The following is a 72,089-nucleotide window of genomic DNA, read 5'->3' on the forward strand; positions in this document are numbered from 1 at the left end:
CTTGCAATTGATGCAGGAGGAGAGTTAATACAGGGTGGGTGAAAACATAGTTTAGATTTAACTACTTAATGTAAAAGGTGGCGAATGTATAGAATGGACTGTTAAGGGAGGCAGTGGGGGCCGACTATCAGCAAATTCAAGAGAGGGTTGGTTAAATAACTGGAGAAAAATTTGACAGTGTGATATGAGAGGTATCGTGGAACCAGTTAGATGGACCACAGTGGTCTTTTCCTGTCCTGTATATGCCTATGTTCCTACAGATATTTCACAACCTGTCACACAGATAAGTGGATTTTCCACTGGGCGGTGTTCACCTTGGCCTCCTGCGCGCACAGCTCTGCCAGATCTCGGAGATGTTCCAGCTTGACGTAGACCATGTCGAGGCCAGTCCATCTCATTGTGTTTTTCTGAAACTCTTGAGTCAGAAGGGTTTTCACCTGTGAGAAAAAGAGAGTGGCCAATCAGCAGCGTATTCAGGATAAGGCTTTCTTGGGAGGAACGATTGTATGGGTGAGAATCAAATGATAACTTAAATTCAGACTCGGGTGTAAGACTAACATTGCAAAATTGCACCCAAGATGTACACGCTGTGATTGGAGGTGCCCACCTGTTGGTACCTCAATCTTGAAACTTCTTCTGCCTGTCGGTCGATACCCTCCTGTAGTTCCTGCAGTTGACCCCTCTGTCGAGCCTCATCCTGACGTATCTTTTGAATAAACTGTGTCACCTTTTCAAGGAATGTCTGAGCCATGGCTAAATACAGCAGCTGCTGCTCTGTTTCCTCCTTGTCCACTATATATTGAAAAACACAGGATAACGTGCTTCAGATTAACAACAAAATAAGGTAGATGCACAAAAGAGCGATGAGTCAAAAGATACACAAGAATATTGCAGCTGTCCTGTGCTATGCCTTGTTACCCTGAAAGAATGAGATCAAATGGGCCAAATGACCCTCATCATTCCAAGCTACCTTGTGATCTCATATCAAAACAGGCCTCAATAAGGTCTGAAGGATTCACAATTGTCCCATGTTTTTAAGTGAAAGATCTGATGGGGTTTCAGCCTTCTTTTTTAGAATTACATTAACGCAAGGGGAGTGCTGTGGAATAGAATCATCCCATAGTCAAAATACCACAATAGGCAAAAATAGAAGAATATGTTTAGTTTTAACTTTGGCTTTTTTAAATTAGTGTGTCATAATAATAAAAAAAACGTCCAAAAGCTTTGTTGGAGTTAAAAAAAATCAGTGGCAAGACGGCAGGACTGTCGTAGATACAGTCTTATGCTGCAATTACAAAATTGCAAGGTAAATATGGATAAGGAAGGCCAGTCAGCCAATCTTAGCTCATCTGTGTAGAGAAATGTATGGCTCCCCTTTTTATTGAGATATATGAAATATTAAGTGGTATAGAAAAGGAAAATCCAGAGTCTTCTTTGAAGCTATGCCATCAAAGTAGGTGGGCCGGGGTGGGGGGCACAGGTTCCAACTGGTGAGAGGCAAATCTAGGTCCACTGTCAGGAAGTTGCTTCATACAAAGAGTGACCACAATGTTCAACCACCTCTCAGATCATTGTCTCTACTGCCTTTCCATCCATTCATCACTCATTGTCTCTACTGCCTTTCCATCCTCTCATCACTCATTGTCTCTACTGCCTTTCCATCCATTCATCACTCATTGCCTCTACTGCCTTTCCATCCATTCATCACTCATTGCCTCTACTGCCTTTCCATCCATTCATCACTCATTGTCTCTACTGCCTTTCCATCCTCTCATCACTCATTGTCTCTACTGCCTTTTCATCCATTCATCACTCATTGTCTCTACTGCCTTTCCATCCATTCATCACTCATTGTCTCTACTGCCTTTCCATTCTCTCATCACTCATTGCCTCCACTGCCTTTCCATCCTCTCATCACTCATTGTCTCCACTGCCTTTCCATTCTCTCATCACTCATTGCCTCTACTGCCTTTCCATCCTCTCATCACTCATTGTCTCCACTGCCTTTCCATCCTCTCATCACTCATTGCCTCTACTGCCTTTCCATCCTCTCATCACTCATTGCCTCTACTGCCTTTCCATCCTCTCATCACTCATTGCCTCTACTGCCTTTCCATCCTCTCATCACTCATTGTCTCCACTGCCTTTCCATCCTCTCATCACTCATTGTCTCCACTGCCTTTCCATCCTCTCATCACTCATTGTCTCTACTGCCTTTCCATCCTCTCATCACTCATTGCCTCTATTGCCTTTCCATCCTCTCATCACTCATTGGCTCTACTGCCTTTCCATCCTCTCATCACTCATTGTCTCCACTGCCTTTCCATCCTCTCATCACTCATTGTCTCCACTGCCTTTCCATCCTCTCATCACTCATTGTCTCTACTGCCTTTCCATCCTCTCATCACTCATTGCCTCTATTGCCTTTCCATCCTCTCATCACTCATTGTATCTACTGCCTTTCCATCCTCTCATCACTCATTGTCTCCACTGCCTTTCCATTTTCTCATCACTCATTGCCTCTACTGCCTTTCCATCTTCTCATCACTCATTGTCTCCACTGCCTTTCCATTCTCTCATCACTCATTGTCTCTACTGCCTTTCCATCTTCTCATCACTCATTGTCTCCACTGCCTTTCCATCCTCTCATCACTCATTGCCTCTACTGCATTTTCATCCTCTCATCATTCATTGCATGAAAAACTTTCTGACATTGCTTTTCACTGGTTTGAATCTGTGTCCCTTAGTCTGCTGGTGTACCTTGAAGGAATGCTCTGGATTTACTTTTTCTGAATTGTTCGATATCTGATGCCTCTATAATATCCCTTCTCTATCGCTTCCTTTCAGGCTGGAAAAAGTCCAAGCTTCTTCAGTTTTTCCTCATAATTCATTCCTTTACACTCAGGGTCAGCCTTGTTAATTTGCTCTGTACCAGCTCAAGGATTTGAGTCTTCTCCTTGCGTCTCAGTGACTGAAACTGGACAGAATCTCAAGTCTCAGCAGCATTCTAAGGTGAATGAGGTGACATTGCTGCCTCTGGAAGCACTGAGATCCATCTAAAGAATTTGTTTTCTTCTCACACCTCTTCGGGGGGAAATCAACCCCAAGGCAGTATTGTAAATGTTGCCTCTGGAGATGCAGGTCATTCTCTTGCCTTGGCTGAGAGGCCATGCAGACTTTGGACTGCTGCATACCTCCCCCAGCCGTCTGCCTGCATGCAGCCACTTGTCCGTTGGCCCAGTGTGGAATCTATCCCATGATATAAACAGGGGAGGTCAGAGGGTAAACACAGCATCAGAGAACTACTAATATTGCTGTAAGGGGTAGAAGTGGGAACAGAAACAAAAGAGTGTAGTCGGTAACTCTTTGGTTTGGAAGCACTTGCGTTTGGGAAATGGAGTGAATGTTATGTGAGAATGGATTGGTTGAAGGCTGCATTTAGATTGCTGTTGACTGTTGATATAGGATTACCTCGAGAAACCAAAAGCACCACATCAGTTGGCATCAAGGATGCAAAGTGTGACTCCTCTGTGTGCCTGCGCTGTGCTTCACTCTGTGCATTGTCTTGCAACAAGTCAATGGTATCTTCAAGGGCCGCCACCTTCTCCTCAACCTAAAGGAGAATCAAGTAAAAAGATTCAGACCTGCTACACAATCCACAGAGGAGCATAATTACTGAAACAGTAAATGGAAGCAATAGATCCACTTAACTCTTCTCCAGGTTTGAGCTTGTGGTCTGAAGAGGCAAAGGCCTACGTCTTACTTATGTCGTCCAAAAAAAGACTTGCAGATGCATAACAGAAGTGCAATTGTATGTAACAAGAGTGAAACTATTGATAAGTAAGGGAATTATACAAAATCTTGTTAGCCCAACAGAAAAAAAACCTCATTAAGTAAGGAAAACTAAAGCTATTGATGAGAGAAGTCAATTAAATTCTCCTTATATGGAGTTGTATTTTTACTTTAGTATAATCACGCAATGCAGAAATGTGTGGATTGTCATGTAGGGGGAGTGAGAGAAATGTATAAAAACTGGCTGTTTGTAATGAGTAATTGGATTCGTAAATGCCTAAGACACTGAGCTCAAAAATGTAACATGCTTGAATCCCCAACCAACCATCATCAGATGTGGTAGTAAGTACAACCCTTTAATTGTATGTTTAAGTACTATTGCATGGACTGTACACTTAATAAACCTACGACACCTGACTTCAATGTTCAAAAGCCTTATTGAAGACCATACGCTAACAATACCGTACCTTCTCGAATTTGCAATCGGCTTCGGTGTCAGATACCTCCTGCAGCAAACCCTTCAAAGCAATGAAGAGAGCTTCTTCCTTCTGTCGCTGATGGTGCCAGTATGCACGTCTACAACTGAGTTCCTCTTCAAGGGCATCGAGCTGAACAGAAACACGAATACAGTCATCAACTTGGAGCACTGAATGTTTTTGTAGCATTTTCACTGTGAATATTTTCGGGAGCGAGTGGGATACAGCCTGTGCTTTCACCTTTGCGACCTGGTTCTGAATCCAGCAAGAGTGATTGAAAGAAGTTCTTCTCTGTACTTTGGCTGTTAAGGTCTTTTGTGAAATGAGCTTGGGAAATCCCAATCCAGTTGCCCTTAATATGGCACTAATTGACGATCTCACTCAGAGATGCTGCAGAATGACGGGTATGGGAAATGGAAAAATATTACACTGGCCGCAGTAGGGGACATTCTTTTGAGGTGAGATTGAGGCACACTATTGGTGCAGATTACATAGGAACATAGGAATGGGAGTAGGCCATTCAGCCCCTCGAGCCTTTGCTCCATAATCCTTGATACCTTTATGTAACAAAAATCTACCGATCTCAGTCTTGAAAATTTCAATTATCCCAGCATCCACAGCCTTTTGGGGCAGAGAGTTCCAGATTTCTACGACCCATTGTGTGAAAAAGTGCTTCCTGATTTCACTCCTAAATGGCCTAGCTCTAATTTTAAGATTATGTCCCCTAATTCTGGATTCCCTCACCAGAGGAAATAGTTTCTCTGTATCTACCCTATGGAATCCCTTTACCATTTTAAATACCTCGATTAGATCATCCCTCAACCTAGAGGTTTTGGCAACATCTAACCTGAGAACGTTTGTTACTGATAAAGGGGAGTCCAAATGGAAAGGCTCCATTCACGAGCATGAAATTCATAAAAAGTACATTAGAACCATTTCTGTTCATATAACAAAGGTAACTTTAGTCACTTTGTCTTCCTCACAGCAATAACACACTAGTGCATGCCTTTCTTGGTAGTGAGTAATGGCATGAACCTGCACTCTCAGTGGGGAGACCTAGTCACAGGGAGCATGGGTTGGAGATAAGGCTACAACACCACAGCCCTGATTCTCCAACCTGTGTTCCTTGTCAACATGGCACCTCCCTGGGAGCACGGGATCACCCCTGGATAACGATGCTTTTGTAAGAACTGTTTTGTCTAACCATAGATGGGGAAGTTAGTAAGAAATCATATTGGAATTTCAATAAAGTCCCATTTCCCCAGTGTATTGTAAGCTTACCATTTCCACAGATGGTTTTCTTTTTGTGGAACCTCCTGGTGACTGTGTGACAGGCACCACAATCCCTGTTTGTGGCTCTATACGAGCACCTACAACCGGACCAATTTCACCAGTGATGGGGTCTATACTTCTGGCACCAAGAGTGATCGGTATCAGCCCTAGAAAGCAAGAAAAGCACGAGCAGCACAAAAATTAGGAAACATATGAAACACATTCTGTATTTTGTTCTAATTTAAAAATCCCAAAGCCACATTGTAGAAGAACACCACCAAGGTTGAAAAGAGTTAGTAGGAAACATGAGATACATCAAGAACTGGTGACTACTGGGCATCAAGCAACAGTGTTAAAACGCTATAGGCTGTAGGAGGAAAGGAAGATTGAAGGAGATGAGGAGCTCTATGATTTGGAGGTATTGGGAAAGAAAGCATAACAATTGGAGATGGTGACGTGTCTCGATTTCAATTACAGCATGAAGGAAGAATATGTAGGATGGTAGATTTGAAGTTTAAGAAGAAGACGAGAGGAGAGTTCGAAGGAGGAATGACTTTAGTAGCCTTGATAAAATAGAAAAAGACAAGATTGATGGATTGGAAGCGAGAGGTGAGAGTGGGATGGCCTATCAGATAACATGCTTTATTCTTCTGCAAGAGTGTAAGAGGGATGCCTGATGAGCTTCTCCAGCCATAGGAGCAGCAGTCAGGTCAAGACAAACGCAAATCTTGGACCACAGGTTTCAATTCGAACAGCCAATCTGATGAAAAGGGATAAAATGAGAGAATGCTGGAGATACAAAGTACGTTTGCCATTATCTGAAAGGAGAGAAGATGGGACACAAGTCAGATGTGGCCCCTTTATCCAGTTTCTACTTGAAACATTAACCTGTCTTTTTTTTCTTTTCAGATGCTGTTGGAATGTGTGCATTTCCTGAATTTTGCATTTCTATTTCAGATTTACAGCATTCATAGTTTGTTTTAATACTGTTATCGCTCGAATGAAAAGGGACGAAGGTTTTCAATGATTGGATTCGAGTCAATATGATATGAGCTTATATAAAAAGTACCTTTGCCATCTGGGTCCTCCATGGTCCCGGTGAGAGGGATAAGCTGGCCAGTGGCATGATTGTATTCGACCCCTAAAATAGGCACTTCCAGATCAGAACCTCCAGGATCAGGTATCTGGATCCCAATGACAGCCGGTACCAGCAGACCTGTGCTGGCAAATGGTATCATCCCTGTGGGAGAAGCAAAATCATCTTTACAATGAACTTACAATCCCGCATAGCTTCCCTGTGTTTTATCTCCTGCGTAAGTATGAAAACACAGGAATAAAAGTAACAGAAATGGCGACATGAGGAAACATTGTTTTAAGCAGCGAGTTGGAATGCGCTGCCTGAAAGGGTGGTGGGAGCAGATCAAATAATAACTTTCAAAAGGAAATTGGATAAATACTTGAAGAGAAACAATTTACACGGCTACGAGGAAAGAGCAGGGGAGCGGGACTAATTGGATAGCTCTTTCAAAGAGCTGGCACAGGCACGATGGGCCGAATGGCCTCCTTCTGTATTGTAACATACTATGATACCAAACAATGAAACAATGTGCCACCATGATTGTGATCTTCAATTCCAACTCCTGCTGCCAACTGAAGATGCCGCCCGTTTTAGCAGCTGAAGGAACTTTGGATTTATTTTATTTTAAATGGAAGAACTAAGTACTTAAATGAGGAATCCAACTCTGCCTCAAGGACTGGAGGCAATTATCAACCACCTGCCGTCTGTTTCTTGCTTAAAAAACGGGCAGCGGGCAACTTGGCCGACCCATTGATGCCCAAGGGCAACCTGATGCAATTGTCAGCACACCTGACCGCTTAAATGGGCAAATCGGGATCCTACATCAGTTGTAGGACTCCAAATGCAATTTTCAAGTGCAAATGGGCAGAGCCTGCGCTGTGCAAGGAGTGGCCTTAAAGGGATGGTTGGAGGCCACTCTGGCCCTCTCCCCTCCCTGCCCCCCCCACCCCTCTCTCCCCGGCCTCGGCACCCCCCCAGGCCCAACCTGCCGTCCAGCTCAGCGTGGGATCCCGGCTGATTTCCCACCCTCCCACAACCGGAGAGCTGCGACGGGACGCCTCTTTGGCTCTAGTAACTAGCCGGCAGCACTCAAATGAGGTCTGACCCTGAAAATGGTTCGGGGCTTCCTGATGCTGGCTTTGGGCCTGTTTCGGGCCGAAGTTGAATTCCCCACCCCCTCCCCCATTTGTCTCAGCAGATAATCTGTTAATTACGGCCATGTGTTTGAAGTAGGAGATCCTTGGGTAGCTGTCAAAAAAAATTCTACAAACTTGCTTTCTAAAAGCTTACCAACACTTCCACCATTGTTTGCAAGATCTTTGGTTTCCTTCCTCTGTCTCTCCAGGTTGTGTGCGGTGTGAACGATATGCGCCCAGTTTCTTGTCCGCGCCCACGCTAAGCCATCCAGTGCATCCCTCAGCAAGCTTCGCTGCTTCTGGGGATGAGAAGCTTTCTCCGATTTCTGCACTGTCACACGGCCTCTGTAGTCCTTCAGTACTTCCAGCACCTGGAGCTCACAGGCCAGCATGGCAGCGTCTAGCAGTGCCTGGTAGCCACCCGCATGCGGCACCACCTGTGCGTCTTGAACGTAAGCGCCCGAAATCCGAGCCGACTTTCCACTGAGGGGCTCCGAGAAGCTGTCCCCAATGATCAGGGGGGTGTTTGAAGACTTCAGCACATCTCCAAGAGGCACCACCACACCTGAACGAAAATGACACAATTAAAGAGACACCATTTTTCTTTTCACAATTAGAAAGTGAAACTGTCAGTGTTCCATTAATCCTCGAGAAGTAAAATGTTTCTGACACTATACACACCGGGATTATTTACCTACAAGAAAGTTGGATGATAAGTCCCAACATTGAATATTAAAAAAAGTATGGTGACATGAATAGAGAATGTCTCTTGAATATATTGAAAACTTTAAGCCTTGTGGTGTATATTCCCCATCCCCAATTTTTTACCTCTTTTCCTGGGGGTGGTGGGTTCAAATCTGGGAGCTGGTCGGCACTTTGATTCCTTGCTCAACTACCCATTCTTCATGAGTGAGCCTATTTGACGATGGAGGGCGGCACACTTGGCTTAATGTCTGCATATCTGCACAAGTGTCAGCTTGGCTAAGTGGTAGCACTCTCACCTTTGAGCCAGAAGGTCATAGGTTTGAGCCCCATTGCAGGACTTGAGCACATAATCCAGGCAGATAACTCTAGCACTGAGGGAGTGCAGCACTGTCTTGGGTATCGTCTTTTGGATGAGACGTTAAACCGAGGCCTCGTCCGCCTGTTCAGAATCCCATGAGGAAGGTCACGGAATTTTGTTGATGGCCTTGCCAATCTTTATCTGTCAGTCAATGCTACTAAAAACAGATTAACTGCTTGCTTATCACATTGCTGTTTGTGGGATCTTCTTGTGTATAAATCAGCTGCCCCATTTCCCGACATAACAACAGTGACTGCACTTTCAAAGTAAATCATTGACTATTTGGGACATCCGCAGGACATGAAAGGTGCTATATAAATGCAGGTTTTTTTTCTTCTTCTGTCACATGCAAGTAAATAAAAAAAAAATCACGTGGGATTTGTTTTGCAAACATGGCAGAAAAAGTCACGACATGCTGCTTCATTTTTAAAATGACAAGGAGTCCGACAGCACAGCACAGAGGCAGTGGAGGGGTCGAAAGAGTTGGTGGTGAGGCAGAGCTGGGTGTCGTCAGCGTACATGCAAAAGCTGATCCCATATCTGTGGAAGGTGTTGCCAAGCAGCAGCATGAAGGTGAGGAAGAGGAGGGGGCCAAAAATAGATCCTTAGGGGTCTCCAGAGGTAATGGTGCAAGGTGGGAATGCTGGAAATGCTATGGCTCTGTTTGGATAGGTGAGAGCGGAACCAAATGAGAGCAGTTCCACTGAGCTGGACAATGGAAGACAGGCATTGGTGGAGGATGGTGTAGACAACGTATCAAAAGCTGCAGAGGTGTTACGGAAGACAAGGAGGGATAATGCCACCGAGGATGTCACTTGTGACCTTGAGTAGAGCCTTTCTGTACTTCTAATATCTTCTGGCCACCATCATGTTTAGAAATTCCTGGTTAATGAATTAATCTCTCCAGCATATCCTCAATCCCATTCAACGAGCATCTTCTTGCTCATCCAAACTCCACGTCAACTCTCCTGCCGTGAGCCCTATGAAGGTTTATAATACCCTATATCTCCGATTAAGGTTGCAGTACCTTATTTATTTCCATTACTATCCACATCTCATTGAACCATCACTGTTACCTGTATTGGGGTCCAATCCAAGCCCTATGATGGGCACCATCTGACCAGTCTTCTCGTAGATCATAGGAGCTCCAATTTCAATCGGGGCCAACATCTTAGTGGCTGGGCTAATGTACGTTCCTCCCAGCGGATAGACCAGTCCTGTCTGTGGGTGAATAGTCACAGCCAAGATGGGCACTTCAATGCCCGTCTCTGGATCTGGCATTGGTCCTCCCACTTTCAACTCACTCTGATGATGCAGGCTGCTCAGCTGCAGCTTTGTTGGGAGCCCAGTGCCTGGACACAGTGGGTATGGTACGTATGGAATCAAATACTCCTCACTTTGACAGACTGCTTCTAGGATTTGAAAGTAAGAAGTAAAACGAGACGTACTTTGTGTGCATTGTTCTAAAATTCATAATTATACGAATAATACTTTAGCACCAATTATTCAGACAGCAGTAACAACAGTAACATTAGTATTTTTAGTTTTCTGCCCTCAAACAGAATGAGGTGCTCAAAACAACACAGGAAATTTCTTGTCGTTTATTGGCTTTGGGTGCCCAGATGTGCACAGTATCAGGACCAGAGAGGTAAGGAGGTTACTGTGTCACCAATTGTTCCCACTTCAACATGTTGCATAGCACTGACTATAAAATGTTTAAAGATAGAACACAAACGTGTCACAAAAACCTGCTCGCCAGTGAACCCAGACAGAGGTGAAACTGCTGGAATGCAGAGACAGAGAGAGATTTGCACACTAGGGATACTTTCCAGTTTAAAAGGCACCATATAATTGAAACAAAAATGGAAAATGTGAAACACGCAGCAGGCCAGTCAGCATCTGCAGAGAGAACAGACAAGTTTATGTTTTTGGATGCAGACCCTTCTTCAGAAGCACAGATGATTGAGTTATTGTTGTGCAGCGTTTAGTGGAGTAGAGAGAGAGCGAGAGCAAGAGTGCGAGAGAGCGAGAGTGCGAGAGAGAGAGTGCGAGAGAGAGAGTGCGAGAGAGAGAGTGCGAGAGAGCGCGAGCGAGATACTAGCTCAATTGCTAAATTTAAATCTGAGATAGATAGCTTTTTGGCAACCAAAGGTATCAAGGGATATGGGCCAAAGGCAGGCATATGGAGTTAGATCATAGATCAGCCATGATCTTATCAAATGGCGGAGCAGACACGAGGGGCTGAATGGCCTACTCCTGTTCCTATGTTCCTATGAGAGAGAGAGAGCGAGAGCGAGAGAGCGAGGGAGTGAGAGAAAGCTAGAGTTGGTGGATGGAGGGAGGGAGGGGTGAGTGAGAAGAATCACACCCGAGTGTAGAAAAGGGTTACGTAAAATCCGAGCCAGTCCTTATATCCTACCATTAGATGCCCTTTTACGAGATATCTAGGTTGAAGAGTTAACTAACTGAGATATAAAAATTAACTTCTGGCCACACAGTCCACTCACCTTCGTGCCCAGTAGGGCTGGCAATGAAAATCCATGCCCACAAATTGCCAATTCCACCTCTTGTCAGTCATTAACAAAAGTTAACAGGTAAATATTTCATGAAGCAATGCAGAATTAAATGTGATCCCATCTAGTTAGTATACAGGATGACTTACTGTGCTGTTTCTCTCATGATTTTTAAGATGCACTTAGTTCTGGTATTTAACAGTTGTTTTCTGCTTCGGGGAACTGACCTGTTGCTGAGTCTGTTACTGGGAGAAGTCTGGACCTGACGGAGTCGTAACACAGGTTACCAGCCACGGGGAGGACCCGTCCAGTCTGAGGGTGAAGAAAGAAGCCTCTGGGCACAGACATGGTGTATTTATTGGCTAAAAGCATAACAGTGTCAGGACTCGGAGTAACCAGCCCCGTCAGCCGATCCACCTGCAGGAGATCGCAGGCAATGATGGTTCCATCAGCTCCTGTCACATGAAGGTAAAATTAGTTTTAAAAATGCAATATTCTGACATTTCAGAAGAAGGGCTGCCTGGGGCGGGGGAGTTGGGGGTTGGGGGTTGGGAGGGGGCGCTGTGTTCCAGGAATTATAAGTGTGATAGACTCACATTATCTTCGACAAAAGTGAACGGATCTCTTTAATTCTCTTTCGCTGGTGCAATGATCTACTTTTCCCATGAGGCAATTTTTGTCTTTTATATTAACTCACCTTTTTGGAAAGTCATTTCATCCCGTTCTTAAACTTCCCTTTGTGCCATGAACCATCCTTCACCAAGAGGATGGCAGACAGGAGCCAGGAGTGTGATGGAATACTCTCCACTTGCCTGGATGGGGGCAGCTGCAACAACACTCAAGCAGCTCGACACCATCCAGGACAAAGCGGCCCGCTTGATTGGCAGCCCATCCACTCCCTTCACCACTGGCGCACCGTGGCTGCAGTGTGTGCTGTCTATAGGTTACACTGCAGCAACTGGCCAAGAATTCTTCACCAGCACCTCCCAAACCCGCAATATGAACATTTTGATGCCTTTTATGAAAGTGCAATTTTAACAAATAATTAAAACAACAGACAGACTCGACAGCTACACAGTTGTCAGAAAGACACTTGACATGCTTGACAGACTCAAAGAATGTTATAAAGATATATGATGTTGAGCACAATTTTCAATGAACCATACCAACAATCTAACAGCTTGTTCGACTTGTGTACAGTGTTTTTAACGTTACCTCACTGTCATAATCCATGCTGCAAAAAACAGCATTTTGGCGAAACCTTTTAGGCAGTATAACTGGGAAATCATAAAAAAATCTCTTGAAACATTGAAGGTTTCTTACCAATTAATTCCTCCCTGGAGAGGCCTTGCGAAGTCTCCTTGCTTACAAGTTGTGCGCCTAGTCCTTCTCCCAGTACAGCCCAGGCATTTAGTCTCTGACACTCGCTTGTGATGGCATCTGACATTTGCAATATCAATGCTTCAACCAGCCCAGCAACTCTGAGAAAGAATATTAAAGTAAAGTGGAACTCCAAAATCACATTTTTAATGCCTCTTTCATCTTCTTTGGTCCTCGTCGAAGTGAGGGAAACTCATACCGGGAAATGGAACGGTTCCATTTCAGACGTCGAGTATAGGCCAACTCCTGGTGCAATGCAATGCTCACAGATTCAGAGTAAAGCTTCCTCCACTCTGTCCCAGGAACATGCTTCAACCCCAATCTCAGAAGAGTCCCAGTGTAACATTTATTCATTCATTTCTCACTATTAACCATTCTTGGGCCTGTCTGAGTGACAAGCTTGACAGACTCAAAGAATGTTATAAAGATATATGATGTTATTAGCTGAATTAGATACTGTAGACCCATGCACACTCGGAACTCAATCGACACTGCTCAACCTCATTTCATCTCAGACTCTTACAGAGGACACTTTCATCCCTTCAGTCTGGGCTGGTTTCGAACTCAGGTCCCAGAGGTGAAGGATCAATGTTTAACCCATTGCACCATCTACTTCCCGGATATTTAATTTTTACAGAAAATAAATTGTAGCTTTCCGATCAGTGTGAACAGAAAAGTTGTGCAAGCAGCACGCCAATCATCAGATTAATCAGAAAAGAACAGCAGATCCTAATTGGTTGAGGTTGAAGTCTTTTCTTCCACATCGTCATGTCCCACACACACTTCATCTTTCACACAGACACTCTCCCCATCTAGGGGATAACACATTCTCTTCCATCTCTCGTGAACCTACACTCCTTTGTCACTCACTATCAGCTCGTCTCCTGAATGACTCCTGAAAATACTAATTCAAGCTTTCAAAAATTAAATTTTTAGACACACGTTGAACTTAAAAAGAACAATGACAGTAAATGCTTCTGGCAAAACCCCCCTTTCTACAATAGCACAAAGGTAAATACCGCCGATAGTCCGTGGAGTTCGGCAGTGTCTTTGTTTCCTCATTGTCCATGTTGTCAACGTGTTCCTCCAGTAACCGGACCGCTTCTCTCAGGGCTGTGTTGAACATGACGTGATGTCCTTCTCGGCAGCTCCAGTCGATGTGGAGTAGTTGCTGCTGTTTGTTCTGAATCTCTTCAAACTCTACGGCAATTTGCCTTCGCCTCTCAACCTCTACCCTGATCTGAAAGAGTAATATAGACATGAGGTCTTCAATTCCAATCCATTCAGGGTTGTGAATTCAAGACACAAGTCTTCAATTTTTAGAGTTTTCAGCTGAGTTCATGTTGCCTGCAGTGGGTGGCAATCCATTCTATAAAATAAAAACCCTTAGTTACAGTTAGTTCAGGTCAGGGTTTCCCCAGTTTGTAGTCTGTTATGTAGTGGCAGTTTGAGAAGTGAGTATACTGTTTATCTAGAGGGGCCTGGGGACATGCCCCCTCTGAAAAGTTTCATTTTTGACAGTTTCCTACATTTGTTAGTAGAATTTATTATATTCACCAGAATCCACTGAGCAGCAAATCACAATCATAAAATACTCGCTTGTCTTGTTCCAAACATTCAAGCCACTGGATGATTCATCTTGCTGTTTTGCGTCCTTAAAAGCCTATTTGCAAAAAGTACACAAATCTGCAGAAGATCTGAGGGAGAACCCAGGAACTGGAGAAAGTTTCAGGGAAGAGCTCAGGTGCTAGAGACACCCTAGAGTACAGCTCGAGACCCTGAGGAGGCCTGGACTTGAAGCAGGCCTGGGGAGAGCTTGAGATGTGGAGGAGGTCTGGGGGAAGAGCTCAGGACCTGGAGAAGGATGGGAGAGATCAGTGGATCTGGAGGAGGATGGGAAAGATCTTCCAATCTGGAGGAGGCCTGGGAGAAGGTCGGCACATACAGCATGAGAATTTAGAAGAAGTTGGGCTCCCGAACTGTAGAATAAATTAAAGATTAAAAAAGCAACAGATATTATAGTCATGAGCCTTACAGGCAAGACAATTTTGGTTGCAGAAACCGATGTCCAATGCAATAAGAAATGTTTGCTGAAGAGACTTGTGTTGGTCCATTGTGCGGCGATCAAAGTACCACCAATTGAACATGACTCACAAAGCCAGAAAGAGGCATTTGGAATGAGGTGACTGGCACCTGCAAGAAACAAACAAGTCCTCCTACTGCTCTGTTCCCAACTTCAAAATCTACAATTGTGTGAGAACTGTATGCTGGTGTTTTTAGCAACTGAGAAAATCATACACTTAGCAGAAATTAGAAGCGATTGTATGCTGTAAACAGCGTATACACCACTGCTTGCCATCATGCCCTTGAGGTCTTATCTCCTGGTTCAATAAAAAGAATCTTTCTACCTCTTTTCAGTCCAATTCATCTCAACCCCTGTTGTGACCTGCACTATGGGCCTTGGCTTTTATTTTCACATACACAATATCTTTTGATGGTGCCCATGTTGGACATTTATTGCAGTTACAGTAGTTAATACACACTGGTGCACAAGAAATGATGGACGGTGCAATTTGATACTGGTCTAAGACTGTTTGATTTCCAATTGTCATCCACAAAATATGAATGGCCATGTGCAAAGAGTCATGAAAACCAACATATTCACCTTGTGGCACATCTTCTCATACATTTCCATGTCTGTGCTGTTAATAACCATACGTCTTCCAGCAAAGTTCATTCTCTCCATCCAAAGTTCCTTGAGTGAATCGGTCTCCTTAGCTAATTTTTGATATAATGTCTTCACCTATACAGAACAGATTTAGAGTATGTTTTTAATTGCTTCACAAAAATGTATTGTTTTTTGTCTCCCAACTTTATGTGCCTTTGCACCACACAGCGTTTCATATCAAAAGGGTGCCCAGGCAACCTGGGAGGTGCACAAGGTCAGTCCAGGACAATTTGCAACCTAATGATCTTTATTAATGGATAGCCTCATACACTGCTTCTGAACGGCCTCTAACCCTTCTTCACCTGAAGGCCACACTTGGTCTCGATACCCCGTGTTCAATGCCACAGGAGACTGAGTAGATTGAATTAGATTTTGTTTTGTTTCAAACTTCCTTTTTAAAAAGCAAAAAATGGTTCTCTTGGCCTAGTCACTCCCCAGCATCTGCAGACGCTGCCATATTGGAATTTGGACTCCAAAGAGCCAAGCTATCATGCATTTGGTGCACCCCAGTAGAAATCTGTACTCTTATTAAAATGTATAAAATTGCTTATGAAATAACACCTGGTGCTGGAAAAGACAACAAATATGCATTTGAGGGATTCATTTAGTTAAAAGCTATTAGTGAGCCTACATCATGGTGCACAGTTGCTTTTATATCTTACCTCATTCTTATGTTGACTTAATCTGACTGACACAGCAAGTGACTGTTTCAGCAGAATTTGATAGAATGTGTTGCTGCTAAAGAATTCCAGATCGATTTGTTGCTCATAATCCCAAAATTCATCATTTTTCAGGATAGAATCTAAAATAAAATAACTTTATTTACTTTTTAAAACATTGCAAACTTGGAAAGATGGAAATATACAGAAGGTCGCAAGATTGTTTCATCCATTTGCTGTTTGTGGGATCTTGCTGTGCACCATTTGGCCACCATGTTTCCTACATAACAGCAATTCCTCTACTTCAAAGTAACCCCTAGGGTGAAGTGCTTCGTGATGTTCTGAGACGTGTAAGAAGGCAATCTATAAATGCAAGTCTTTTGTTCTACGTTCGGTTTACATCTTAGAAATATGCTGATGGCCTATTCAAAACCCAACTGCTCAGTCCAAAATTGGACAGTTTGCAGTCCTTGCAGCTAAATGCCAATCCAACCATAAGGAAAAGTCCTATTATTCATCTAGAATGAATTCTTGCTATATGGACTACATAACGGTACACCTGTATAGTTGCCATGTCTAATTACGTTCAACTTGGAATAAAAAAGTTTAAACACTCACCTTCTTTTCCTTCTCCAACCTCTTCATTTTCCTCAGTTTGTTCCTTGAACTGCAAACGGCGATGGAATTTTTTTACAGCAATGATGGTGGCTCCTTTAGAAGAGTAATCATCAAAGTTGTACGTCTTGTGGAGACTCCTGTACATTGGAGCAATAGGTGCTTTCTCAGGCCAACTGCACTTTCTAAAGAGAAGCTGAAGATTTGAATATAAATGAATTTTCCACCACCCCCAATTTTGTCACCCTATCCTTCCTCATCTCCAGAAGACAGTGACTCACCCCGAGGCAGCTCTTCAGTATCAAACTCAAGTGACCATTATTCATACAAGAGCTGAGACTCTTTCCAGTAGAGGTCACTGGGAGGTCACTAGACAGCAGTGTGTGTTAATCGTATCACATGGTTTATATCAATTAGTGTTAATTGTATTCAGGTGGTGTGTGTCAATTGGGGAATGTCTTGTATCCATTTTATATGAGAGCTTATCTAGGGGGTGGTGTGTGCGTGTAAGGGGGGAATCTCTGTGAATAAAGGCTTGGAAGCAACTGAAGACCAGGCTCTATCCTTCGCCACCTGGTTATCCAATTTGTAACAGTGTGGAGAGAGGAACTTTGAGCTCTTCTCTATTCACGAGTCCAAGGAATGCTAAAGTCAATGGCAACACCCCTCACCACTGATCTGGTTAAGATCAGGTAACTTGGCTCCAACCTGGGAAATCAAGGGTTGCTCGTAGGACATTTCTGCTCCGTGTGGACTTACTATCCATTTAGTGCATTTACACAATGAGATACAGGATACGAGCTTTCACTAAGATTAAACTCAACTGTTCTTATACAACGTGCTTTTGTAAATTAACATTATCTATTTTAATCAGAAGGAAATATGGGGAGAAGTTGTGCATCTTTTCCCCAGCTCCATATATGTGGAGGATTCAGTCTGTTATGTTAAAAACCCCATTCATATTGGCTTTGTGTGACAAAATCCCCAGTGTTCTCATTCGGTCCAGAAGGAGATTTGCTAAATTTAGGCCAGTTATACTGGCTACGCGAAATGTAACCAAACTCTTTTAAGGTGCGCGTTGGGATTGCCCTAGAATATATTGCGCAACAACGCCATGACATCATGCACATGTATGAGACGTTCTGAGATAGTAAATCCAGAAATATAGCCGCACTTTAGCCAAAGTGCTGGACAAACTGGCCGAGAACCAGCATCTCCTGAATTGTGCAATAAATTAACGCTGGGCTCCTTATTTTTAAACTACTCACCAGTAATCCTGCACCGACACCGACCATTATTATGGATGCTATCAGCAAGCTGCAAATGACGAGCCAATTGGGTTTGAGCCGTAAGTCTGGGGTCCTGCTGATTCCGGTGCGGATTATGTATCTAGGTGTGGTGGGGAAGAAGGGGCCGTCTTCATAGCACTGGCCCCCAACAGGCATCACTCGGACATACTGAAATAGCAGAAAAAGACATTGACCCGAGTATATCTCTCATCATAAAGTTGAAGTAATCAGTGTACATTGTCACCAAAATAGCCACGGAGGGAATCGTGACTTTGGAGTCATGTAAGCTGCTTTTTTACGACACAACTCTTACATTAGTTGTGAATTTGGGTTGAATGTTCTTTATTTAATCCAAATAACTGAAGAGTGTGAAGGAAAAACAAACTAAATACATTCGGGAACATAACAGCCTTAAACTATATGCCAAAGTATATGGGGTGTTAATCCATCTGATTAAGAAGTGTGAACAAAACAACTTAAGTACATTCCAGACTTCCATCTCCTTTTAGCTTGCAGACTTTGCATGACTCCCGACTGGTGCAAGTTAAAAGGAGTGCAATATTGTAGTAACTCAACATTCAACACATTTAATGCTTCTTCCATCACTCCCCAGTCCCAAAAATAGCAGTCACCAAACATTTCTAATTTTTTTTTTATTGCCCATCCCTAATTGCCCTTGAGAAGGTGGTGGTGAGCCGCCTTCTTGAACCGCTGCAGTCCGTGTGGTGAAGGTTCTCCCACAGTGCTGTTAGGAAGGGAGTTCCAGGATTTTGACCCAGCGACGATGAATGAACGGTGATATATTTCCAAGTCGGGATGGTGTGTGACTTGGAGGGGAACGTGCAGGTGGTGTTGTTCCCATGTACCTGCTGCTCTTGTCCTTCTCGGTGGTAGAGGTCTTGGTTTGAGAGGTGCTGTCGAAGAAGCCTTGGCGAGTTGTTGCAGTGCATCCTGTGGATGGTACACACTTGAAGAAGAAACTAGTGGGCCTGAGCTAAAATGGCACAATTTCAGTCTCACTGAAACTCTCCTTAAAACCTCTCTCTTTGACCAAGCTTTTGGTGACCTGTACTAATATTTCTTTATGTGGCTCGGTGTCAAATTTTTGTCTGATAATGCTCCTGCGAAGCGCCTTGGGACTTTTTATTATGTTAAAGGCGCTATATAAATGCTGTTATTGCTGTTGTTGGAACAGGCCAGAAAGAAGGAGGTTTGGGAAATGGAAGTCACACTGGTGCCATTGGAGGTGGTCTTCTGAGGGATAGGTTAAGGAGCATTATTGAGGCAAAACCAAGGGAGCATTATTTGGAACATGGCCTTATTATACCTGAGCGCTTTGATTGCGACACTGAACAACCAAAGTGAAAAGTGTTCCTTTCTCCCTCTTTCTTCTCGATGAGTGGAAAGCTGTGTTCAATCCAAGAAGTTCACAACTGAAAAGCTAACTTAATGAGATATGTCATTCATGACAATCTTGCACCATTAAGGATTTAAAGAAATTATGAAACTAGAGAAAGATTATGACCAGTAAATGGAACACGCACCATCTTTTTGTTGGGGTTGCTGCTCAGTTGGAAGACGTACACACCAGGTTGTGTGAAGCGATATGAGAAGAGCCAGGATGTGCTCGAGGTGAGTCTCATCTCCTCAATAAGGTCACGGAATCCTCCCCAGTCAAACTCGCTGTTAGTGTTGTAAAGGTTTTCACTAGAAAGAAAGAAAGAGCAATTATTTTCTTATCAATTTTCTACTGTTAAATCAAGTACATTGTGGGAAAGATGTTAAACAATAAGATGCAACACGTTACATACATGTCATACACCGGGTAATGTTCATTGGACACTGTGAACATGATGATGCTCCCAATGTGGATGCAGGTGGTGGGATTGAAGATGCCTGAAAACCGGGTGCCACTTATAGGAGAATCAACGAACTGGCGACTGCTCGACCAACGAGCTTCAGGATCATCAGGACTGAACGATGTCACAGGCAAGGTCATGTTTTCTAAAAGATACAAACACAGTCTGAGAAAAGAGAAGACTAAAGGGTGACCTGATACAGGTCTTTAAGATGATGAAAGGATTTGATAGAGTAGACGTAGAGAAGATGTTTCCACTTGTTGGGGGAAACCAAAACTAGGGGCCATAAATATAAGATAGTCACCAATAAATCCAATAGGAAATTCAGGAGAAACTTCTTTAGCCGAATCATAGAATCACAGACTGATACAGCACAGAAGGAGGCCATTTGGTCCATCGTGCCTGTGCTGGCTCTTTGAAAGATCTATCCAATTAATTCCACCCCCCCTGCTCTTTCCCCATTGTCCTGCAAATTTTTCCACTCCTTCCAGTTACGATGAAAGGTCATCAACCTGAAACATTAAAGAGTGGTTAGAGTGTGGAACTTGCTATCACAAGGAATAGTTGAGGAGAATAGAATAGATGCATTTAAGGGGAAGCTAGATAAGCACATGAGGGAGAAAGGAATAGAAGGATCTGCTGATAAGGTTAGATGAAGAGGGATGGGAGGAGGCTCGTGTAGAACATAAACGCCGGCATAGACCAGTGGGGCCGAATGGCCTGTTTCTGTGCTGTAGACTCTATGCAATTCTATGTAATAAACTCAAAATTGAGCCTCACACCAAAGAATAAGTGTGCTTCAGAGAAATTATTTTTTGTGACACAACATGGATTAGCCCAGGTTTAAAAGGACACTGGGAGTGTAATGAGTCCACAGCAGGAGATGTACAAGTGTAAAATATAGTCGAGTCAAGACAGGTTCAGATTATAATGAGAGAGAAGTGCTGCACAAGTACCTGGAAACACATTTGAGACTAGCAACGGATGTTGATCCAAGTTCATTAACAGCAAGCTCTTTAACTTCTTGGGATCTGGATCATACACCCCCAGGAAACCTTTTTCTGCAAAACACCATGAAGTACAGATATCATTTTCTATCTCCCTGTGCGTCTTGATTCAAAAGTTTGTTCGAAGCACGATTGACAAAACTAAGCATCAGCTATTTGCTATTTCTCATTAAGGGTATCAGTAATCAATGAAGAGTTCAGGGCTGCTTCTTGTTTAAACAATGATGTATTGTGCACTACACCAATCTCCTCCAGCATGTGTTCCTAGATCACGTACTATTCTGAATTTATTCCTGTTTCGACCTCCTGACTGCATCAATTAGAAAACAGGGTGAAGAATTTATTGAATGAAATGGAATGGATGTGGGCATCATAAAGCAGGCGCTAAATTGGGGTAGAACTTGGATAGCACCAGCCTGTCGCCGTAAACTGGGCACAAAAAACGATCCCTGCGCCAGAGAAGGTTGGCCCGAGGCCCGATCAAAATTGGGCCCTAGGACTTATTTAAATTAGATGTCCGCAGTGAAGCTGGGAGGAGGGGGAGGCGATTGAGGGGGTGCTGAGTGGGGGCTGGCAATGGTCTTTGGGACTGTTGTAGAGCTGGGAGAAGCACTCCTGCTTCTCCTGGCTCTACATTCAGGTAAGAATTTTTAAAGAAACTTACCTTTTTGATAGCGGCCTCCAGCGGTCCCTTTATGGGCCGTTGGTTTGGCCGCAGATAGAGCTGGTTATCCTGAACACAGCAGGCCTGGCACCGGCTGACTTCAGGGGAGCCTAATTTTGGGAGGGGGTCTTAAAACAGGCATTAGGCCCCTCGAATATGTTAATGAGGGGGCCTAATGCCTGTTTTAGGCAGCCCGAGGGATGCCTGAAAAATCACCTGACCCAATATGGAGTCCGACATATTTCAGGCATCTTTGTGGCATGGGATGTAGCCCTGCAAAATTGGCCCTTTTTGAGTCCATTTTCCACCCGGAAAACAGGCATAATGCGGTCCAATTTCTAGGCCATTGTGTCTAACGACTGTGTCACCATCCTCTGTATCACTGCCGTAGCCAACTTCTTTTCTTTTGAAAGTTTTTTTTAAAAATTACCTTTGGTACAGGTACCTCAACAGGGACCATATGTGCTCACCCCTCCCATGGACAACACCCAACATAAGTGCAAAGATACAAGCATTTAGCCTTAGCTCATTACCATATTATTTAAATATTAATTTCCCTTCTCAATAAATAAAGAAATATTGCTTATTGATGCAAATCAGAGCTTTGTTCATATGTTTGTGTTCATGAGGATAAATGGACCCCTTAGTGCACCATAGAAAGAATCAGATTTATTTATTTCTCCATCTTAAAAGCTGAGTTTTAAGAGAATCCGGTGGTTTTTCTTCTACAATGAGATATGAAAATATGTAATTAAGCGCTCACCAGATGTTTCCACTAAGTGCACTGGCTGAGTGAAGCCATATTGTGGGGGACATTGGCTCTCATCGATGGTGTTCCTGCTGTTCAGGACTCTTCCAACGTGGTTCAAAGACACCTCAACCTGCGGAGATGAATTTCCTTTACAATAAAAATGACCAGGCTTCAGCTTCAAATACCTTCTTCCTCTGTTAACCTCGCACCAAAGTTATTTCATTCCTTTAACTCCTCTCTGTGCTCACATTCCTGGCAGGGTTCTGCAGTATTTTAAGCATGGCTAATTTTGTTAAAGCAATGGAATCCGATTCTGAGGAAGAGATTAGGTTCGATCCAGACTTATGTACGACACTAGACAATGAGAGCTAAGTAGAGTGAAATTGGGGCCTGATAATGATTTGCATGAGTTGGCATTTCATTTTATTATATCATTAAAGAGGAGATTTGATTAACGAAGACTTAAAGCTAAAATATTTTCCTAGTTTTCAGGCAGTGTGTACCAATTTCGAATACAAATCCATTGGAGTTTCTAGCTGGGTAAATGCAACAATGGAATGACCATCTCTTTGCCCTGTCAATGTTCTTCGCCCGTCTCCTGATGTTGGGGTCAGGCTCCATGAGCAAGGCTGCCCATCAGTCCCGTACACCAGTGACCTAGACAGTTAGCATCAGCAGGCTGTGGGGGCATCAAAAATGAGCCCAGTGCTGTCCTTGCTTATGTTCACTGTGTAGCAGGGGTCGCTCAATGGAGATCAAGGGGTAGACTTTCTTCATCACCTGGGCAGTAATCTAGCAGAACGGATCGCCCACCCTGTCCGATTTTCATTCAGTTGAAAGGAATGGAGTGAAAATTGGATGGGTTCTACAATGGGCGGGCGCTCCACTCCACCAGATTACTGCCCAGGTGGTGAAGATGGAAATCTGCCTCCTAACAGGAACCCTGGGTGACTTATCAACCTCCCACGTACAGAGGTACTGAGACTAATTTTAGTTCCCCCCTCCACCACTGTCTGGCTGAAATCGGCTAACTCAACACAGACCAGAGGTGGTACTGGAGATTTCCCTGCTCTACCTGAGTCAGTGCAGTTACCAGCTGGTCAATCGAGGAAGCGTTTTCCTTTCAATTACTTTTATTACCTTCAAACCATTTCTGTAAGTAATGAGAAACTGAGCTCCTCCTTTGCAGAGTAGCTGCAGTGTGCTGCGCTGTGACCGTCTGCACTCCTGATTGCACACAGAGTCCAAGCCTTCTGCCCGACAGAGACACAGGCCCAGAACTCCATCGAAACCCTGGTAATCTGCAGGGGAAGTGCAAACCTGAAAAATAACAATACATTCAGTTGCCAACAACCTCAGAACGATTAAAACAGCACGGTTATATAAAAAAAACCGAATCGCTCATGGAACTGTTCAATAATAAAGTAGTTTGGGAGTTATTGTTCAAACACAGGGTCTGTCCAGGTCAGTGTGCAAAAGAAAGAGACTTTATCTAGTGCCTCTATACAGCAGTTTATCACCACTCTCAAAAACATCTAAATCTTTACTTCGAAGAGCAATGACTGTTATGTAGAGATGTTATGAGCAAGTGTCCCACTGACTAATAATACAAGCTACGATGCCAATGGGCCCTTTAACCCCCCCTTATGATTTTGCTGGGATTTGCTATTTTTAACACAACTCCATTAATTTGGGAGTGGTGCAGGTAATGGAAAGAAAGTTTAGACATGACAAAAATGGAGGGAACACTGACACTAATGGATGGTAATCACTGTTGAGCCCTCATTGGCTTAATCAGATCAAATATCAAAAGAAGGATAGTTACTGAAGGGCCCCATTAAACCCAAAACCGCACAACGTATTATTTTCTGCAGATTAATTCCACCAATGATGGTCTGATGGTTATGAGCAAAGTTGGTGTGAACTGAGACGATCTAAAGAAATTATCTCTACTCTGATCGGAAGCTGCCCTATTTTACAGATCCTCCTGTTAATGTACTGTTACTAGACTGTGTATTAATACAGACTCCAGCCTTGGTTCAGTTGGTAGCACTCTCGCCTCTGAGTCAGAAGGTTGTGGGTTCAAGCCTCACTGTAGAAACTTGAGCGCATAATGTAGACTGACGTTGGAATGCTGTTCTGTCAGAGGTGCCGTCTTTCGGATGAGGCGTTAAACTGAGGCCCTGTCTGCCCTCTCAGGTAGATGCAAAAGATTTCATAGCACTATTCGAAGGGGCAATGTCCTGGCCAACGTTTATCCCTCAACACCGCCTAAAACAAATTATCTAGTAATTTAGCTCAATGCTGTTTGCAAATTAAGTGCCACATTTCCCTACATTACAACAGCGAATGCTGGACTACTTCGAAAAGGATTTAATTGACAGTGAAGCACTTTGGGGTGCCCCGTGGTCATGACAGACGCTATATAAATGCAAGTTCCTTCGTTTAAACAGACCTTCAGTGAACAATATTCTGCCCACTCATCGTTAGTGAGACAGGCTCCATCCTGATTTCTGCTGGAACCCTCTCGGCAGATGTCGTACAGCTGTCTGACACATTCTCTTGTTCCTTCAGATACCATTCGATGTCTCACAGCACATGTGCAACGAGAGTCGCTGGGCTAAGAAAGATTAAATACTTCAATTATATTGACATAAAACACCTCCTCCCTGCGCCTTTAATGTAGGAAAATGTCCCAAACCTCTTCACAGAGGGAAAAAAATAGTTAAAAGGAGCAGATACAGAGCCACAGTGGGTGAGGTGACCAAACGCTCGGTCAAAAAGATTGGTTTTAACAAGATTTTAAAGGTGAAGAGAGAAGTAGAGAAAGGAGGAACTTCCAGGCAGCTGAAGGCTCCTCAAACAAAAGTCCAGAGTCAAAGGACCAATAGGCGCAGGAGGGGTGGTCGTCAAGTATGTGATTGGGGAAAGCCCGGGGCAGGGGAGGCCCAACTCCTTTATAAATGTAAAACAGGCCAATTACCTGGGCTTTCTCTGGTCCGGATCCTTGCTGCCGCCAGCTTTCGGCGGTGTGGTTGGAGACTCTGCCGGCATTCGTCGGGCCTGCGGCTAAAATGGATTGTTCGTCCCGATGACGTCACCGGGACACGGCACTGCCGTTGAAATTAGGCCCCCGCTCCGTTGGGGCGGGCGGCCTTCTTATGCCTGAATTCAGGCAAGTAAGAAAAGGGTGCGGGGGCTATACCGTGTTGGGAACACGGCCCGAACCCCCCCATTTGCCATCTTAAGCCCACCCCCCCACCCAGCCGCACCGTTACCGCCGGGAACAGGGGAGTGGTTAAAATTGGCCATTAATATTCCAAATGAAGTTTTATAGATTGACATTGAGCTCCTGCAATGCAAATGGCACTAGTTGGAAACAGCTAAATGTCAACAAGGTGAGGCATCTACAAAAAAATGATTCCGCCAAGAAATGGTTTAAAATAAGAAGGCCGATATTCTCACCTGGAAGGTCTGCCCATTCCGAAGGCAAATGCAACGGTCCTGCCCTTCTTCAGGCTGCACGGCCTGCGAACCACATGAGAAGCAGGCTGCCTGTCCTGTTAGATGGTTGAAGTAGCTTCTGGGACACTTCAGGCAGCTGTCCGCACTTACTGCTCCTTCACTTGGATTGTAAGTACCCTTACGGCAAGGGATTGGCTCTGCGCTCACTTTAGGGCAGTAGTGACCTGTAAACAATTGTGAAGAAGGTATTCTTTTGAGGAATTATCCATTGCAGCAACTCTCATTCTCCAGCAGACCCTAAATGGCCTATTCCTAGCAAACTGTACCTCAAGTGCCTTTCAGTCCTCATTCTGTCCATAAAAGTTTTAGAAATGCTGGGGGGGGGCGGGGGAGAACCAATATGGAGAGGAATAAGAAAGTAGCAGGGCAGCAGATACTAAATCTGCTGAGAATGTTAGTAAACTGTGGCCTTGCATTTTCTTCTAAGTCTGCGTGGCTCAGTGGGTAGCACTCTTGCCTTCTGAGTCAGAAGGTTGTAGGTTCAAGTCCCACTCCAGAGATTTGAGCACATAATCTAGGTTTACACTCCAGTGTACTCATGAGGGAGTGCTGCACTGTCGGAGGTGCCATCTTTTGGATAAGACGTTAAACCGACTGCCCTCTCAGGTGAATGTAAAAGCTCCCATGGCACTATTTCGAAGTACAGCAGGGGAGACCTCCCCGGTGTCTTGGCCAATATTTATCCCTTGACCAACATCACTAGAAAAGAGACCATCTGGTCATTATCACATTGCTGTTTGTGGGACCTTGCAAATTGGCTGCTGTGTTTTCTATATTATAATAGTGACTACACTTCAAAAGTACTTAATTGGCTGTAAAGTGCTTTGGCACATCCGGAGGCCGTGAAAAGTACTGTACAAATGCAAGATCTTTCTTTCTGCAAATTGAATATTGCAACCTACAATTAGCTGTGTGAATCCATGTAAACTGAGATTAGGATGCAAAGACATAAAGATAAAGAATGTCAGTCCCAAAGGATGGAACCCTTTCTGATTTAGCACCCAGAGGCACTGCTTTACAGTGCAGCGACAAGTAGGCACTGCTGGGCAGGGCTGTGCCAGTGCTGTGGAAGAATTTCTTATTTCAGAATGAGCAATGACTGTTGAACCTATGAAGATACGTCAGAGTATATTTCAACAGTACACTCCACCTTCGAGACATGCAGTACTGCAGACAATTGTTTTCAGCTGTAATGATGTTGCATGTTATAGTGAAGCTTCTGTTTATCCCTCCAATTTTCACCCCTTCCCGGGGACACAGTGGAGACACATTGCATTGGCAAATCCACAAGGCAACTGGAAAAATATTTGGCAGAAGAAACGATTGAGGGTCATGAGGGGTTGAGTTGTGTACGGTATTTTTCAAACTTTGGGACCAGTTGGATGGGGGGCAATTGAATCTCCCGATTCTGTAGATGCCTGTGTTTCTAGTTCATCATCGAAACAACAGGAAACGGGTTGCACAATTAGCTTACTGTGCAAAGAGTTAAAATCCATAAATATAATCAAAAATGACTGCAGTTGTGTTGTTGAACCTGACCCTAGGTCAGATATCAATCGTTCAGTTGAAAGAGAAGGTACTGCTCTCCAAACACACATACCTTTTGGACAGATGTAAGATCTGACAGCTGCAATCCCATCGTCTGCGATGTTAGATGGTGGATCAGTGGTGGCAGCTCCTTGAAGACAGACCACTCCTGCCCGGCATTCCAGACAGACTTGACGATCATTATGGTTCCCATAGTAACCAGCAGGGCATGGCTCACAAGTGTTCTTGAAGGTGCTTCTGTTGGATCCACCATACTCCCTGTATCCCAGTGGACATTTCACTGGCTTAATTGCACCAATGACTGATCAAAACAAATCAGGGTTAGAGATATTTTACTGTTATGTAGCCTTAGATTAGACTCTGCCATTCTATTTACACCATTCCTTTTTGTTGGCCTATCCTACTGAAGTCTTATGATAAAGTATGGAATGAGAAAACCTTTAGCCTTTTTACAGGCCGTGTACATTCTACCTGATCATGGACTCTAGCCCACCATTTCATTTCTTTGAGTTTTTTCAGTTTAGAGTTCAAAATAGTTCATATTTAATGTGAAACACACTGAACATCTGGCTCTAATTATTTCAATGTGCTTACCCCATCTGGAGCCTTCCTGGCTGACAGCAATGTCCTGAGGACAATAATGGCCAACTGGGCATTCAACCGGGGCCGCTGACCCCTCTGGGCAGTAATAACCAACTGGGCAAGGCAAACGAGGCATGGATCTACTGCAGTAATATCCTGGAACACAGAACAGAGTTTGGAGATTATCTTCTCAAATATTTCGGATTCTACATGCAAATTATTCCAGGTTCCACAGCAATGTATTGCTTAGGGATATGTGTGATCTCCTCAGGCCCAAATACATGTGGACAAGTGTGCCAATGTACACCATCACAGGACGAGAGAGGACGGGGTAGGTTCTCGTCTTCCATTAATTTCAGTGCAATGAAAATCGGACGGGTTCTATAAAGAGTGGGTGATCCGCTCCTCCAGATTATTACCCAGGCAATGAAGGTGAAAATCTACCCCTTTTGCAGAAATGTCACTTTAGGCGACATGGGGAGAAGTGTTTTTCTGTTCTATACATCACAAAATTGTAAATCCGTTTATAAAGAATCATTTACAACTGCACTACACATATAGAGAAAATCTCCGCGCATTGTTACCAATGCTTATTGGAAGTGAGACGGATAGTTAAACCCATACTTTTTTCCAGAGCCTTCACTAATGTCCATGGTCAGCAAAGTGCTGCCCGGAGACTTCCACTTTATATGGGGCGTGAATTTGCACAGTTTCTCTTGCTCACCGTAACTTTGGAGGAACAGCTGTGGAAATCCCGGAACAACAGTTTCTTCCGGAGGCTTCTGCAGCTCTTCCGCCGAGGTTACAGCAAACGAGCATGAGAACCTCTGAGGAAATTCACCCCCCCCTGCGGTTTATAGGGTAAATTCCCCAATCCCATGCTCTCAGTGGGAAGTCTCTCCTGAAGGGAGCATGGGTCAAAGATGGGGCTAAAATAGCATTGTCCCAATTATCTGACTCAAGGTCCCTTCAGGTGCGATTCCCTGCTGGGAGCTTGGGATTGGGGGAAATTTACCCTTTTATCCCAAGTTAGATATTCTAAAGCACTTCAAAAGCTGAGTACCTGCTGGGCAGTGGGTTTGGTTTTGTGTTCCTTCAGGACAGAACCTCCCAAGGTCACACTGGATGCACCTTGTGCTTTCTGGGAAAGGACCATAAGTCCCTGCTGGGCATGGCCAACAATCGAGAATACCTAGAGCGAAAAGAAAGCAGCAGGATTATAAATTTTATTTTGATGTCCCCCCGCCAAAGAATGTCCAAGACACAGGTTTAAGCAGAATGCCTCCAATTTCCTTGGAGTGGTCCGCTGGATTCCCACTGTAACTCCGCCTGGAAAACGGCAGGGATCTGTGGATTTTCTGGTTGGTCTTGCAATGGATGGATCGCCCACCTGCCACAATGACTTCAGGGGCAGTTCTGGAGACGGCAGACTTGCTATGCTGGTAGTTCCAGCTCAGTTGAGATTCACTGGAGGCTGGTACACCGAGTGAGATGAACGTACTGGTGTCTTGATGGGTACAAGTGGGCCCCACCAGCAAGAGGTCCAGGCAAGGGGAGAGGTCTGGATCCCTGAAGAAAGAGTAAGGTTTTAAAAAAAATAAGAAGATTGAGCAGGCTGGGGCTCTTTTCTCTAGAAAAGAGTGGACTGAGGGGTGACCTGATAGAGGTCTTTAAGATTATGAAAGGATTTGATAGGGTAGACGTAGAGAAGATGTTTCCACTTGCGGGGGAGACCAGAACCAGGGGCCCATAAATATAAGATAGTCACTAATAAATCCAATAGGGAATTCAGGAGAAACTTCTTTACCCAGAGAGAGTGGTTAGAATGTGGAACTTGCCACCAAAAGGAGTAGTTGAGGCGATTAGCATAAATACATTTAAGGGGATGCTAGATAAACACATGAGGGAGAAAGGAATAGAAGGATATGCTGATAGGGTGAGATGAAGTAAGGAGGGAGGAGGGTGGAGCATAAACACCAGCACAGATCTGTTGGGCCAAATGGCCTATTTCTGTGCTGTACATTCTATGTAATTCTGTGTGATTTTTTGGATCAGCCTCCTTGCATATAAGGATCTGAGGGGGGAGGGGGACTTCGGGGTCTTGAGAGGGGAGGCTGTGGGAAACCCGATGGTGAGCAAGCACCAATTTTCCAACTGTATGGGGCAAGTGGGTGCATTAGATGTACCTCTAGTGGCATGGGTGCCCATCAGCCACAAGCAAAGGAGGTACCCCCTCACTGACTCTGCAATTATCGGAGCCAATACCTACTTCGTGCAATAAACAACGAACAGGAAAAGACCTACTGACCCATCCAGCCTGTCCCATAAGTGTTGTGATGCCAAATGCATCACAACACAGGCACTCCCCACCCTACAGAACTCATGTAACTTTCAGGGAAAAGCGAAAAACCAGATAAAAGCCCAGGCCATTTAGCAGAAAAAAAAGACTGGAAAATTCCTCTACGACCCCTTTAGGCGATGGAAATCTAGTCCAGTGTACAGTGTATCTAAAACAGAAACCACATTCCCAGTAAAATTCTGCTTTGATGAAATGGCCACCTAGCTGATTAAAATGTAGATGTGCGTCTCACCACTGAAACAAGGGCTTAACGTCACCAGAAAGGACAAGTTCAGTTTGGATTCCAATGAAATATATAATAACTGTACAGACTGAATATCTCTAGTTACTTTATCAAATGGCAGCACCACATAATCAGAAACGTATTCAAAATAGTCATTCAAAAAATACGAGGCACCACATTTTACCTGCTCCCAATTCGATATCTCTGTAAGTCCCTGGAGGACACGGCTTGGGAAGATATTCGTCACCAGGAGTTCCTGTTCCCTTCAGGCAAAAGTGGGCAACAGGACAGGGGTAGCGTGTGTAATCTGATAGCCCTAAGGGAATAGAGACAGAGAAGTAAGCACCATCAGCGATTACAATGACTGCTCGCCTGGGAGAACTTTCTGGGCCTCCACAGGCAGCTCGTGCATTTTACCAAGATAAATACTGGGCCGCTGCCAGTGGGGGGGTTGGAGCAGCAAACGGGGGTGGGGCTGGTCGAGAGGACTGTGAAGTCAGGGGAGCAGTTTTTTAAAATTTAAACTTACCCGTTAGTGGCAGCGGCTGCTGAATAATCCTGGCACCAATGGGGATCATCAGAAACCAACTACCCAGAGGGGGGTCCTTAAACAGGCGATAGGCCCCTTGTCAACACATGCCAGGAGCCGAACTCCTGTTTTAGGTGGCCTAAAAAATGGACACGAAGAATTTAGCAGTGGCCCGAACGCTCATGTAGATTAGGCATGGGTCGTTTCACTGCTAAATTGGTCATCGTTGTGCTTGTATTACACCCGGAAAATTGGTGCAACCCCAAAATCCCTTGAAATTTCACCAGAGATGGTGACAATCAACTTTTACAATACATTGTATGCTGAAGGTGAAGATATATTGACTTCCAGGACATATTTTGACAAACTAATCTTCTCATGCCTTTGTAAGATCTTATAGGATCCTATGGGAGAACGCCACTTTACTTGGCCATTCAATAATGCCAATGCAGGCATTGGTCAGAAGGCACAGGACAGCAGTCCAGTGACAACTCTCCATCCAACTTGTCTTTGCCCCTGTATCAAAGTACCAGGCCTCTGCTGGGTGTTTCTCCTCTGCAGCGGAGCTGAGTTCAGGATCTTAGCGACTTCAAGGACGATCCATCGCACTGTGACTGTGTTTTGCTGCACTGAAATGTGGCCTGGGGAGGAATCTTCAAATTTCTTAGTCTTAGTGACTTTAACGTGAAGAAACTATAAGATCACTAGAAATGTTGCACATACCTTCAGTCTGGCACCGATACCCTGGCTCGCAAGGTTTGCAGGCAGTTTGGTTGGTAGCCCCGGAGTCAAAGGAGTATGTACCAATTGGACAAGACCTCTTAGCAGCAGATCCCATTGGACAGTAATACCCTGGTAAAAAAGTAAAAAGAATGTATCTCGCAGCCAAAGGCCAGGCCTCTGAACTTTGCTTTTTTAAAAAATTCATTCATGGGACGTGGGCATTATTATTTCTAATAATAATGATAAAGGTTCCATTAATTTATTAATTTTGATGACTGATTTTTCTTGGGAGCAGTTTACTTTATTTATAAAAAGTGCAATGCTAATGTTCTATGATGAAAAACCAATTATAAAATCGGCAACAGAGATCATCATGAAAGACTTATGGAAGCAAAATATCCTCAAAAGTTGGTACATACTCTCAAAAAATATATTCAGAAGGTAACAGATTAGAATGTGTAAACAGTTACTATTAAAGAAAGACATTGCATTCATATAGCAACTTTCACATCTGTGCTTTACAGCCAATGGACTTTTTTTGAAGTGTAGTCACTGTTATGTAGGCAAACAATTTGCAAACAGCAAGGTCCCACAAACAACAAATAAATGAATGACCAGTTAATCTGTTTTTGGGTTTGTTTGAGGGACAAATGTTGGCCAAAACACCAGAAGAATTCCCTGAATAGTGTCATGGGATCTTTAATATTCTGAGCAGGCAGAGTGGCTTCTGTTTCATATCTCATCGGAAAGACGGCATCTCCGCCAATGCAGCACACCCGAAGTACAAAGTCCGACAAACAGCAATGAGATGAATAAGCAGTTCGTCTGTTTATGGTGGTGGTGGTTGAGGGATAAATATTAGCGCCATGGGATGGTGAACAGGCAGACAGAACATTGACTCATCATCTTATATGAAAGACAGCACCTCTGACAATGCAGCACTCTCCTAGCACAGCACTAAAGTGTCAGCATAGATTATGTGCTCGTGTGGATCATGGGGCTCAAACCCATAACTTTCTGACTCAAAAGCAAGAGCGCTATCAACTGAGCCAAGCTGTCAGTCAAGAGGAACCAAACTGCCAGATTTGGTATTGAACTTTATCTGTACCTGGAGGACAAGCCACGGGAACAGAACTCTCTTCAGTACAGACGGAACCAGCTTGACACATGGTGCATTCTATAAGACTCGCAGCTCCCTCATATGCAATCATCTGACCTTCTGGGCAAGGCAGGGGCTTAGTACAGCCTGGAAAGTTAAAAGCACCTTGTTAAAAACTGATTAACCCAACTGATTTCACCGACACAGCGATTAGATTAAAAGAGAATCTTAGGCCTCAAGCTTTACATTGTACGTTACTTAGTTAGACTATTACCCCCATTGCATCCCATTTCTATCTCGTTCTTGGACTACCTGGAATGCTCAGCCAGCTCTCACCTGCAGGACAGTAATAGCCAAGGGGACAAGGTTTGCCTTTCTCAGGGTCACTGGTGTTTGGAGCTGCTGTCGATTGACGTGCAATGCACAAAAATCCTGCAGCACAGAGACCTGCGATGTGACCTCCACGACAATATCTCCCTGGGAATAGAAGGAAGTGAATGAAGCAATTCCAGCAGGAAGTACTAGAAAACTCCAGCAGATCGTGTAAGAAAGCAAATCCAGCAGATAGCGTTAGAAACAGTTTATTAAACAGATTTGCACTTTGAACATTTAAATCCTGCTAATAAAATGCATCTTGTACAATTAATAGCCTGTAGTATTAAAGGTACCAATGTAGGTTGTCTGGGGCTATTATTAAATACAGCCTTGACCTTGTAAAGAAAATGGACCATTTCCTACATCAAATATGTCTTTAAGGACTAAAAACATTGTATAAACTGAGAGGCTCTGTTAAAGTCTTTACTTAGTATCCATGTTTCAGTATCTGCCTCCAAAATGCACAGCAGCTCTCAGTCTAAAGAGGGACTAATTTGCACTGGCTTGCTACTTACCCTAATAAACGTCTTTTTTTGAACGACGAGAATCAATATTACAATCTTCTCCTACCTTCCGATCCATTTTTCAATTTTTCCTTTTTGTTTTCTACTTCCCTCTCCAAGGAAAATGGAGAGAGCGACAGACAGACACACAGAAAGATATAACTTAAGTTAACTTCATACCCATTGGACAGTCAGAACAACCTGAAGCAGTTGTCAGTCCTGCTGCATTCTCATCGGTGAACGTACCATCAGGGCAGGGGGTGGGTGAGAGGCTGCTGGCCGGGCAGTAACTGTATGGTGGACATATCGTAGGGATTGTGGAGTTTCCTTGGCAGTAGCTACCTGCAGGACATGGATTGCAGCCTATGCTGCCAACACTGGGCTGATAAGCACCTGTACAATGGACAGAATGATGCAGGTTAACGAGTCAGGAAAAACAGACACCTCAATTTTGATTACTATTGCTATTTCAGATTTTTCTCCCCTAATTGTCCATGGGTTTTTATCTGTTATTTTGCCTTTCCCAGGAGATGAGCTGGATCTGGGTGGGCTGGGACTGTCTTAATCATGAAGCAGAGAGCATTGTAACCGTATGGGACAGGCTCGATGGTCTTATCCTGTCCGGCATTTTTCGCATGTTCGTAATCTGTTTTGGGTGTTGTTCATATTAAATTTTAGAAAGGTTAACAACAAATAAGCAATGAAGCTCTGACTCCTACCTGGTGGGCATGCGTGTGGTGACGCTGTAAAGTTCGGACAAAAGAAGCCAGCAGGACAAACAAAATGTGGAGGATTTGGTACATCGACTGCTACGTTGCCAGGACAGTAATAGCGTTCCATGCAAGGCCCAGTGGGATTGGACAGCCCCACTCCTCCACAGTAATAGCCAGGAAAACATGGATGGCAATCAGCTAAGGAGGCCCCATGTGTGCTCGGGTTCAGAGTTCCCCTGGGGCAAGGAACGGCTAAGATAGTGCCTGTCAAGAAAATAAGCATGATAAAATAAGGCCATTTTCCTTGATGCCGACATTAATCTGTTACAAAAACACGCATAAACTTGTGACCAATTTGTTCAACTAATTATATCGCATTTAGAGCCTGCGTGTCGTGTTATAGAATGGAATGATCCTCTGGCTTCCGTATATCCAGTGCATTGCAGCTACGTCAAAGCCTAAAAGCCTCAAAGTAAAGTGGCATTGTACAAGCTTTGAGAGCAGGACAAAACCATTTGTCTTTAATCGGTGTGTGACTTCTGCTGGCATTGCCAAGTGTCCGGCCTGGCGACACTGGTGGAGTATTATTGAAGGAAAAGTCATTCAAAATGGGTGACCAGTTAACTCTGTCACCTGCCACATTCCAGTCACCAAGTCACTGGAATGTTCCTGGCTAGAGATATTTTTTTAATATAACGAGTAAAAACTAGTATTTGTCATCAAATAGAACATGCTGTCTGCCAGCCCATGTTTGAATCCTCATGAAAAAACACTGAACCCATTCACACAGCTTTCAATACACACAGGACTGCCACGGACACGATGGGCCGAATGGTCTCCTTCTGTGCCGTAAATTTTCTATGTTTCTATGTAATAATTTTGACTTTGGGCGATCAGAGGGATGTACAATGAATGTATGAATCATCAATGCCCGAAGTCAAAATTACCCCCAGTTTTGAATATACATCCATCCCATCCACCACCCTAAACATTCACTCCCTTCACCACCGGCGCACTGTGGCTGCAGTGTGTACCATCCACAGGATGCACTGCAGCAACTCGCCAAGGCTTCTTCGACAGCACCTCCCAAACCCGCGACCTCAACCATCTAGAAGGACAAGGGCAGCAGGCGCATAGGAACAACACCACCTGCACGTTCCCCTCCACGTCACACACCATCCCGACTTGGAAATATATCGCCGTTCCTTCATCGTCGCTGGGTCAAAATCCTGGAACTTCCTACCTAACAGCACTGTGGGAGAACCGTCACCACACGGACTGCAGCGGTTCAAGAAGGCGGCTCACCACCACCTTCTCAAGGGCAATTAGGGATGGGCAATAAATGCTGGCCTTGCCAGCGACGCCCGCATCCCATGAACGAATTTAAAAAAACAGATGTGCACAATACCTTCCTCACAGAAATGTCCCCTGGGACAGGGGTGGTTTAACCCTTCCTTGGGAGTTGCTATCTTGGCTCCCGTAGCGCAGAGATAGCCAGCTAAGCAGTTGCCAGAAGGTTCCGACAGGCCTGGAGAGTCACAGAATCGCCCAGCCGGGCAGTGGACACAATCTGAAGAGTTGGTCATTCCAGTTTTATTGGAAAAGGTTCCTAGGAACAAGAAACTGTATCAGTTAAGTGTTAACTGGTATAATGACTACAGCAAACTACATGCTGAGGTCTGTAGATATTATGTAATTGTAGACAGCAGTAGAAGATAAGTTGTTTGTTGTGGTAAATGCGAGAAACAAATATTATTATTTCAGGGTCTATGCTTACATTTTGCACCACATTTGGTAAGAAAGACAATGTTTATATAATTCCTTACCAAATTTCTCAGAAATGTCTCAAAGCACTTCACATAAAATGATTTATTTTAAAGTGCAGTGAATGTCGTTATTTCGGCAAACACAACAACTATTTTGGGGCACAGCAAGATCCCACAGCTGCGATGATTTGAATGATCACCTAATCCGGTTTTCAGTGATGTTGGTTACAAGAAGAATGTTGGCCAGGATTGAACTCCCCGTTCTTCTCTGGATTGTACCAAAGGATCAAAACCACAGCATGGGCTGCTGAGGTATTGGTGTAATGTCTTATCTGAAGGATGACATCTGACAATACAGCACTCCCTCAGTACTGCAGTGGAGCATCCGCCTAGATTATGTGCTCAGGTCCAAGGGCTTGAATCCATAAACTTCTTATTCAGAGGCAGGCTGACACTTTTATTGGTTACTGTAGTTTTCTTTAAAGACATGTCACTTTTTCAGACATGTTCTTTGAGAAAATGCCTAACCAACTGATGAAACTCATTTTGTATATATAAGTCTCACAAATGTCCACTGGGTTTTGATAGAGCAAATAGGGAGAATCTGTTTCCACTGGCAGGAGGACACAGATTTAAAATAATTGGCAAAAAATCCAGGGGGAAACTGAAAAGAATTTTTTTTTACGCAGCAAGTTATGGCGATCTGGAATACATTTCCTAAAAAGGTGATGGAAGCAGATTCAATAGTAACTTTCAAAAAGATATATGCTTGAAAAGCAGAAATTTGCAGGGCTGTAGGCAAAAAGCAGGGGAATGGGGTGAGACTAATTGGATAGCTCTTCCAAAGAGCTGGCACAGACACGATGGGCTGAACGGCCTCCTTCTGCTCTGTACGATTCTATGTGCTAACAAGTTTCTGATTGTTGACTTCATATTGACTCCAGTCAGATGAACACTTATGTTATAGGGATACGATTGGTTACCTATTGGACAGGGTGCACCATCATTGTAAGTGCCAGCTGGACAGTAATGTCCAGAGGGACACAGATCAGCATTTTCCATCCCTCGGCGAGGACATGTTCTTCCTGAAGGACACGGCAAACAATTAACTTGACCCTGCAAAAGACAAGATTGATGCTGATTTGATTCCATTCCACTCCCGGTAGTGTAACACATCACTTGCGTAAAAGTCGGGCAAATGATTTGTTGCAGCCAGTGATTCGTTGTTGTCTGGGAATCGCCATTTTCACTGCTTCAGACTTCTTATACAAAATTAGTGTACTCATGCAGCAAACCGTACTGCACGCGATAAGGATAGAAACTCGCAGGATATTGTGCTACATCAAGTTACTTCCCCCTATTAGACTTTAGCTCAAAATGACAGGCTAAAGTGAATAGTTAAATTCAATACTGATTGAATTTTTACACCTTTATAGTACAAATACCATGTGCAGTAGGCAAGTTAAATATGTCTCTTTGTGTTAGCCAATTAAGATCTTCTATATAACTCACAAGTGACCACAGTTGTTACATATAAATGTGAATTACACACTTAACTATTACACATCCTCTATTTTCCTCCAAAAGGATTCCAACAAAAAAAATCACTCGGTGAGCACAGTGTGCGAAGGGAGTAGCTGACAGTGTATTTATACCACAACTTCAGTTTTCACGTTGCCGTAACTGTAGCCTTGTAATTTAACTCTGGAGTCAGGATGGGACCCCTGAACTCACACCACTTGGGTTTTACACTGCATGGATTATAACTCAAGTATGGTGTGAAAATGGGTATAAAAACTGCTCGAGACTGTCTCCATGCATTCGAAGGTTACACAGAGTTGAGCGCTCTGTTTAAAGGTGACTTTGTACTCAGGAAGTAGACATTCCCATTTACACTCTTAAATCTTTTAAAATGTAGCTGAGTTGGGAGCCATGCACAGCCCATGCACAGAGCACTTTGCTGCATTGATTAATTCCAATTGGAGGCAGACATTATAAACAAGAGAGGGGCTAGAGAAGCTGGGATTGTTCTCCTTAAAGCAGAGAAGGTTCAGGGGAGATTTAATCGAGGTGTTCAAAATCATGAAAGGATTTGACAGAGTAGATAAGGAGAAACTGTTTCTAGTGGCAGAAGGGTCGGTAACCAGAGGACACAGATTTAAGGTAATTGGCAAAAGAACCAGAGGCGAGATGAGGAGAAATCTTTTTACGCAGTGAGTTGTTATGATCTGGAATGCGCTGCCTGAAAGGGTGGTGGAAACAGATTCAATAATAACTTCCTAAAGGGAATTGGATAAATACTTGAAGGAGAAAAATTTGCAGGGCCACGGGGAAAGAGTAGAGGAATGGGACTAATTGGATAGCTCTTTCAAAGAGCAGGCACAGGTACGATGGGTCGAATGGCCTCCTTCCGTACTGTATCATTCTATGATTCTGTGATTCTATGAAGGTACTGTCTGGCTAGTATCAATACTGCAGCTACCAGTCTCCGACCAACCTCTGGTATCAGACCACATCACCCACCAGATTGTGCTATTGTAACACAATTGCGTGCAAGTTAGCATCTGGGGAGGGGAAACACCCCAAAGATTCCGGTCTCTGAAGTTCAAGGTAAAGGGGAAATCTGTTTGTTCATCAACATTATGAGCCAGTCCCTGACGTTCTTACCTCTCCTGGCTGGAAATAACCTCTTTCACAGGGAATCTCTTGGATAAAACCTTTGGGGCAGTAATGTCCAGCAGGACATGGATAACCTGTAACACCATCAGTTGGATTAGGTACTCTAGCTTGACCCAGACAGACATAGCCAGGGTCACAGGGCAGACTGCGGCCTGCAGAAAAATACAATGCAAGGAACTAGGATAAGACATTTTTCAAAAGCTCAAACAGTGTGTAATGACCGTCTAACTATGCAAGAAATGAGAGTATCATTTCAATAACTTCTTAAACAAACAACTCCATCAGTTTTCAATGACCGTCCATTACAAGTTCGTTTTACACCTTCTCTCATGGTGCACAGCCCTTGTAAGAATCTTACTGTAGCTAATAATTAAAAGTCAGATCCTTAGTCCCTGTTTCAAAGTTATTTTTCTCCCCTTCTTTGCAACACTTCTTTTCCAGGTCAAGAAGTCAGGCAGGCAACTTTCTCTCAGGCCTCTGCTAATATCGCTCCATAAGCAACTGTCAGAAGGTGCTCAGGGGAACTTGGAGATGACCTGTCCTCCAGTTTTCTCTTCTTCCTGAAGAAAAATCACCTTGTCTTCATTGAACACCACTTTCTGATGAACCGGGTGAGATCAGAAAAACGCAATGTTGTCAATCATATCAAACTGCGACATCCATTCGGTATCAGATTGTCCACCAACACATGCCACGGGACCACGTTAAACCAGACATCATACTTCCTGCTCTTTAAAGACATTCTCATTTATGGCAAAGTAGATGGGTAGAGAGATTTTCCCACCAACACACCCGCTCCTGTCCCCCAGTTCTCGAGGCCCCACCATGCTGATCACAGAATGAGATCCCATTTTGATTCCTTCCTCTGGGAGCTTTACTTTTCCTACTTACGTGTGATGGTTGTTCCTGGAAGGCAGTAGTGTCCTGGGTAACATGGAATGCAGCCATTGACATTCCTAGCGCCCTCTCCCGGTGAAGTCGATCCTGCTGGACATGGAATGGCCCTGGCACTGCCAGTGATACAGTAGGTGTCCTGAGGACAGAGGTGCTGGATTGGGCTGGTGGAATTCCCGGTACAATAATAGCTTTCAAAAAATAGAAAAAAACAAAGTCAACTTTTGTGATACTTTTTTTCTGCTGGTTTTCTCCCATCCCTTTCCCACCTTCTCCAGAATGCATTGATTCCTCACTGGGTGCAGTTCCCTGAGCGCTAGTCCAAGTGGCCATTCTTCATACTTAACCCTGATACTATTCGATCATGGGTGCAGCACAGCAGAGCCCAATCCTGCCCCCGCCTAACGTTAACATAGTATCCTAGCAGAGGTAACTGGACAGCAATAGGGAGAAGGAACCATGGCTGATTTATCCCTCCCTAACCAAGATATGCTGAAGTTGCTTACAGCGTCTCCCTTCCACTGCTCCGGCTAAGATCAGTTGATTGAGGATGGACTAGGGATCAAAACTGGGATCTTCTGGGCCACTAAGGCTCAGTTCTGCTCTGCCTAAACCAGCTGAGCCAGTGCGGCCACTTAATCCCAAAATTAATAAGCTTGCGAACAAAGTTCCAACTGTGCACTGTGCTGTTGTGTTTTTGCTATCACTCGCCAACTGAAGAGGTTCCCTGTCCAGTGCCAATGTGCTCAGTCATTACCCAGTGGAGGATAGACGTTTCTTTTCGCTCTCGACTGGTTTAGTCCACCAGACGAGGGTCGGATATCCAAGTCATGCACAAGCAGTTCCAGGGAGCCAAGGGCAATAGTTGGGTTTAGTGTGGAGATTGGTGCCATGAGCTCTCCAGGAACCTGTCCCAAGATCAAAGGTATTACATCTATATAAACACCCCGCTGGAACTAATACAGACACTAAACACTGGGCAAACAAAAAAGCTTTAAACAGTTGTACTCTTACCCTTCCAGGCATGGTCCCTTTGGTACAGACAACCCTGGTTCATCGCAGTAGTGACCTGGGGTACAGCCAACGCAGCTTCTGTGAGAGCCCTGCCCTGACACAGGGTTAAACGTACCCACCGGGCAGGGAAATTGGTACCGGTGCCTTGTTCCTGCAGGACAGTAGAACCCAGCAGGGCAGATGTGACCACTGAGTGTCGAGACTGGATTCAGGGAGTTGTCACAGAAATATCCTTCATAAAAGACAAAAAATGGGTTTAAGTAACAGAACTGAGTGGTTCCTTTATCCAGGTACATCAGTCTGCAGTTAGTAACATACCGGTAATGAATTGGAACACTAATTAAATTCCATTTAAGTATCTTGGGGCCAAAAATCTGTGGCCCTTCTGTAACTTCGGCAGGAGTGCACTGGAAGTGCCTGAAATTAAGCCGGGAACCAGACTTGCTGGGCTCCTGCCTAACATCGGAACTTCCATGGACCTTGTATGGGGTGGAGCCTCCACCGGCCCCTTCCAAGAAGGGGAGAGAAGGGCAGGGCCGGGGCGGGGACTCCCAATGCCGGATGTTCCCAAATCCCAGGCTCTGAGGATTGGCGGTGGCAATTCACCGAATGGCAGCAGAGGGACCCCACCTAGGGCTCTGGGCTGGGATTGGGGCCTGAGCCCCGGAAGAAAAGCGGGGCTAGTTTTTAAAAAATTTAATTGTTAAATGTGGCTCTCTTACAAAGGGAGCTACTGTGGCAATGAAGCGACTTTTCCAGGCGTAGACTTGGCACCTCTTCTTCTGGATCGGTCAAGTTATTTCCACAAATTGCAAGTTTTGGCGGGCAGATGGGCACCCAAGGTGGGCCCTTAATGATGTGAGCACCCGCCATACACAACCTCATGAACTTTGGCGGGTTCGGGGCAGAGGTCACGGGTGGACACTTACACTTGAACACGCCCCCCTCCCCCGCAACAGGATTTCAGCCCCCTCGTTTCACTCATGTTAAGTGTGAGGAATCAATAAATATTTCTTCAATTTAGTTTAGTTGCACATACAAATCTATATTTAATATAACTGCTAAAGCAGTTTCAACCAAAACAGTTTGAAACTGAAAAATAAATGGAAATTCTGTTTGGAAATTAATTGATATTGGGTTGTGTTGCTGATCTCGGAGCAAATTTTTTTCTCTTTATTATATTTTCTCCCCATCTCTCCTGAAGGTGCGGACTCATCCTGAGGTATATCAGATTGGGTGCTCTTCAATATCTCCCCCGCACAGTCATTCACCAAGTGAAAAGCCTACATATGAATGTCACCAGGTTATTCAGCCACAGTGGGCCTCATATCGGAGGTCCCCACCAAACATCCTTGAATGCTCTTCCTTCGCAAGGGCACCTGACTGAAATTTTCTTTCAGTCAACCCAGAGATGCCGAGGAGAATTATCGTATTCTTCCCACCTTGCTACGTGAGCTCGTCTGCCTCTGCAGAGATCAGGGATCAAACGCCAGACGTCCTCATCTGTAAGGCCCAATAATACCACATTGCGCAGTGTTTCACCAACCAAACCGCCAGGGCGGCAGAGACAAAAATCTTTCTTCAAATAGTACAGTAAATCAATATAAACACCACACCCACATTGTCAGCAACAGCTCAAGACCACACTGGTATATAAGATGCATGGCCAGGTTGACCAGTCGTAAAAACCTGTATAACAGTGCAACCTATATACCAGCTTTTACGGTAAGTGGGCAATATTGATCGGGGTGATTGATTATAAGCGATTAAACAGCAGTAACCTCCTCGTTCTAAAGCCAAATAACCATCTGATCATTGTTTTTTTCTCCTTTTCGCAACTGTTAGTATTTTTGGGGGGTAAATTTTACCTTCAGGACAGATATCGCAGTTGCTGCTTCCATTCTGTAACTGGTAAGTACCATCTGGACACACTGTAGGGGAGCTGCTGCCTTCTGGGCAGAAGTATGTTGCAGGACACAGGTGTACCTCTGGGTTTGGTACGGACTGGCCCCCCGGGCAGTAATAACCTGTATTAAAGAAGCAATTCGTGTGAACACACAGGGGGAAGGGATATTCGAGATATGTGTAAATCCGATTTGTAACAGTTTTTCAGTGTTTTATTGAGAGCAATGAATTGGTCATTGTGAATGTGGCTAATTGGGAATCTAGACTTGGGCTAATTGCATTTTTGATTAGTAAATAAAAAAACGTGTAATTGACAATGTCATCGGGTATGTGGGCCGAGAAATTCGGGGGTGCCCATTTTTGGACACTGAATGGTGGTAGATGTTTGATAAGTAAATATTAGTAGGTATTACGTGCAAGGCATTTTCTTCTAAAATTAGCCATGTGGCTAAAACAGTATCACTGTAGCCACACCTGTGACTAGGCAGCGAGTTCTATTGGACAACACTGGTGTAGAGGCATTGGCCTGGATATTCACTCCGAACCGTGGAGCGAGCAGGGCAGGGAAGCAGATCTGGACGGGAAACCTGGAAGTATGGGTTCTCCGGACGCTCGTACAATTTTTTCTGCAGCTTTCCCGCATGTCGGCCAACCAGATTGACTGGCTGGCTGGCTGCCTGTCAGACGGGAAAGCAGCCGAGGAGCGGATGCCAGCATGTAAGTCTGATATCGGGGGCTTGGGGCCGAACATCTGGAGAGGGGGGGGGGGGGGGGGGGGTCAGCCGATCGTTTGTGTGGGATTGCGACAGGTAGGCCCTGGGGAAACACTCCTGCTCCTCCGGGCCCACAAGCAGTGCAATAAAGGCTCTTACCTGTTTATTTGGCCTTTCCGCCTCCTCTTACGTGACATGAGGCAGAAGGCCCGGGAATCCCGGCCCCCAGGAGTTAAAAATAAAATAGATATTAAAACGGAGGCCCGCAGCCTCCTTAAAAGATTTTACTGACCGACCCGCCACCTGAGAGCGGATTGGTCGCCCCCCTCCCTCGACCCGCCTCCGTTAAAACCGGAAGTGGGCGGGTTGGGTTCGGGTTTTACATTTTTACTTTCCCACCCGCCTCCAATCCACCCATCCTTGGGGGTTAAAATTACCCCCATTGCATTTGACCTCAAATAGACACTGCTGAGTTATTAAATGTCCGATGTGATGATCATGAAACTTTGTAATACCTCAAAAAGAAACTCTGATCGTATAAATGTTACTGTCAAGTTTTGGGATTTTTGATTTATTTTCTTCACAAAATTAATTGGCACTGGTATTTTTTTTTAAAGTCACAGGCTGCAGACATTGAAGATGTGTATTAAAGCCAGATCAGCCATTTTGTGGAATGAAACAATTCACAATCTATTCTAAACTCATTCAACAAGTGTCAACTGTTTTATCCCAGGCCCATTAGTCAGGGTAGCCCACATTCATTTTGAGAAAACAGATGCTTTCTTTAAAATCATACCTCGGAGAAGAGTGAGAGTGAGTTAAATAAGTGGAATTTGCTTTGACCGTTGCTCTGAATGTCTGTGAAATAAAATAGCTTAGCAATTTATATCTAAGCCTTGTCTCACCAAGTGTTTCAACTGCCTTTGAGAAGATTGGAGAAGCACATAGAAGACACAATATCCAGTTCAGAACACATCCCTGGGTTACAAAATTGTACACATTAAATATCGGGAAGAAAGGGCACACTCCTGAATATAAGATGATCAGACCGCATATGAGAGTGACCAGCACTGTTGTATCTAAGAGAATATCTAAAGCAGACCTGAATTTTGTAACATTTACATTTTTATAGCTGTTAGATTGTCATTTTCGTTAGTTTTTTTTTAAAAAAACATAATTTTCTTACATATTCTCAACCAGTAATAATACATTTTGGAAAATATGCACAATTCAGTGATGTCCCAAATTAATCTTTCATTACCTGATGTACAAAGACCTGAAGGTGCAGTGAGACCAGGATCACTGCAGTAATAGCCTGGGGTACATGGACGACAGTCTAATTCCTGACCATTGTTAAGGGAAGATGAGAAAGTGCCTCGTCTACAAGGAGATGGAACATCAGAAGCAGATGGGCAGTAATGGCCCACAGGACATAACACCTGAAAAAGACGGTGATGTTATCTTAAAGCAGAGTGAAGCTAAGTCTTGCGTCGGAGGAATCCTTGATCTTCCATGGATAAATCTGAACAGACATCCAGAGAGGAATCAAGCCAACATTAGTAACAGCAACTTGCATTTATACAGCATCTTTAACATGGTAAAACATCCCAAGGCGCTTCACTGGAGCGTTATCAAACAAAAATTGACTCTGAGCTACAAAAGGAGATTTTAGGATGGGTGAGCAAAAGCTTGGTCAAAGAGGTAGGTTTTAAGGAGCGTCTTAAAGGAGGCGAGCGAGGTAGAGAGGTGGAGAGGTTTAGGTGGGGAATTCCAGAGCTTCGGCAGCTGAAGGTTCGGCCGCTAATGGTGGAGCGATTAAAATCGGGGATGAGCAAGAGGCCAGAATTGGAGGAGCGCAGAGATCTCAGAGGGGTTGTAGGGCTGGAGGAAGTTACAGAGATTATGGAGGGATGAGGCCATGGAGGAATTTGAAAATAAAGTTGAGAATTTTAATCTCTACTTTATCAATACCACATGGTCATCGCTCATTTGGACTTTTCTCTCTCATTCAAAATTTTGCTCATTTGATTAGTGCACTGTTCAGTGTGGAACTAAGCCAACTGGAATAGCAAGGTCCCAGCCTTGGGCTGTGTAGAGCTGTGTAGAGGGTTGGCAGTTGGCTTCAGCACCCCTGGGTTAGAGAGGTGTAAAATCAGTTAGGGTCCCTGGCCCTGATCGCTATTCCAGTGACTCTGACTGGAAAGTGTGTGTGTGCTGACAATGGCTGAGGACTAATCATAGAATCATAGAGCATAGAAGGAGGCTATTCGGCCCATCCTGTCTGTGCTGCCACTCCCCTGCTCTTTCCACTTAACACTGCAATTTCTTTCCTTTTCAAGTATTTATCTAATTCCCTTTTGAAAGTTACTATTGAATCTGCTTCCACCATCCTTTCATACAGTGCGTTCCAGATCACTAATGCACCCCACGATCAATAACCTGCCTTCACTTACTGGGGCAGAATTTCAACGTCACCACTTGGGTGGTAATCTGACAGAGCAGTTCACCCACCCCTTGCAGAATCCATCCCATTTTCATTCCATTGGGTGGAAGTGAGAATATGGTCTCTCAATTCTGGGCTGATATCCAGTGGGGGACTCACATCCAGACGAAGTGACCATTGGCACAGTGGTGGTATTCCCGCCTCGGAGTCAGAAGGGTTCGATTCAGGCTCCACTCCAGACAGCCCTGGTAAACGGAGACCAGAGCCCTGGCTCAGAATACTGGATTGGTGCCCAGTAGGGTACTTACTGTACAATACTGTACTTGCGTCTGATGAATGCAGGTGGCCCACCCAACGTAAGGTTAGGTGGGGCTCTTTCGCCTTGGTTGCAGCCCACCTAGGAGAAGGTAGCCCAAAGATTAAAAACCATGAGGAAGGCAATAGGAACCCACCTCAGCTACTCTCCCCCTAGTAGGTAGCTCAAGAATCTCATGTGTGTGAGGCTTGAGTTTTTGGTTTTTCCCTAGGGAAGAACGCAATGGACAGATGTCACCGTAGCCCAACTGTACCTGAGTAGGAGAGTGCGATCCAAATGGGCAGTACCATCCTGCTTTGCAGGGACCCTGAGGTTGAGATAGTCCAGGAGCAGAGCAGTAATAACCAGCAGTGCAGTTTATTGGAGCAGATGAACCTGGTGGGCAGAAACAGCCGGGTGGACATCGACCTCCATACAGTGTTGTCTGAAAGAGATGAAGATTACAACTTTAACAAAAATAAGACAATCATTTAATACACATCAGATCAACGAGGGTCCTCAAGAATGCTACTAAATAAACTTAAATTGATGAATATTGCTTGGTGCTCCCTTATTGAATGTGATATCAAATGACCTAATTTTTACATGGAATTTGCTCCAATTTAAAAATTGGATCTATTTAATGAAAGAAAGCATCTCAATAAATAAACATGGAGTAGTTGAGGCAAGTAGCATAGATACATTTAAGGGGAAGCTAGATAAACACATGAGGGACAATGGAATAAAAGGATATGTTGATAGGGCAAGATGAAGTAATGCAGGGAGGAGGCTCGTGTGGAGCATAATCACCAGTATAGATTTGTTGGGCCAAATGGCCTGTTTCTGTGCTGTGAATACTATTTAATAGTATGTAAACAGTAGGTCCAATTTTCTTCTGCTCTCCCCCCGCCCCTCGCCTGATGCTAAACCTCAAGTGCCCTGTTCACCTGAGTTTGCTGACCAGGCCATTAACATGGTCCATCTGACCTCCTGACATTGGTGGGGCCTTGTGTTGGGAATTGAGTCTACCCCAGGCTCTGCAGATAAGGGAACTCGGCCCCATTCTGAACTCCGGTACTCGCACAAACACGAGTTGCTGAGCAACAAGTTTCAGATCCAATGGCAAAAGGCCGTCAGGAACAGCGTGGTAACTTGCAATAAAACAATCAGATCGTCACCATAGTTTCCAACCACACACAGGCCTGATCTAAACTCTTTTCCAATCTCTGAGTTACATTTTTAATGAAAATCACTAATAAACTCTGGGGTTCGGTGCAATGATAAACATGGAAACCCACAAAAAAACATTAATAACAGGAACCATAAGAGTTTGAAATGACACTGCTTTGAAAATATTTTAATGTTTCTTATGCAATTCCTCTATCTGCTTTGTTAATGAGGATGTTAATTTGCTTGAAATAGTGGAGAAAGGAATTTCACATTCATGGTTAACATGATCGTCACTGGTACCGCGGTGATTTCAACCAGTAAGTATATGTAAAGGGCCCTACTGACATCTAGCGATAAAAACCTGGTATCTGTGGGCTTGGATTGATTGCTAATCCTGAGCTAAATCACATATCAGGTTGGCCTGAGTTTGGCTCAATTCTCCTTGAGATTTTACGTATAAAAGTGTGTTAGAAGTGCAAGCTTATTGAGTCCATTCAGTTTGCTTCATCAGTCAAGCCTTGTTTAAGGACCCAGTCTGAATATTAACACATCAAAATCTTTTTTTTGTGTAAAGTAATCTCACTCTTGCATATCAATTTGTGAGGCACCTCATTCAATGGGAGTGTAGGTTGGTGATCTGGCTGCAGAGGTCAGCGTAGCTATGGCATGGCGAACTGGGCTTGCTGACCTCTGCTTTATTCTCCATCTGTGCTCTGGGAACGGAGCTTTGCAAAACACTGGGAATCTGAAGTAACAAAACAATAAATGGTGGGAATGCACAGCAAGTCAGTCAGCATCTGTAAAGGAGAAATTTAGATTAGAGTTTCAGGTAGAGATCCTTTATTCAGTTGGAATGAAGGGTCCACACTTCAAACATTGTGGAGGGGGCAGACATTGCTTGATCTCACACTCCCAGTGGGGGGGGGGGGCTGTGTTTATAGGGAGCGTGGGTCGGAGAATTGGGGCTACAACGTCGTAGCCCCCAACCTGGGCTCCCTGTGAGCATCATTCACAGCCGGGAGTGCGGCATTGTGAAACTCGCCGAATGTTTCAAGTCCGAACCCTTCAGTCGAACTGGATAAAAGGTCTCTGCCTGAATCTCCAATCTGTCTTCCCTCATTTCAGATGACGATGGACCTGCTGTGTATATTCACGATCATCTATTATTTCTTATATGTTTGTCAGCCGTTCCGTGATAGTACCTGGCTGGTATCAGCATTCTCTGAGCAGTACCAGCCCTCTGCACAGAGGCCGGTGGGTTTGGCATTCCCATACCCCCTGCAGTAAAATCCTGGTGGACAAGGCAAACAGGACAAGCGGCTGGGCTGAGCTGTGCGCTCGTTGAAAGTTCCTGGAGGACACTGGTTTATTGCCGACCTAGTAGACAAAAAGACAACAAACAAACGTGAAAATCAGAATTTAAAAAAATTCTCCCCTCCTCTCCTGAAAGCACTGAGTCACAGAGGGGGACATTTCCACAATTACCAGCAATGCCTCTGTTACCTCAGCCTAATGATGTTCTTCAACCATTGGGAGGCTCCACAGCCTGATCCTCTCCTCACCGGACATTTACACATGTGGGGGCAGAAACTCATCTTGGGCAGAAGTGCAAAATCGGTAGCATTGGTCGCCTGTTATGGAACTGAAGCCGAGGGGGAGAGTGACAGGCAGAGGGACGGAGGGACAGGCAGAGGGACGGAGGGACAGGCAGAGGGACGGAGCGACAGGCAGAGGGACGGAGCGACAGGCAGAGGGACGGAGGGACAGGCAGAGGGACGGAGGGACAGGCAGAGGGACGGAGCGACAGGCAGAGGGACGGAGCGACAGGCAGAGGGACGGAGCGACAGGCAGAGGGACGGAGCGACAGGCAGAGGGACGGAGCGACAGGCAGAGGGACGGAGCGACAGGCAGAGGGACGGAGCGACAGGCAGAGGGACGGAGCGACAGGCAGAGGGACGGAGCGACAGACAGAGGGACGGAGCGACAGACAGAGGGACGGAGGGACAGACAGAGGGACGGAGCGACAGACAGAGGGACGGAGCGACAGGCAGAGGGACGGAGCGACAGGCAGAGGGACGGAGCGACAGGCAGAGGGACGGAGCGACAGACAGAGGGACGGAGGGACAGACAGAGGGACGGAGGGACAGACAGAGGGACGGAGGGACAGACAGAGGGACGGAGCGACAGGCAGAGGGACGGAGCGACAGGCAGAGGGACGGAGCGACAGGCAGAGGGACGGAGCGACAGGCAGAGGGACGGAGCGACAGGCAGAGGGACGGAGGGACAGGCAGAGGGACGGAGGGACAGGCAGAGGGACGGAGGGACAGGCAGAGGGACGGAGGGACAGGCAGAGGGACGGAGGGACAGGCAGAGGGACGGAGGGACAGGCAGAGGGACGGAGGGACAGGCAGAGGGACGGAGGGACAGGCAGAGGGACGGAGGGACAGGCAGAGGGACGGAGGGACAGGCAGAGGGACGGAGGGACAGGCAGAGGGACGGAGGGACAGGCAGAGGGACGGAGGGACAGGCAGAGGGACGGAGGGACAGGCAGAGGGACGGAGGGACAGGCAGAGGGACGGAGGGACAGGCAGAGGGACGGAGGGACAGGCAGAGGGACGGAGGGACAGGCAGAGGGACGGAGCGACAGGCAGAGGGACGGAGCGACAGGCAGAGGGACGGAGCGACAGGCAGAGGGACGGAGGGACAGGCAGAGGGACGGAGGGACAGGCAGAGGGACGGAGGGACAGGCAGAGGGACGGAGGGACAGGCAGAGGGACGGAGGGACAGGCAGAGGGACGGAGGGACAGGCAGAGGGACGGAGGGACAGGCAGAGGGACGGAGGGACAGGCAGAGGGACGGAGGGACAGGCAGAGGGACGGAGGGACAGGCAGAGGGACGGAGGGACAGGCAGAGGGACGGAGGGACAGGCAGAGGGACGGAGGGACAGGCAGAGGGACGGAGGGACAGGCAGAGGGACGGAGGGACAGGCAGAGGGACGGAGGGACAGGCAGAGGGACGGAGGGACAGGCAGAGGGACGGAGGGACAGGCAGAGGGACGGAGGGACAGGCAGAGGGACGGAGGGACAGGCAGAGGGACGGAGGGACAGGCAGAGGGACGGAGGGACAGGCAGAGGGACGGAGGGACAGACAGAGGGACGGAGGGACAGACAGAGGGACGGAGGGACAGACAGAGGGACGGAGGGACAGACAGAGGGACGGAGGGACAGACAGAGGGACGGAGGGACAGACAGAGGGACGGAGGGACAGACAGAGGGACGGAGGGACAGACAGAGGGACGGAGGGACAGACAGAGGGACGGAGGGACAGACAGAGGGACGGAGGGACAGACAGAGGGACGGAGGGACAGACAGAGGGACGGAGGGACAGACAGAGGGACGGAGGGACAGACAGAGGGACGGAGGGACAGACAGAGGGACGGAGCGACAGACAGAGGGACGGAGGGACAGACAGAGGGACGGAGGGACAGACAGAGGGACGGAGGGACAGACAGAGGGACGGAGGGACAGACAGAGGGACGGAGGGACAGACAGAGGGACGGAGGGACAGACAGAGGGACGGAGCGACAGACAGATTTTTTACCTAAATGACCACTGATTTTTTTTTTCCTCGGATACTCTGAATTTTGGAGACAGCAAAAACGCAGATATTCAGCCAAGCAGCATTTCTAGCAAATAATTTCCTCATAGATATTTGGGAAGACTGCATCCTGCATAATATCCTATTATAAGCCTGCTGAAGCATCAGAATCATCACGGCAGCCAACTTGTGCACAGCAAGGTCCCACAACAGTAATGTGATAATGACCAGATAATCTGTTTTAGTGACGTTGGTTGAGGGATAAATATTGGCCAGGACACTCTCTGCTAAGCCTCTGTTTATCCCCGAAATATCTCCCCTAAGCCTCGGTTTTGTTAATGACTATAACCCTGTGTCTTTGAGCCTATTCTGATAACTAAAACAATCTGTCAGCACCCTTGATTCTAATGTTTAACATAAACTTTAGAGCCAAGCTGTTAGGCAGGTTATCCCGTGACCGTAAAGCTGACAGGGCCTCGCGATTCACAGCAAGTACTTTGCACAGAGCCACACAAATGTTCAAAGCCCCAAGGAAGCCAATTAGCCTCTCTCCCACCCACTCCCGAAATTAGATCAGAGTCACAGATGGGAACAGGAGAGGGAAACAATATTAAACTAAATTAAAGTGACCGTTTCTATTGGAAAAATATTTGCCAATGTAATGTGATATAACAACGCAAGAAGATCATGGCAAGGCTTATGAATGTTTGTATCTGGAGGAAAATGATGGACAATTGTCCTGACGATACCCCCTCCTCACAGTAAAGCCTCTATAAAAGTGATTGCAAATACTCCATTAACAGATGATTTTCTTTCTGATGATCTTACTTAAACTAGCAATGAATGGCTTTCTCTAGTTTTTAAATCACGTGCTTCGGTTTTTGCCATGAACTTCGGAGAAGGGTTCATTTTTGACTAATAGACTGCTACACACTGACCTGGCGAATCTGCTGCCACCTGGGCAGAAATGCCCCTTGAGACACGGAAAATCCAGAAAACTGGTGGTGTTGGCCGGACAGTAATAGCCCTCCGGACAAGTCTGACAAACGCTCTGGCCTGTTTGATTATTGTAGGTCCCCGGCAGGCAAGCTGTATGAGCAAGGAACAAGGATTGGGTAGAGTTGCAATTTCAATAGAAATTAAATGCTTAATAAATAAGGTAAAATATATACAAGCCGGCTACATACTGATAGGATGAGTACTTCCTGCAGGGCAGAAATGACCAACTGGACAAATTCCTCCAATTCCTGAAGATGGGCAGGTTGAAGCTACACAAGGGGATGGAGTGGGTGAAGAGGTCCCAGAAACACAATAGTACCCAGGGGCACAGAGCCCACTGGGAGCTGTCTGACCAACATCCTACGCAGGACACAAGAGAGAGAAGAGGAGCTCGGTTAGAGATTTGCCTTCTTGGCACGGTGAGATCACTGTGTGAAAAATGGCCATCAAGAACTGCGTCAAGAAAGAGTTGGACTGTTTTTGGAGCTAATAATTGAAACCAGGTTGTAAAACAGTGAGGGAATTTTGAACTAATCGGCTGAGTTTTGAGATGACTGAATTTGAGCCTGATTCCCACCAACTTGAACTTGGTATGTAAGAACCGAAACATGGATGCACCTGATCGATATCCTTCCCTTATATCACAAAATTCCAGAACTAAAACTGCTCTAGGAAAAATATATACTAAAAGTGAATTACAATAAATCACATTTGCACAGAACTCCTCATTGAAAAGAACGTAGATTTGCCAGACGATGTGCTCATTTCAAACCAAACCTAGTGCTGGATAATGCTCAAAAGTCCCCAAAACGCATGCGACGAAATGTCTGAGGAGACACCCTCTCAGAAGTTTGTCTCATTGGGATGGAGTGCATACACTCAGCTTCGGGGAAACAGAAGAGCCAGGTTCAAATAATGGTATTTTCAACGTGCCGCTTAGGTATAAAATGGGCATCTATTTCAATGGAAAGGAAAATCGGACGGTTTCTATGAAGGGGCAGACAATCCACAATGTTAGATTTACGCCCGGGAGGGAAGTTGTTAATTGTAGAAAGGTTACAGCACGGAAGGAGAACATTCAGCCCATCGAGTCCGTGCCGGCTCTATGCAAGAGCAATCCAGCTAGTCCCACTCCCCCGCCCTATCCCTGTAGCCCTGCAAATCTTTTCCTTTCTACCCCATAGTCTTGAACTCTTGTCAGTAAATACTCTCGTTAAAGACCTTCCCGGGTACAGAGTTCGTATAATCACAACATGTCCAACATTGTAACTCATCACCGCAATAATTGCAAAATTAAACTGAAATGTAAAAATATATTGGTATTTGTTAATCTAAACAGCTCCAATGTTTAATGTTTTGAGTCTTGAGGTACCTGGCAGTATCTCCCTCCAGGACAAGGTGTACATTGGGAGGCTGAGGAAAGCCCATTGAGACTGCTGTATGTTCCTGCTGGACATGGCTGCCTGGCATCTCCTGTACCACCCGGACAAAACCGGCCCTTTGGGCAGGTTTTTTTGGTAGAGCCCTTTCCCTGTTCTGGGAGACAGAAGTAACCTGCAAAGGAAATCAGCATCACTGATCGTTTGTCTTAATAAGCCAGCTGGCCTCCCGTGGCATTGCTCACAAGTAGCCTGACGTTTGGAGTACAATCACGAGGCTACACTTTCAACTTGCTGCCTGGGAGTAAAACTGGCGTTGCAGGTGAAATGGAAATGAAAAGCGTGCGGATTCTATAACGGGCAGGCGTTCCGCTCCACTGGCCCACCGCCCAAGCGGTGAAGACAAACATTAGCTTTGTGATGTTTGGTTGCTATGTTTAATATGGCCTGTCCCTTTAAGACCACTGCCAAGGTGTTCTTTGTGGGGAAGTGGTCTAAATAGGTACTCCCACCATTTTACACCCCCTCAAGGAACCCCCCCCAACTATTTTACTCCATGAGGTACCCCATTATTTAACCCTGTGGTACCCTTGCTATATTCCGTCCTGGGTACGCCCCACTATGTTACCTCGAGGAGCCCCCACTGCTTTATTTCCTGCACTACCCCCACTATTTTATTCCATGAGGTACACCTCACTATTTTACCCCAAGGTACCCCAACGATATTTCCTCCAGAGGTACCCCCACTATGTTTCTTGCTGATGCCCCACAGTGGGCATTGCCTGCAATACCGACCTGCGCCAGGTATTATCCTCTCAGTTTGTACAACTAATTCCCTCTCCCTGTGATGATACTGGAAACAAATGGTTGAGGTAGTGGCACCTGCTGGGCAGACGCTGCACTCGGAAGCTCCATCAGTGTCAGTGTGGGTGCCTGTCGGACAGACCTGAGGCTCCCCACTCCCCTCAGGACAGGCCCAGCCGCTCCTGCAAATCTGTGCAGCAGCAGCGACAGACCCGATGGGACAGAAATAACCTGCAATTTAAACAGACATTACAATTAGCAGCAGCTTAATCTGGGAGAAAAGCAAAAATTGAAGATTGAAATAATAATTAATTACTTCACTAGCGGCTTCCTGTTGTCTAGAATTCAGACATCTAGTAAATCTTTTTTTGCATTCAGTGAAGGGAATGTACCTTCAGGGCCTTTTTGCTCCTTTATATGCCCCCCCACCCTTATATGGCTCTTATGCAGTCCACATTAACTGGCCTGTTCTCATCTCACTGTCCATGTTGGCAGCTAGGGATCATGTGACAGTGATCTGCTGAACGTTCTCCTTGCAACTTTTCTCTCCCGCACGCACTGAGACTCCGTTTGCCACCTTCCTGCGCAGCACAGTTCTGATCAGGAACTGGTTGGGTGAGAGTGTCATAAACTGGATAGCCCGGTGGTGAGGGATCGAATACCAGAGCCTGGTCTTCAGTTGCTTCCAAGCCTCTATTCACAGAGATCCAGATTACCAGCTCCATACCCTAGGTAAGCTCTCGTATAAAAGGATAACAGAGGGTCCCCAATTGATACGTATCACCTGAATGCAATTTAACACTAACTGATATAAATCATACAATTAACAGGGAGAACCACACTGCGGTCCTCTGTTGCACTCCTTGGTACCGTGTGCCAGTGCTGTGATTTGCAGTGCTGTGCTGTCGCTCAGGTTCACAGGCTTAGATACAAAGTAGAGTTTCAATTTGCCACCTGCACCTAAAACTTGATTTCAACTGAAATGGAAATCCGACGGGGTCTTTATGAGGGACAGCCGATCGTCAACGTTAGTTTTATGTCTGGACGGCAAGTTGAAAATCTATCCCAGAATCATATTTTGATTCTACCACTACTATTATCAGTCAGTGGAGACTCTTCTTTTACCTGCTCGACACAGTCCTGTAGGTTCCATCAGACCTCTCTCCGAGCAGTACCTTCCCCGAGAACACGGAACACACTCTGAAACTTCCTGCAACCCTGCGTACAGGAATTAAAAATCTGTCCATACACAAAGCAATCTATTGAATATTAAAATATCAGCAAGATCTCTACTCACATACATTGTATTCACTCTTTCACCTACAATCTAAGAGTTTCACCTCTGCTCGGTTAGTAACTCTCTCACCTCTGAGTCAGAAGGTCGACACTCCAGGACTGACACTCCAATGCAGCACTGAGGGGGTGCGACATTGTCAGAGGTGCCGTCTTTTGGATGAGACGTTAAACCAAGGCCTTTGCCTGCCTGTTGGTGCGGATGTTAAAAAGAAAAGCTGCAATAGGAAGAGGGCAGGATTTTGCATCCTGGAAGGATTAGGCAAAATGGGCTGAAGGGCATTACTCATCTGAGCTAATTCCACATTTCGAAGGTTAGCACAAATCCAGACTGGAAGCCTGAGCAATTCTAAATCTGATTGCTTTGATTAGGCGGAGCCAAAAACAGAACTTAGCTGAGGATTAAATGTTTGTTAAATAAAGAAATTTGTACTTAAAAAAAGAGAGAAACCTGAAGTTTACTTTTACTTAGCTTTTGATAAAGAAATATTGATTCAAATTATTTAATTCTGACTCCGAGTTCAATTGGCTTGTATTCCATAAGTTAAATTCCAGATCTCAATGGAGACATAATTACTCAGTCCAGAAGTATAGGAAGTTTAATGAGAGAGGGGGAGTGCTGAGTGTCACCAACCATCGTACTGGGAGAGCCAAACTTGACTGTCAACTAACCTAAAGCAGGGAAGCTGGGCTCCTCAGCTAATCTAAATGGAACTAACCAAGACCCTTTAACAACAACAACTTGCATTTGTTCAGCGCCTTTAATGTATTAAAAACGCTCCTAGGCACTTCACGGGAGTGTAATCAATCAAAAATCGACCCTGAGCCAAAGAAGGAGACATTAGGACAGGTGACCAAAAGCTCGGTCAAAGAGGTAGGTTTTAAGCGGAGTCTTAAAATAGAAGAGAGAGAGGTGGAGAGGTAAAGAGGTTTAGGGAAGGAATTCCAGAGCTTAGGGCCTGGGCAGCTGAAGGCACGGCCGCCACATGGTGGAGCGAAGGAAGTCAGGGATGCGCAAGAGGCCATATAGGGGTTACGGGGAGCGGGGCAGGAAATTGGACATGAATTTAGATTTGAGGTTAGGATCAGATCAGCCATGATCTTATTGAATGGCGGAGCAGGCTCGAGGGGCCGATTGGCCTACTCCTGCTCCTATTTCTTATGTTCTTATGTTCTTAATTGGAGGAGCGCAGAGTTCTCGGAGCGTTATAGGGTTGGAGGAGGTTACAGAGATAGGGAGGGGCGAGGCCATGGGGGGATTTGAACATGAGGATGAAAGTTTTAAATTTGAGGAGTCGGTGGACCAGGAGCCTACATAGGTCAGCGAGCACAGGGGTGATGGGTGAACGGGATGGTGCAAGTTAGGATACGGGCAATGACCAAAGTAAATTGACAATTTAAATCCACCAAAGTTTCTGGCTAGACTTTATGCTAAAGTATTTGCCACACGATTTATACTAAAGTTTAAGTGTGTTGACCGTTGCCCCGGGCGATACCTGTGAAATTAGAGAATGTCCCCACAGGACAAGGTGTTGGATTTGCACTTCCCAACTGGCAATAGTGTCCAGCAAGGCACATCTGGTCTTCCGCTTCCTCAGAACCTCCAGGACAGAAGTGACCAGCACGGCAGGGTCCAGTACCAACACTGAGCCCTGTTCAAAGACCACAAGACAGCATCATGTACAGATCGAACACAGCGGAACACTCAGATTTCATTGAAACTTCAGTAGGATGTGTTCCGTTATAATTTATGTGCAATCCTTGTAATTTCTCAGTGATAATTGCAGACACGCAAAGTAACAACACCGAGCAACAGCAAAGGCTCTTATTATTCTGCCAGCTTTTGTACCAGTACATGCTCCCTGGCACTTCCAGGTCGAATTTCCTGCCCAGATTATGAGCTGCTATTTCTTTCCAGCCACTAGATGGCAATAAGTCCTCCCCATATATAAATGCAAGTCTTTCTTTCTTCACTGAGATGCTCACAAAGGGCTTCTTGGAAAGCTTCAACTGGATCTGAACTCAAACCATTAACCTGTCCTCTCCCTTTACAGACGCTGAAGGACCTTTTTTTTTTATTCGTTCACGGGATGTGGGCGTCGCTGGCAAGGCCGGCATTTATTGCCCATCCCTAATTGCCCTTGAGAAGGTGGTGGTGAGCCGCCTTCTTGAACCGCTGCAGTCCGTGTGGTGATGGTTCTCCCACAGTGCTGTTAGGAAGGGAGTTCCAGGATTTTGACCCAGGTGTATTCCCAGAATTTTCTGCTTCTGTACCTGATTCCCAGTATTTGACTTCTTTTCCCTTTCATTTCGACGGCCTTACCTGTATCGTTGCAGTACTTTCCGGGGGTACAGCTCCAACAAGCCGACACTGAGCCCTGTCCATTGCTCGGACTGTATGTTCCTTTTGGGCAAGGAATAGGCTTCACTGTTCCTTCTGGGCAGTAGTGGCCAGTTGGACAAATGTCTGCATTGTTTCCTGCAAGAGAACAGAGAAGTGACTCACTGTATAAGTCAAGCATTCTATTTTGCCCCTCTTGTCATAACCAACCACCTCGGTTCATTCCCCCAGCATCCAGCAGGGAAACAAATGAGCCAAAATCTTCTCTACAGACTCCGTCACTCATGTCATCGTGAGGTTCGGTTGGCCGATGCGGTGTGGGAACTGGAGCGATGGGCTCTGGAAAGGGATCTTTTCACAACTTCAAGGAAAATGAAATGGATTTTCCTCCCACTACTTAAATTGGCATTCTCACTCAGGTGGCAGCAGGATGTTTGGGGTGGGCAATGGAAATGCCAGACTGGTGCAGTAGTCGGTGTTTTTCTCTGGTTGGGGCCAGAGTACCAGCATCTCTACTCTCCATCTGGTTGTACTAAACATGGCGCCCGATATGTGTGAACATGTGCCCGACTGAAAAGATTTTCCAATTCCCCACTACCACAGGAACGTAGGAATTGCTAGACGAGGGAAGATCAAGCTCCATCTAGTTCAACTTCTACCATCCTGTTGGTCGCTTGATGCAACAATAATGGAGTTGTTGACTAATCATAGCAATCAATCTCCGTCAATTAGTCTACAACAGGCCCAGACGTGACACGAGGAAAATTCCCAGTGGTGGAGAGCTTTGGGAACCATAGGGCCAAAGTCACCTGTTCCTCCCAAGCATGCTATAATTACTTTCTTCATATGTCAAATTACTCAGATACACTATCCCAAAATGTTATTATCTGAAAGGCGTCTATATAATTTACATTTGAATGAATCGATTCTAACTGATTCCCTCGTCTCCCTACGGAGTACGTTCCATTGATTGATCACTTGCTCACTGAAATATTGTTTCCGCAGAAGAGTTTTTAATTCTCCCGCCTACAAGCGCAGGCCGTGTCCTCTGTTTCTACCGTTCTGGACAAGGTGAAACAGCTTGTCATGGCCTACATTATCTAGAATCCTAAAACCAGCAACCATAAAACCTCTCAAACTTTTCTTCTCCTGTGAGAACATGCCCAATTGGCATAATCGCTTCTCATAATCCAATCCCTCCATCTCCTCAATCATTCTGGTTGCCCTCTTCTGTATCCTTTCAATAGCTGCGATATGCTTTTTGTACCATGGCGACCAGAGCTGTGCGCGGTATTCTAGATGCGGTCGCAACAATGATTTATAAAGTGGCAGGATTACCTCACTACCAACGTTCTACACCTTCGTAGCACAAAAATTCTCTAAAGAAATATGATCTATGAAAACCCCAAGGACCAACAAACTACATTAGTACAGTATAAACCATATTTCAAAAGAATTAATTCAGTTTATACAAGGTGCCAGCTGTGGCTCAGTGGGTAGTACCCTCATCTCTGAGTCAGAAGGTTGTGGGTTCATGTCCCACTCCCAAGACCTGAGCACATAATCCAAGCTGACACTCCAGTGCAGTACTGTCAGAATGCTACACTGTCGGAGTTGCTGGGTGAGATGTTAAACCGAGGCCCCCGTCTGCCTTCTCAGGTGGACGTAAAAGGTCCCATGGCATTATTTTGAAGAATAGGGGAGTTCGCCCTGGTGTCCTGGCCAATATTTATCCCTCAACAAACATCGCTAAAAACAGATTATCTGGTCATTATCACATTGCTATTTGTGGGATCTTGCTGTGGGCAAATTGGTTGCTGCATTTCCTACATTGCAACAGTGATGACACTTCAAAAGTACTTAATTGGCTGTAAAGTGCTTTGTGACGATCTGAGGTCGTGAAAGGTGCTATATAAATGCAAGTTCTTTCTTTCATTTTTCTTTCTTCTAATATTAGTATAACTCAGTCATAAACCAAAACGAATTCTGTCATAGATAAACAACACATGGTTCCTTACCCATATGTGGTGTAACATGGTTTGCTCCAGAAATGCAGAAGTAACCAGTGGAGCAGGTTCTCTTTGGATAAATGAGTCCGGACTCATCACAGGCAAATCCACCTACACACTGCAGACAGCTGTCAGAGGACCGAAGGCCTGTATTGCACAGGAGAGTGGGAAAAAGACCGTAAAATCAGTCTGAAGGCACAATGGATGTTTAATCTATTCTGATAACGCACTGATTGGCCTGTTCTTAAAATTCCATTGGGCACTATTTTAATCCAATTATTTTAACCACGTTAGGATAGAGCAGAAAATAATTTTATGTAAATGCATTAACCACCGAACCACCAAAGGAGATTGAGCCGAAAGGGGGGAAAGGAGGAGAAATGTTTTCACACAGAGGGTTGTTAAGATCTGGAACTCACTACCCGAAAGGGCAATGGAAGCAGATTCCATAGGAACTTTCAAAAGGCAATTGGACATGTACTTGAAGATGACTAATTTGTAGGGTTATGGGAAAAATGCTGGGGTGTGGGACTAAATTGGACAGCTCCAGCACAGGCAAGATGGGCCAAATGGCCTCCTTCTGTGCTGTAAGAGTCTACGAAAGTGTTAAGTGAAGGTAAATGAAAAAAGAAGCAGAAATAAGTAACTGAGAACAAAAGGGGTACAACTCCAAACGCAAGAAAATAATCAATCAAATCGCTTCCCATACTATTTAATTTTTGCTGGTTAGTGGTGTTCTTATAGAGAGGGATTACATCAACCGCCTTCGCTTTATTTATGATTTTGACAGCAAAGGAGAAATGATAGCGGCAGTGAAGGGAGCTGTAGAAGAGCCAAACATAAAATGGAAGGGAGCAGTACCTCCTTGTCTTAGAAAGATACAGTAAGACATTATCTCCTGTAAAGCTCCATCAAATCCGCAGCATGGCAGATTTTGCGGCTCATTCCCCCCTTTGTTGGTCCAGTTGACAAGTTGAGCTACACGTGTCCAGAAGCTGCTTCATTTGTTTCAACACTTGGTATCAATCTTCTCGATATGCCTGTGCCCAGGAAGACACACTATCATCTGGGTATTGCTGCATGTGCTGGGTATTGCTGCGCATGTTATATTACTGGACTAGTAATCCAGAGGCCTGGACTAACAATCTAGTGAATGTGAGTTCAAATCCTGCCATGGCAGTTTGAGAATTTGAATTCAGTTTAAAACATCTGGAAATAAAAAGCTGGTATCAGTAAAAGTGACCATGAAGCTGTCGGATTGTCGTAAAAACCCAACTGGTTCATCAATGCCCTTTAGGGAAGGAAACCTGCTGACTTTACCTGGTCTGGCCTATATGTGACTCTAGTCCCTACACCAACATGGTTGACTCTTAACTGCCCTGTGAAGTGGTCCAGCAGGGCGCTCAATTGTACAAGGGAATACCGGGATGGGCAATACATGCCGGCCTTGCCAGCGACGGCCACATCTCAAGAATGAACGAAGAGAAAATAAATACTCAGCCGATGGAGAGATTCCCGGCTCGGGGGATTTTCACTCGAGGTACAGTGAAACCGGATTTGCCCAGACTTGGCTGTGTGGTTGTAAACTCTCGGGTCTGTACGGGCTGGATAGCGGGAGGCGATTACTCTGAAGGTGGATCAGCGCAGGGAAGAGCGGCTACTCAGAAAACAACTCTTTGATTCACTCGACCTGTGCGGTTGCTGAAGGTGCCAAGAAGACACGGGAACTGAGACGCTGCAGTCGTCCCTCGCGGGCAGTAGAATCCAGCTGGGCAAATGAAAGGGCTGTAATGAGTCACGGGACTGCCAGAAGAATCGCAGTAAAACCCAGCCGGACACAGTTTGCAGCTCCCAGCGCCTTGAGGGGAAAAAACATACAATAAAATTATTAAATATATTTCATTATATGCAAGGTCACAGTTCCTGAATGTTTGCTCCTAGCACAAGACCTTGCCTGTCCACGGCATGAAGCCCCACCTGCCAGAAGTACCTGCTGACGTGGTATTGCACTGGAGTGGCAGCGTGGATTAATAGAGGATTATTTTGCAGCCTGATTCCATTGCAATTTAAGATGGTCACCAAAATTAACCACCATTTTACAGATTACAGTCCCCTTCAGTCATATTTCCAAAAATATTATTTTATTAAACAGCATGAAGGGCACGCCATAGTTAATCAGGCTGCTGATCATAGAATTATGCAGCGCAGAAGGAAACCGTTCGGCCCATCGAGCCTGTGCTGGCTCTTCGAAACAGTTATCCAATTAGTCCCACTCCCCTGCCCTTTCCCCATAGCCTTGCAAATTTCTCCTTTTCAAGTATATATCCAATTCCAGTTAACGTGAAGTATGTGTAGATATTGCCGAACGTGGCAGAATTCCTGATCCGATACAGCTGACCGACTAAAAGTGCATTGGTAACAACCCAAAAGACTGTGCCTCAGGTGAAGAATTTTTATGGTACAGAAAGTGTGTGGATATAAGTTCATCGATGAGCGGGAGACGTTAGAGCAGGATTTAGGGAGTAAACCTTGCATTTATATGGCACTTTATCACATCTCTCATTGAAGAACAATGAATCACTCTGCTGACAGGAAGTGACTGTTGCCATGTGAACAAACATGGCAGCCCTCTTGCATTTAGCAAGAGCCCAGCAATGACCAGTTAATCTGCTTTAAAAATTAATCAGAACAGTGGATTTCCAAACCTCATTGGTTCCTTGTTGCTTCAGTTAAATAAGAAAGAAAAACTTGCATTTATATAGTGTCTTTCACAGCCTCAGGATGACCCAAAGCCCTTTACAGCCAATGAAGTACTTTTGAAGTGTAGTCACTGCTGGAATGTAGGAAACGCGGCAGCCAATTTGCGCACAGCAAGATCCCACAAACAGCAATGCAATAAATGACCAGATCATCTGTTTTAGGTATTGGTTGAGGGATAAATATTGGCCAGGACACCGGGGAGAACTCCCCTGCTCTTCTTCGAATGATGCATTGGGATCTTTTATGTCCACCTGAGAGGGTTGACGGAGCCTCCGTTTAACGCCTCATCCGAAGGACGGCACCTCCAACAGTGCAGCTCTCCCTCAGTACCGCAACGGAGCGTCAGCCTGGATTTTGTGCCCAAGTCTCTGGAGCGGAGCTTAAACCCACGACCTTTCGACTTGGAGGCGAGAGTGCGACCCACTGAGACAAGGCTGGCACCTAATACTTTGAGTTTGCATATCCTCTTTATATTGGTTGCTCAAAGCAATTTCAATCCTGCCTAGCTCAGTGCGTTGATATACTGAACCAGTAAGAACCAGGGTCACGTTCATAACTCTGCACATTAAATGGAAATGGGACAGGCAGCATTTTCAAGAGAACTCACACCAAATATGCAATTTCCCGCCATTGGCTATTTCTCTGGCTCCTGAGATGCCCTTTATAAGGAGAAGCTCTTGCTTACTCCCGTTGTATCTTTTACTTTCTCGTACCCAATTCATCCTGGTAATATCCCGAAGGGCAGGGCTGGGGCGATGCTCGTCCAGACTGACAGTAATGGCCCAGAGGACAGGTGTAGTCAGCTGGTGTCGGACTGGTCTGGCCAGCAGGGCAGTAAAATCCAAGATGGCACGGACTGTGGGGCAGATCGAGGCCTTTCCCGTCACAAGAATAACCTGAGTTGAAAGAATTTGAAAAGAATGAGCACGGCAAAAACTCAGGAACATTTAAGCCTAGGTTTTCTGACCAGCTTTCATTTAACACACAATGACTTGAAATGGGACAGCGTTGGTTTTGACATAATGCCAATTGGAAAGTCAAGGCATCAATAATAACTGTTTAGCAATCTGAACAACCAGGCTATGGTGAAGGGTTCCAGTACCATGGACAAGTTAAAAATTGAAAGTTGGGAGTAAGAAGGGAACTTTTTCACCTGAAGAGCAATAGAATTGTACAATAAGTTACCATGGAAACATATTAAAATGAACAGTGTAAATGGCTTCACGAGACAAGCAAAAAGCATTTCTGGAGAGAAGGAATTGAGGGATATGGTGAGATGTTGGGAGCAGGTTGGTTTGGATTGTCTTCCCTGTTCCTAAAAAAAAATCCATGTTTTTAACGGGTTTGATTTGGAATTTTTAAATTGAATCCGGAGGTAGAAACGGAATGTAGATTTTCACCCATTTTTTTCCACCACTTCAAATTGCTCTGATTCGCGAAACAGTGTACAGTTTGTTAATTTGTATCCATGTGATTTATATCAATTAGTGTTAATTGTGTTCAGGTGGTGCGTATCAATTGGGGACTCTCTTGTATCCATTTATATAAGAGCTTATCTAGGGTGTGGGGTGTGCGATGTTGATCTCTGTGAATAAAGGCTTGGAAGCAACTGAAGACCAGGCTCGAGTATTCTATTCTTCACCACCTAGCTAATCCAGTTTATAACACAGTTCGGTCCATCATATTTCCCTGTGCTAAGGGGAGGGGGGGGGGAAGGCGGTGGTTTACACAAGGAAAGGGTGACACTGGTTTTACCTGCAGGACACAACTGACAACTGGACTCCCGGCTGCTGCCTGTAAGATTGAGATAGTGCCCGGCTGGACAAGGGCGTGAAGTGGCTGAACCAATGGGGCAGTAACTGCCCCGAGGGCATATGTTTCCTGTGACTCCATCTTGAGGATTCGGGACTGTTGCTTTAAAAGTGCAATAAAATCCTGAAAGAAAATTCAAACTTGACAAACTTATACAGATATTTACAAAAAACGGTATAATCTTTCTTTCCCTTCCAGTTTTCTCCTCTGCTAAAGATGGTGTCTCTTTCTTTCTTTCTCACAGAAGGAGGCCATTTGGCCCATCGTGCCTGTGCTGGCTCCTTGAAAGAGCTACCCAATTAGTCTCACTCCCCTGCTCTTTCCCCATAGCCCTGCAAATATTTCCTTGACTCGTGCTAAGCTATCATTCAATGGGCGCTGACAGCTATCTCACACCTCGCTCGAGCAGTTATTTTTCATGCACGATCTCAGACAGTGCGTGTCTGTCAGACTATCAAGGACCTGCCCGATTCTGCTCTCAATCAACATTCACACGCACTGCGCTTCCTAACAAGAGGGTGATTAGATCAGGATCAGTAACGGGAACCTTGACTGATGCGGCACAGACTGGGGAAAGCTGAGACCCACTCTAACTCCTCCCGCCACTGCAATCTTAACTGAGTTCAGCACAGAGCAATTCATCCATACAGCCACGAGCTGCTTCTTTTTAAAGGGACAAGTGCATCCAACCCCAAAGTTGCTCTAAAATAGTGTTTATCAATAGACCTGAACTGTGGCAACCTCAGGTGTTCGGTTCACAAACCGTTCACTGTATGTTCGTGATTTAGTCGATGTGTCCAGGCTGAGTCACCAAAGCCACTCGCACATAAGGTTGCCAACTCTGGTTGGACCTTTTCTGGAGGTTTCATCATAGGACCACCCTCTTCCAGCCTCCCTGCCCGGTGAAACAGCCTTTTTTCCCATCTGTAATATTTTTTTTTAATGCCCCTTTGATTTTTCTCCCGGATTGCTCACAGCAGTGTCCTCGAGAGTAATCTTCAATTCCTGGAGACTCCAGGGCAATCCTGGAGAGTTGGCAATCCTACTCACACAACTGCAAAATGCCTCTTTTCCTGTTGTTTTGTAGTTTATGTCATGAATTTAAATTAAATTTTCCAACCAGAGGACACACGACAATAAACTAAAAACCAAGCCTCAACACAGGAGAAAAACAAAGCCCGTTATAATCACTGATAACCCGCAGTTACCTGGTGAGCACTGTGCGTAGGGCGTGCTGAGACCTTGCACTGGGCAGTACCAGCCTGGCTCACATGGATGAGGGTGTGGCGAGGCCTTGGGGCAATAATGTCCTACCGGGCACATGCCCCCTGTTGCTGGCGAATCAGGTGTTGGTGTAGAACTTACTTTAGTGCAGTAGTATCCAGCTCTGAAGAAAACATATGATTAAACACATTTTTGATGTTGGTATAGGGGAATGGAACACTTTAGCAGTCTTAATGTCCAAAGTCAGCATCAGGTCAGGTGCAGCATGGGTTAGATGCAGAGTAAAGTTCCCTCTAGTTTAGTCCTCAGGTGCCTCAATGAGATTTGTAGTTGTTGCTGATTGTGCTTTGACTGATTAAACCATGTTCTTTAAAGCAAACATTCCCACAGCACGTCCTCCATGGAATGTATAGCACAGAAACAGGCCATTCGGCCCAAATGGTCCATGCTGGTGTTTATGCCTCACGCTTACTTTCAATGACATGCATGATGCTAAAAATGGTCAATGTCTGCCTTCCTGTTTGCAAACGCATTGTGTCTCACTGCTCAGAAGCCACCTCAGAGCACAGCCCCACATCGGACCACCTATCAAGATTATGTTCTTCAACTCCAAACAAACCCCACCTCAAACCCTAACCAAACCTTCCCTTTTAGACGCTGATTGACTTGCTGTGCAGTGCTGGCATTTTTTTCCCCCAATCTTTCACTCATGGCTGCTACAATAGTTCAGATGGTTTTGCATTAGGGATTATATTCCCTCCATATCTCAGTGAGATGTGAGCACTGGGTTTGTGATCCGGAACAGGGTTCAGTTTCAGAATGATACTGGGGCATAGAGGGTTACATTATGAGGATAGGTTGCATAAACTTGGCTTGCAAACAGACACTCAATTTTGTAAACTCAATTTTGATTACTATTACTAAGATAGTAAAAGAGGTTGAGAACTTAGTTCAAACTGTAGGCACAGTCAGTCCAAAATAGTAGCTCAGTATTTAACACTTCTTTTTACAAAGCGTTTTTGTTAAAGTTGCAGGAACTTGGCTTGTATTCCTTTGCGTATAGAAGATTAAGGGGTCATCTGATTGAGGTGTTTAAAATGTTAAAAGGATTTGATAGGGTAGATACGGAGAAACTCTTTCCTCTGGTGGCGGAATCAAGAACAAGGGGACATAAACTTAAAATTAGAGCTAGGCCATTCAGGAGTGAAATCAGGAAGCATTTTTTCACACAAAGGGTAGTAGAAATCTGGAACTCTTCCCCCTCCCCCCCGTCTTGGAGCTTTCAAGACTGAGATAGATAGGTTTTTTTTAGGTAAGGATATCATGGGATATGGAACCAAGGCAAGGAAATGGAGTTGGGGTACAGATAAACCATGATCTAATTGAATGGCAGAGCAGGCTCGAGGGGCTGAATGGCCTACTCTGGTTCCTAAGGTACCTTCATTTTCTTTTTCTTCAAACACAAATCTCAATAACTGAAGGCCGGTGGCTGAGGCTAATAGTGCGGCCAAAATATCACTTGGTTCCAAAGACCACTATGTTGTACCTAGTTCTCACTTACCTGCATGGCCCAGTAGGTTTCTCTAGGCCTGTGCCTTGGCAATAGAAGCCTGATGGACAGCTGTGGCAGGCTGAGGCATTCTTCTGACCTATTAACTCGTTGTATGTGCCTGATGAGCACGGAAACTGTGTAGGTTGGCTGGTTTTGGATGGACAATAATGACCCTTAGGGCAGGGGTACTGTAAATAGTGAAGAGCAGCTCCTGGGCAGTAATAACCTAGAGTGTTAAAATATACAACATTCGACATAACTATTTGTTGAAAACCTCCCTAAGCTTAAAAAAGGCAAACCATAGGCAGCTAAAGCCTGAGGAAAGTTAATTTCTTTTGTATTATGCCATCCTATGTTTAGATGTTCTAGTATCCACAGTATTTTGCTTTGGTTTTAGATTATCCTTTTCTGGTTGAACAATAGAAGAGTCTCAAAGTTTATGAATATTTCATTTTTCATTCACTACGTCATCTATTTTCAAATACAGTTGAATAGGGCAGTACGAGCCTCCTCTCAGCTGTGATAGTGTCATCCAAACAACAGGTAAATATTGGGCCATAAAACAATAACCTTTCAAACACATCTACAGCGTTAACAGCTCAGTGTGAAGATTAAGCATGAAGTGCCAATGTCTCATCAAATCCCAGATGTCTTAGTCCATTGGAACACACTGTAATCTGTGTTAAACAACAACAACTCACATTTATATAGCGCCTTTAACGTAGAAAAACATCCCAAGGCGCTTCACAAGAGCGTAATCAAACAAAAACTGAGACTGAGCCACATAAGGAGATATTAGGACAGGTGAAAGAGGTAGGTTTTAAGGAGAGTCTTAAAGGAGGAGAGAGGTGGAGAGACGGAAAGGTTTAGGGAGGGAATTCCAGAGCTTAGGGCCGAGGCAACTGGAGGCACGGCCGCCAATGGTGGGGCGAAGGAAGTCGGGGATGTACAAAGGGCCAGAGTTGGAGGAGCGCAGAGTTCTTGGAGGGTTGTAGGGCTGGAGGGGGTCACAAAGATAGGGAGGGGGTCGAGGCTGTGAAGGGATTTGAACATGGAGATGAGAATTTTAAAATTGAGGCATTGGTGGGGCAACGAGCACAGGGGGTGATGGTGAATGGAATTTGGTGTGAGCTGGGGTATGGGCAGCCGAATTTTGGATGACCTTAAGTTTATGGAGGGTGGAAGAGATAATAAATAGAAATGTTACTTATCATTGTTTATTGTTTTCATTTTTCATGCCGGTCAGGTCATTAGGGCTAATGATCCCAAGTGAATTTCAACACCTAGCATCATTTGCTGCCTAGGTACCACAATTTTACAGTGATAATGCCAGTTTGCTGAGTGGATGGGATCAATAACTAATCAGTTGCCGGAGGTATGATGGATGACAATGAATGGCAAGCCCCAACAACTGAATCATCTAACACCTGCATCATACAATTTGAAGAGCATTGATATGAGACACATTAACTACATGTTGCTGGGTAATATTATAGCTTGTGTACGTTATACTAGTAAACGTCCTCTCCACAACCAATTAACGAATATAAGTTTTTTTTACATGCAAGGTAACAAGGGAGTTGAGAGACTTCAGATAATCACTCCACACGGCCACCACCAGCTTTTCAGGGCAACTAGGGGACGGGCAATAAATGTGGCCTTACCAGCATCGCCCTCATCCCAAGGAAAAATTTCTAAAAAGTAAAGCTCCCTCTACTATGACTCAACAACGTGATGTATCCTCAATCTCAGAAGAGCATTCTCTACTACACCAGTGTGACATTTTCCATCACCCACACCAGCCATTTTGTGGCCTGAGTGAGATTTGTCTGGCAGGCTGAGTCATTCTTCTGAATTACCAGTGTTAAATTAAGGGCAGTTTTGGGTCTATGTCCATTAGGAAGTGGATTGAGAATGGCCAATTTGAGGTAAAACATCTACAGTCAGTAGACTCTTCCCCCCTGTCAGTCATAATCTGCACACTCCTACATGAGAACAGAGGCAGATTGTTTTCTGTCACTCTGCACATTTAACAGCAGATGTTCCATTGGGCTGTTCAACGTTTGATGTCTGGTGCCCTCTATTCTTCATTAACAACCAACGTCTCACTTGTGTAGTCAACTCACGCTGGCCAGGCTCCAGGAACCAAAGGAAAGGGATGGAAAATAGATACAAAATAATGGACTGTCGGCAGATGAATTACAGGAATATATGTCTCTCTTCATTGATTTGGGATTGTGTAGGTGGGTGAATAGATGGGTGAGAATCCTACTTGTCCTATAATTTGGCTCACAATTTACAGCAGACTGCATACACAGCTGTACATTTACACTATCCATTATTTTCAACAAAACTTATTACTAATAGTAGCAAGTACAGAGAAGAGTATATAAATCAGGGAAATAAAAACATTGATAATTTAAAGCACTAAAAAGAATAATTCTTACCTGGTGGACAACTCTTACAAGAACTTTGACCTGCTTCATCTTGGTACTTGCCAGTTGGACACGCGAGAGGTGTGTTGGCCCCCAGGGGACAAAAGTGCCCTCTGGGACATATTCCTCCAGTGCCTATTCAAGCAGAAAAAAGGAGCCTTTTAGTAGATCAAAGCAAGTTTCAAACTGTGGGGTAAATCTTACAAGTTAGTGATCCTGACATCGTGCTTCATTCGAGAGGAGGACAGATCGACCATCGGGTATGGAGGCCAATGCACCTGATTTGCTGGAGGCCAATGCACCCGATTTGCTGGAGGCCAATGCACCCGATTTGCTGGAGGCCAATGCACCCGATTTGCTGGAGGCCAATGCACCCGATTTGCTGGAGGCCAATGCACCCGATTTGCTGGAGGCCAATGCACCCGATTTGCTGGAGGCCAATGCACCCGATTTGCTGGAGGCCAATGCACCTGATTTGCTGGAGGCAATGCACCTGATTTGCTGGAGGCCAATGCACCTGATTTGCTGGAGGCAATGCACCTGATTTGCTGGAGGCCAATGCACCTGATTTGATGGAGGCCAATGCACCTGATTTGCTGCTCTCCTGATTTTGTGGTTATTAGTTTTAATGGTCGTAAAACTGGGACGACCATGAATCAGGCACATTGATCTCCGCCCCCCAATTATCCGACCTGTCAAAGAGGCTCTGCGCTGGGACGTTGGTCCTTAACTGTGTACTTCAGGCTCAGTATAGCAGTCTCGACTCAAAATTGCCATTCCATTGCTCTTCTTCCTTATTAAAAGTGCAGTTAATTAGTGCTGAGCTTGAGGGCAGAAACTGGAGCCACTGTTTTGCTGCATTAAGATGAGAAGATCGAGGGTGAAATTCGCACACAGAAGTTTCTTCTTTAGTCATGAATCATGCACATTCCTTAACTTAAAGTATAGTACACATTTTCAATTGATATTTTTGCAAATAACATTATCTAAAATGTACAATCACAAATATATTGCAATATATACAAACTCAAATGGGTCTTTTTATCATGTGGTGTCCAAGTCAAATGAGAGGTAATTCCTTGCTCCCATTGGGGAAGGCATGTTTGATGGGAGTGTAGGTCAGATGTACGGCTACTATGCACGGTTTCTCATTGAAAGGACGGAATCACAGAATTACCCTGACAGGAGTATGGTAGCACATTGCCCTTTCAACTGAGGGACGTTCAAGCCTAGCTGAAACTAATGCGTTGCAGGTCTCCTCCATCCATTGTAAGGATCCTTCATGAAATGACTTTGGTTGGACTCAGCCCAATCACTTGTGTGCTACAGGTCCACAGCACAAAGCAGCCCGCAGAATGTGTGTGTGAATTGGCAAGCTGACAAAGAGAGGCCATAAGCATGGCAGGTGTGGGAAACAGAAGAAATAAATCATTTTGGTGCAGAAATTGTGCTGTAGTCAGGGATGCTCTTATAATACTTTGCTGGGACACAGTACAGTGAGCTTGCGGTTGTATCTGACTGAGCCATAACTGGCCCAGGAGCACGTGATAATGACACCGAGTGCCGAATGAGGAAAGTGGCCCATTCCCCAGCACTGATCTCCTTCACCTCAATAAACACAAAGCACCAAAAAAAATACTGAAAGAAAAACTTATTACTGGCAGGTGTAACTCTCGCAGCTGAATAATCCTTAAAATTCATTGGCCTTGCATGATTTAGCTTACCAGTATGTCCACTAAATGTGGAACCAGTGGAGTCATCAGTGTCATTGCTTGCTGGGCTGGTAGGTTTGGGCATGTCAACACCCCTCTGACAATAATATCCAGGGGCACATAGTCCAGTTGTACTGGTCCCGCCTTCTGAGTCACAGTAAAACCCACCTGGGCAGGCGATACACTGCTTCACCTACAGTGGAATGGCTAAAGTTTGTTAGACTTTCCAAGCTCTTCATTTCACGAGAACCCCCGCTCATGGATACCCAAAAATCGATGCCCATACACTACACGTGCCCCTCTCATGGTTTCCTCTCCGATCCTCCCCGCCTCTTGACCGCTGGAAAAATCTAGATCATCGGCAAATTCTCTAAACCCTCCATTCTGCATCTTCACTGTATTGAATTCAAGCATCAGCTCCCATTCATTCTTTAACATTTATTTCCCATTCATTCTAAATCCTTACCTCTCCCTGTGGAAACTCCTTCCACCCCATGATAACCCCTTTGTGATTTATTCTGTCACCTCTTTAACACTTTAAAACTAAAATGAGCAGAATATTTCCTCAAGGACGGCTAGGTTTGTCAATGATAAAAATTTAACTCTCCATATGGCTCAGTGAATATCTCTCTGGAGTAAAACTTTAGCCAAGGCTTTTAATAAACTCAGCCCAATTACCCATTCCCATTCAAAGAGCACTTAAAGGAAGTCCAGGTGAAGGACATTCACTTCAGCAAGTCAATCCATTCACAAACACAAAAGGTCCATACATAGTAAGCAGCTTGCTTTTACTTGTCTCTGAATTAGAAACATTTTGGCTTGCAAGCCAAAA

General features: G+C 45.0%; 2 protein-coding genes across 2 annotated transcripts; both read right to left on the minus strand.

The window, feature by feature from the left end:
- Window positions 1–275: 275 nt before the first annotated feature.
- Window positions 276–5,214, minus strand: LOC137301259 (uncharacterized). The gene is made up of 5 exons (XM_067970718.1): window positions 5,116–5,214; window positions 4,260–4,400; window positions 3,472–3,613; window positions 608–792; window positions 276–437 (listed from the first exon to the last, which is right to left on the minus strand). The coding sequence occupies exons 1-5, from the start codon at window positions 5,212–5,214 to the stop codon at window positions 276–278; spliced, it is 729 nt and encodes a 242-aa protein (XP_067826819.1).
- Window positions 5,215–15,985: 10,771 nt separating this feature from the next.
- LOC137301260 (uncharacterized) lies at window positions 15,986–28,073 on the minus strand. The gene is made up of 13 exons (XM_067970719.1): window positions 27,950–28,073; window positions 27,408–27,656; window positions 25,748–25,971; window positions 24,738–24,902; window positions 23,423–23,602; window positions 22,295–22,412; window positions 21,532–21,641; window positions 20,817–20,970; window positions 19,813–20,005; window positions 19,546–19,708; window positions 17,981–18,169; window positions 16,716–16,908; window positions 15,986–16,005 (listed from the first exon to the last, which is right to left on the minus strand). Exons 1-13 carry the CDS (start codon window positions 28,071–28,073, stop codon window positions 15,986–15,988), a joined length of 2,082 nt encoding a protein of 693 aa, XP_067826820.1.
- Window positions 28,074–72,089: the final 44,016 nt, after the last annotated feature.

Source organism: Heptranchias perlo, chromosome 33, assembly GCF_035084215.1.
Source record: "Heptranchias perlo isolate sHepPer1 chromosome 33, sHepPer1.hap1, whole genome shotgun sequence".
Lineage (NCBI taxonomy): Eukaryota > Metazoa > Chordata > Chondrichthyes > Hexanchiformes > Hexanchidae > Heptranchias > Heptranchias perlo.

What these genes read in the sequence shown, in the direction of transcription:
- LOC137301260 (XM_067970719.1), bottom strand. Translation starts at nt 28,073, where the DNA reads ATGCCTCGTTTGCCTTGCCCAGTTGGTTATTACTGCCCAGAGGGGTCA. An exon ending in TGGAGGCCGCTATCAAAAAG is followed by an intron (nt 20,971 to 21,531) that starts GTAAGTTTCTTT and finishes TTTTGAATCAAG; the next exon opens with ACGCACAGGGAGATAGAAAA. An exon ending in CATTACCCGGTGTATGACAT is followed by an intron (nt 19,709 to 19,812) that starts GTATGTAACGTG and finishes CTTTCTTTCTAG; the next exon opens with TGAAAACCTTTACAACACTA.
- LOC137301259 (XM_067970718.1), bottom strand. Translation starts at nt 5,214, where the DNA reads ATGAACAGAAATGGTTCTAATGTACTTTTTATGAATTTCATGCTCGTG. An exon ending in TCAGTAACAAACGTTCTCAG is followed by an intron (nt 4,401 to 5,115) that starts GTTAGATGTTGC and finishes GTTTCTGTTCAG; the next exon opens with CTCGATGCCCTTGAAGAGGA. An exon ending in GGTGCTTTTGGTTTCTCGAG is followed by an intron (nt 793 to 3,471) that starts GTAATCCTATAT and finishes TTCAATATATAG; the next exon opens with TGGACAAGGAGGAAACAGAG.